This window comes from Mytilus galloprovincialis, chromosome 7 (assembly GCF_965363235.1).
Source record: "Mytilus galloprovincialis chromosome 7, xbMytGall1.hap1.1, whole genome shotgun sequence".
In the NCBI taxonomy this organism is placed as follows: Eukaryota; Metazoa; Mollusca; class Bivalvia; order Mytilida; family Mytilidae; genus Mytilus; species Mytilus galloprovincialis.
The window spans coordinates 36478385-36550473 of NC_134844.1; the positions used below are offsets into that span (position 1 = coordinate 36478385).

General features: G+C 31.8%; 1 protein-coding gene and 4 long non-coding RNA genes across 5 annotated transcripts; 2 read left to right on the forward strand and 3 right to left on the reverse strand.

The window, feature by feature from the left end:
* Positions 1-1164: 1164 nt before the first annotated feature.
* On the reverse strand, positions 1165-7089 carry LOC143081664 (uncharacterized). Its single transcript, XR_012980015.1, has 4 exons — positions 6849-7089; positions 3227-3278; positions 2517-2669; positions 1165-1423 (listed from the first exon to the last, which is right to left on the reverse strand). It is a non-coding gene; the product is annotated as an uncharacterized LOC143081664 (long non-coding RNA).
* Positions 7090-8450: 1361 nt separating this feature from the next.
* On the reverse strand, positions 8451-14820 carry LOC143081665 (uncharacterized). The gene is made up of 4 exons (XR_012980016.1): positions 14746-14820; positions 10433-10484; positions 8934-9089; positions 8451-8710 (listed from the first exon to the last, which is right to left on the reverse strand). It is a non-coding gene; the product is annotated as an uncharacterized LOC143081665 (long non-coding RNA).
* Positions 14821-21311: 6491 nt separating this feature from the next.
* Positions 21312-22950, forward strand: LOC143081666 (uncharacterized). Its single transcript, XR_012980017.1, has 2 exons — positions 21312-21451; positions 22818-22950. It is a non-coding gene; the product is annotated as an uncharacterized LOC143081666 (long non-coding RNA).
* Positions 22951-26424: 3474 nt separating this feature from the next.
* LOC143081667 (uncharacterized) lies at positions 26425-37683 on the reverse strand. Its single transcript, XR_012980018.1, has 4 exons — positions 37557-37683; positions 29926-29974; positions 28267-28407; positions 26425-26681 (listed from the first exon to the last, which is right to left on the reverse strand). It is a non-coding gene; the product is annotated as an uncharacterized LOC143081667 (long non-coding RNA).
* Positions 37684-53776: 16093 nt separating this feature from the next.
* Positions 53777-68165, forward strand: LOC143082882 (tyrosine protein-kinase src-1-like). The gene is made up of 8 exons (XM_076258852.1): positions 53777-53928; positions 55160-55247; positions 58565-58621; positions 59229-59311; positions 61156-61406; positions 62823-62979; positions 66284-66412; positions 67867-68165. Exons 1-8 carry the CDS (start codon positions 53901-53903, stop codon positions 68040-68042), a joined length of 969 nt encoding a protein of 322 aa, XP_076114967.1. The 5' UTR covers positions 53777-53900; the 3' UTR covers positions 68043-68165.
* Positions 68166-72089: the final 3924 nt, after the last annotated feature.

Consider the following 72089-nt stretch of genomic DNA (forward strand, 5'->3'; position numbering starts at 1 on the left):
TCTGGTTTATTGAAGTGATGTTATATGGTGATTGTTGTACCAGACCATTTGTTCATATGTCTTTTCTGGTTTTTTGAAGTGATGTTATATGGTGATTGTTGTACCAGACCATTTGTTCATATGTCTTTTTTAGTTTATTGAAGTGATGTTATATGGTAATTGTTGTACCAAACCATTTGTTCATCTGTCTTTTCTGGTTTTTTGAAGTGATGTTATATGGTGATTGTTGTACCAGACCATTTGTTCATTTGTCTTTTCTGGTTTATTGAAGTGATGTTATATGGTGATTAATGTACCATACCATATGTTCATATGTCTTTTCTGGTTTATTGAAGTGATGTTATATGGTGATTGTTGTACCAGACAATTTGGTCATATGCCTTTTCTGGTTTATTGAAGTGATGTTATATGGTGATTGTTGTACCAGACCATTTGTTCATATGTCTTTTCTGGTTTATTGAAGTGATGTTATATGGTGATTGTTGTACCAGACCATTTGGTCATATGTCTTTTCTGGTTTATTGAAGTGATGTTATATAGTGATTGTTGTACCAGACCATTTTTTCATAATTTTTTTCTGGTATATTGAAGTGATTTTATATAGTGATTGTTGTACCAGACCATTTTTTCATAATTATTTTCTGGTTTATTGAAGTAATTTTATATAGTGATTGTTGTACCAGACCATTTGTTCATATGTCTTTTCTGGTTTATTGAAGTGATGTTATATGGTGATTGTTGTACCAGACAATTTGATCATATGTCTTTTCTGGTTTATTGAAGTGATGTTATATGATGATTGTTGTACCAGACCATTTTTTCATAATGTTTTTCTGGTTTTTTGAAGTGATTTTATATAGTGATTGTTGTACCAGACCATTTGTTCATATGTCTTTTCTGGTTTATTGAAGTGATGTTATATGGTGATTGTTGTACCAGATCATTTTTTCATAATTTTTTTCTGGTTTATTGAGGTGATTTTATATAGTGATTGTTGTACCAGACCATTTGTTCATATGTCTTTTCTGGTTTATTGAAGTGATGTTATATGGTGATTGTTGTACCTGAACATTTGGTCATATGTCTTTTATAGTTTCGTGAAGTGATGTTATATGGTGATTATATCGTCATGAATAGTACATATACAAATATGATTTAGAAATTTTTGTCATTTCAACACGTGATAATTTATCATGAAACACATATGCATTATCTATACAATAAATGGACTTGAATAAATGATCAAAAATATATCCAAAGTTTATCCTCTAAACTTAAAACTATATGAATCGAATCGTACAAGTGCAATATATGTAATCAAAGCACTCAAACCACCGAATAAAGTAATCATTGTAAGGGTTCCAGCGATGCAAGCACTTCGATGAGCACGTTCCAAACTTCCTCTCTGCGCCGCTGAATTTGCCTGAAATGAAATATTCAACATAAAATCCACAAATCCTTCAGCTGGCCCCTAAACAAATATATACTAGTTCAGTGATAATGAACGCCATACTAATTTCCAAATTGTACACAAGAAACTAAAATTAAAATAATACAAGACTAACAAAGGCCAAGGGCTCCTGACTTGGGACAAGCGCAAAACTGTGGTTGGGTTAATCATGTTTGTGAGATCTCAACCCTCCCCCTATACCTCTAGCCAATGTAGAAAAGTAAACGCATAACAATACGCACATTAAAATTCAGTTCAAGAGAAGTCCGAGTCTGATGTCAGAAGATGTAACCAAAGAAAATAAACAAATTGACAATAATACATAAATAACAACTTGACTACTAGCAGTTAACTGACATGCCAGCTCCAGACTTCAATTAAACTGATTGAAAGATTATTTCGTCATCATATGAACATCAGGCACACTCCTTCCCGTTAGGTTTTTAGTATCATACCATCATAACATATATGAGAAGAACATACAGCGTGTCATGCCGTGTATCCTTTATTGTAGCGTGCGTATCCATGCGAAGTCGTTTATTAAAATCAACCTAATATTCAATTATCAGTTAAAGTTAACATAATGAAGTGCATACACAGCTTTTTTGTATTAAGTTAAGACATTTCAATTGATTTTTTGTAGTGTGTACTTCTGTGTTGTGTAGTTATTCTATTGTTTCAAAAGAGGGTGAAGGTTGGTTTAAAACGTTTAAACCCGCTGTATTTGTTTGCACCTGACCTAAAATAGGCATCAGCAGTTGTCGTTTGTTGATGTTGTTCATTAGTGTTTTTGTTTCTCGTTTGAAAGTTTTTTTCACTAGTCATTTTTGGGGCCCTTTATAGATTGCTGTTCAGTGTGAGCCATGGCTTCGTGTTGAAGACCGTATTATACCTACAATGATTTACTTTTACAGATTATGACTTGAATGAAAAGTTGTGTCTTTGGCACTCATGTCACATCTCCTTATGTCTATTTAGCAATGATAGTAAATTTTGGATATTGCGTGAATCTACAAAGTATCTTACGATGGATTTCATAAACTTGTTACGTCTAGAATCTACTTACATCGTATGCAAAGATCAAAGCTACTAATCCAAGAGGCAAAAACCAGCAACACGCTATAAATGCCAGGCAGGTCCAATCTATTGGTGCGATTTTATAATGTGAATGCGTTTGATTTTTAGTTTGGATTACTACATTTGTCGGTAATATCTGTACCTGGAAAATAAAAGATATGTTTATAAACAATCAAACGGTTATGATAATAAAAAAATGTCACCAATTAATTCTAAAAAAATAAAAAATTCATTAATCGCTTAAACTAAGAATCCTGCATTAAGGTGGTACCAAACACTTTGACTTAAATTGATTTGGTTTGTTTAGTTTTCGGAAAGTTATGAATTTGACACGTACAAACAATGTAGACCCTTAGACAAAAATATCAAAAAACATGAGCCTCACCCTTTATCGGAAACAATTCAGTACATATATAGCGGTTTGACACACCATCCCAAATGAAAATGACATGACACATTACGTAATATAATGTGGGAAATTGGTAATATTCTAGACAAATCGTTCTGCAATTATTCCGACAATCGACAATTATTAGAACACAGCCAAAATGTAGAATTAAAACATGAAGATTTTTATCCTATAATAGGGAGGTGATTGCATTAGTATTGACACCTTCGGCTGTTTTCTGCTCTATAATCGGGTTGTTGTGTCTTTGACACATTCCCTATTTCCATTCTCTATTTTATTGACACACTTACTCTACTGTTTTTCATCCTTGTGTTCCTGTTAGAAAATCTTATAAGCTGTTACCTGAAAAATATAGTAAACGAAATAAACAATAGTACGTACCCGTCTTTGAAATCATGATATCAAAACGGACGAAAATATTCTTACTAGTACTTTATTTTGAAGAAAGCAAGACAATTTTTCGACTTCGGGGAAGATAATGTAGTGCATGGGTATGCAATGGATATACTTTTTGCCGTTCCTTCAACTTTTAAATGCGTTTTACGGACGGAGTTTGATGATCTTTTTGTAATACTTGTGCCAAAGATGATTACGAATATGTTCCGATTTGTCTTAACAATAATCTCGTTATCTTTTCATCGAGTGTGAGCTACCGAATTTGACCTTTCATTAGGTGTTCCTCACATAAACAACACCACGGGTGCATCATATGCTGCATGATAACTTTAGCCACCACGAGAACCTGAAACATCATGTATCAATGTTGTGTATAGTATACTTTTTGTCATTTGATCATTTTCAATTTGTGCCAAGGAATTGTCATTTTGTTTTTCGACTTCGAAATCCCTTTAGTATATTACCCCTCTCTTTTATCACTAAACTCTTAACAATAATTGGAAAACAAACATGAAGCAGCAAGTTACGACCAACGACAAATTCCAAGCTACGTACATTGGACATGTACATTTTGCGGGTTTAAACAAATTTCCAAGTGCTTACACCTCTACTAACACGAAACAGTTTTATTACAGCAAAATGTACGAATAAACTATTATATTGTTCGACAAGATTCATAAAAAAAACCCAGCTAACATGAAAATTCAGTCTTGAACATATAGACGGAAAGTTGTTCTATCAACGAATGTAGTGTTCAGTTTTGTCATATTTCTGACACCAATACGATCAATATCGAAGATCAAATATTCGTAAAATTCAACTCAATGTGTAGAATAAAATTTAACTCAATGTGTAGTGTAAAATTCAACTCAATGTGTAGTGTAAAATTCAACTCAATTTGTAGTGTAAAATTCAACTCAATGTGTAGTGTAAAATTCAACTCAATGTGTAGTGTATATTAGACGTTTTATCATAAATGATCAATACTTGTTCTTTAAATGATTACAAATTGTAGTAGTATATGTACATTTGCCGCTCAATGCATCAGAAGAAGAATAAAACAAATTTGAATTTTATTTAGGTATGTTTTATGACATTTTATGATTTGTTTACAATATGTCTAGACAATTGTTCGATTTGGAACAATTTGGTTAAATTTTTACTTCATGTAGTCACTGTTATCGTTGTGTTCAATGAGATTGATGTATGTAGCAGCATATAAAGTCTGAACATGCTGTGCTCTGTTCACATGTAAAAGACATGTGTTAAATAAAATTCAAAAGTTTTAAACTCATAACCTGTAAAGGTTTTTTTCAACTTTTGAAGTAATCATGTCTATATATTGTAACCATTTTCTGTATTTCAAAACCTGTTTTAAATGTCAAAACTTGCAAATCTGTCCTTTAATATATTTTCTTACGTTGATAAAATCAATTCCTTCAGGACCTAGTTTGAAGGTCAAATAAAGTACTGAATACTTGTGGATAAAGTACAGTTTGGTGATCATTAACAGCTTAGAGAGTTTACCAAAAGGCGATGCATATCAATTCAACGACACCTAGGTGAAAAAACTCACTTATTTTTTCAACAAATTGCGATAAAACAATTATCGAGTTAATTAACCTCAATACTTTTAAACATGAGATAGCAATTGTTCTATTATTTTCTTCTGTAGATCTGTTAATTCGATACAGCTCATATACATTTATCATTTAAAAGTAAACATACAATAAAACTAACTACTAACAGTTTATATTTCCTTTGTGTGATTTAAACAAAAAGACCTTTATTTGTACACACAAACAATATATATGTGTATAACGAAGGATCGTTTTTCAGAAATAGTTATTTTGCATATTTATATCAACGAGGGACGAAAGATACCATAGTGACATTCAAACTAATAAGTCGAAAATAAACTTACAACACCATGGTTTAAAAAGAAAAATACAACAGGCAAACAATAGTACAAAAACACAAAAACACAACATAAAAAATCACAGGCTGAGCAACACAAAATCAACAAAACTGGGGGTGGTCTCAAGTGCTTTGGGAAGTATAAACAGATCCTACACAAATGTGGCACCTGTCGTGTAGAATGGAATACAAAATAAGTATATTTGTAACATGTAATGATCAGAAAATTATGACATATATGATTTCAAGTCTACTCTCAGTTAATTGTATGATTAATTGTTATTTGCTTAATGTCCAATGAAGTTTAATGCGACTGACCAACACATGAGAGGTTTTGCTAGCTATTAATTAGGTTTAAACCACCACTTTCTACATAATAAAATGCCTGTACTAAAGCAAATGGCAGTTAACGTCCATTAGTTTGATGTGTTTGAGGTTTTGAATTTGCAATTTGATTAAGGACTTTCCGTTTTTGAATTTTCCTCGAAGTTCATTTTTTTTTCACGTTACTTTTTTTTCAACAAATTATACTTCTATTTTCATATATTGAAGAGAATTTACCTCACTCGTTTACATTAAACTAGTTCTAAAAAATTCAAATAAACACTTTAAATTTAAATTTGGGGCATCTGAAGCGCTTTCTGAATGTACTTCTATCAGAAACGCTTAAATCCGAAACAAATGAGAACAATATATGTATACATGTACATGAGGAAACATATACCCAAACAGGGGCATTAAAAGCTTTGTTTATTAATGGTAAACTTTTCTTACAGATTGGGCAGAACCTATTTTTTTAAAGAAAAAAAAATGATCATTCAGAAAAAAAATGGAATATATTATGATTGAACCGAAGTAAAATGAGTAGAAGCGCTTTTCTTGATACACATTTAGTATATTTATTGACCTGAATGGTGATTAGCCAAAACATCAAAGATGACATACAAAAAAGTGTTTATTGGTCTAAGGTCAGTTTTGCCTTGAATATCTCAATAATTTCTAGATTTCTCTCTGAACTGAAATATAATGGACTGATGGTATCTGATGTATCAAACGTCGAGTATGAATCAGAATTGATTGAAGAAGACTCAGAATTTCCAACTGACTACAACAAGGAGAGAAGAGACATTTGTCGAGTATTGTCTGGTAGATTCGATAACGTTTCCCCTATTGGTACGGGAAGTTTACGTGGTTTTGAATGTTTAAACAACAATCTTTGCATCTGCACCTTTTTCGCCTGTCTTATCTAAAAAAAAACTACAGTATATCAAGATGATGTTATATTTTTTTTTTAACAAAGTCAACAATCAAGTTGAATTTGTGTTTCTACATTCTAGATATAGGTTTGTTGAATGAATATTTTGTAATAAACTGTTTTTAAGAAAAAAAAATTATATATCGCATATGTTTTTATATATTGCATATTTTTTTATATATTGCATATTTTTTTACATATTGCATATTTTTTATATGTTGCATATCTATTTATATATTACACTATACAGTTAACTGCATCTGATCAGATCATTTAAATTGAATGATTAATAGGAGGGTATTTTCCGTTATTAAGCTATGACGTTTAATAATATTCAACTATACCTTGTCATTTAATATCCCCTCGTTAGCATTTGCGTAGCTTGGTCAGTGTCTTCTTTTTTTCAACTTCACTTTTGTCTTGATAATACACTTACAAATGTATTTATACTCTACTTAAATCACAGGTTAGATATATTTTCTGTTTTGTTGTTGTTTTGAAACCAAATTCATTACTTTATAGAACCATAATGGTTATTGTGTTAATTAAAAAATAAATTAGGATACAATTCTTTGTTAGTCTTGACGCATATATCTATGTGAAGGGTAACAATAATAACTTAAGTTCTTTTGTGTGATTATTTTCATTCGAAAAAGCATTATTCGGGTTTATGAAGTTTAAAGTGGAAACTTAAGGTAAAACAGTTTTCGTTAAAAAAAAAAATACTGTGTTCAGTGCTGTGTACGATCAATAAATAAATACTTATCTAGAATTGAATTGATTTATTTTTTAGTACGTTTATCAACTCGAAATCGAAAAGTCAATACCTATATCATCTTAAACGTTTACAAGGAGAATACAATTACCTTCTGTAATGTAGCTGAAATGCCACACATTTGGACGCATACTGTGTTTGCAACATAATCATATAAAGAAACTATAGTGGATAGTTTGTATTTTAAAAATTGAATTATATGTTTCCATATCTACTCGTACCTACTAAGTGAAATTGATATTTTCTTATTATATAAATGTACTTTCTTAATCTCTAACAGTTAAGATATGTTTTATTGAGTTCCAAACACCAACTATCACTATTATATAATTGTTGGAGGTATACAACATTTAGAATCAATTCAACATTAAATTTTATAAAGCAGCTCTTTTATCAATAATTGTACTTTTAAACATTTGAAACAGTTGGTAGAATAAAACACGTTTTGGAAAAACATTAACTAAAAATTTGAATGTGTTTTATATCATCATCGATAGTCAAAGACGTGGTTAAAACAATCTTATACGTGTATGAAGTATATCCTCAACACTTGTTTCTACTTGATGGTTAGTAGGAATAAAACGATACGTGCATGTTCAAACTTTCTTACGTTGTATGCCAACTTATTTCAACGAAAGAAAAAATGGTTAAAGAGACAGTCTTATTTTTAACAACTTCCAAACGGTTCAGAGAAATCAAAAAATAATTATGACATGTGGATTTTTAAAATGTTACTACAATATTTCAAGATAGAGTCAAGAAACGTTGTAAAAATATGAAGCAGGGCCTATAAAAGATCTGCCAAATCCATAACATTGTTAATGACAATATATGACTATTTAAAGATAACCACTGACGAGAATCATGAATTAAGACAGGCCCATGAATATGGTCTGATTTTTTTTATCTTGCACAAACGAATGGATAATAACTGTCATATTTCTGACTTGGTATAGACATTTTCTTAAGTAGAAAATGGTATCTTGAACCTGGTGTTGTAGCTAGCTAAAGCTCTCATTTGTATGACAGTAGCATCAAATTCCATTATATTGACAACGATGAATAAAAAAAACAAAAAAGTCCTCTAGCTATTCCAACTGTTGAGTTTCATAACAACGACTGCACTTTAGAGTTTTTAAATGTGCTGAATAGTACGTTAAACAAACAAATCTTGAGACATTTTTTTACGTTTGAACTCATGATCATAATTCATGATACACATATTAATTATTAAAACAATGAATGGGTTTGAACTAATGATAAAATATATATATACTAAGAACATAACTATATTGATTTGGTTTGTGTTAGTACAATTATTATAATCATAGCACTCAAACCACCGAATAGAGTAATTATTGTAAGGGTTACAGCGATGCAAGCACTTCGATGAGCACGTTCTAAACTTCCTCTTTCTGTCGCTGATGTTGCCTGAAATGAAACATTGAACCAAAAATAAATCAATAATGGTACAATATTACTACAGATCATTCTGTTTACCCACATATGCTACTTTTAAAGGATAAAACAAACAGTTGTGAATATTGTGTATTGTTTTAAACTCAGCCAAAGAAGTCCATTTTGTGACTTCAACAAGTGCAATAGATAGCATTACGATATATTTATATAATAAAGTACAAGAAAATCCACTTACATCGTGAGCAAATATCAAAGCTATTATCCCAAGAGGCCAAAAACAGCAAAAACACGCTATGATTGCCAGACAGGTCCAATCTATTGGTGCGGTTTTAGGATGTGTTTGCGTTTGTTTTCTTGTTTGAATTACTATATGTGTCGGTGATACCTGTACCTGAAAAATAAGAGATAATGTTAACTGGTAAGGATAATTGAAATGTTAATAAATTTTATTTACAACTGAGTATCATTCATGAAGGTTGTACCAAATGCTTGACCTAACTTATTTCGGTTCTATCTTTAAAACTTTACTTTCAACCTTTGACAAAAATATAAAAATTCTATAAACGTAAACCACACACCTTATCTAAAAAAAAATCATTGATATGTAGAAGCTTGACAAACATTAATTTTTATCATCAAGCAACATAATATTAAAAAGTGATTAAAACTTATTTTTACATAGACATATCCCTTGAGTGTTATTTACCACTTTAACAATAATTTCAAATGGATTCGGAGTCCTTTTTTTTTCTAGAATGTATCTCAGGTGCCTGTATTTGATCAGAGAAGTATATATAGATTATATTTTACTTTTTACGTCATTTACTGGCATATCTAAAGGTTGCAACTCTGTAAATATAGACAATGTAACTTCCGATAGGAACTCCCTTTGCGGCTAAAACTGTGACACTTTTAATAGGAAGTCGTGAAATATAACATCCCAGAACGGAAAGTTTATATGCACTACTTTTTTATTCAACATTCGGCATATTTTCAACATCTATATGCCCTGAACTTCTAAAAGATTAAACTTATACTAAAATTCTATACTACCCTTACACTAATTTTTGGACCTCCTAAGAATTAAAATTTAGGCTCTTCGATGTTTGTTCTATACTAGTTACATTCCTAATGATGTCTCTATGAGATGAAACATAAAGATCATAAATGAGAACCAGTACGTTAACAAATTAATATATTTATGAATATTATATATCTTCCAAAAAAGGGCGTGGTTTGAGAAACAGCTGTACTTACTGCAACATATAGCACTTAAGTTTCTTGTCTTTATATTAACAATAGATATAAAACTCATCGGAATCCTGTTTTACGAGTTTTAGTTGCTCTTTAAGATGACTGATTTGCTTGATTAACCAGAACTTGTTAGTGATTCATCAAGCATGAATATACAGAATCTCAAACTGATAAAACCTTGAGCAACCAAAGAATTTGAACCGAAAAAAGCAGCATTAACAAAACGAAACCGAGATAATCATTCGGCATTAAACTTTTATATAAAAAAAATTTATATTCTCAAAATCGCATTTTCTGCTACTTATTATTATTGTAAATCATTAATTTATACTGGAAAGTGACCATATTATAAAAAAAAATGTTCTGCAATCAACAATTATTTGTACTCTGCCGAAATGCTGAATTTGCAAATGAAAGGGATATTTTATTCTATAACAGGGAGGTGATCACGTAATCATTGAAGTACATTGACACACTTACTCTACTATTTTTCATCTTTGTGTTCTTGTAGGTATCCCTTATGAACTGTTACCTGAAAAATATGGTTTACAAATAAAATGAAACAGTAAATAGCTATAGTAGTCTTTGTATGATTTTTAATTTTACTTTCCTGTGTATAACTCGGAGTTTAGTATGCAATTTATCAGTTGACTGACCATGCCACTACAATTTAAAAAGGATGTTGATAGATTAAAATGAAAATCATCATTTTGATTAAAACATTTGTAAAAAGAATTGAATTAAAATGGATTTTCTTCATCAAAATTATTAAGATAATTATTTCAACATTAAAACAAATTGAATAATTTCCTAAAGATTTAAAGAAAATTATTATCTACTCTCGGAATAATAAATAAAAACTGTATTTATGATGGGTTTAATCGTTGGTCTTATGAAATGGATCTAAAACAGACATGCATAATATAGATCTAAACTTTTTTTTTCTTTTCAGGAGGGAGTTATCACAAATATTTATTTTTGATAAAAAGTTATGCAATTCAACACTAAATTTTGATTAAAAACTTTTTTTGATTGTTCTAAAGAATTAACAAGGTTTTTGAATCAAGATGGGAACAAATTATTTGACCTAAACCAAATCACCCCCTTTTTTAGCCACACAAACGCAAAAGATGAATTGTGGGGTCCAAAAGAGACACATGGTCACATTTTAAAACTGCCTCAAATCAACTATTTTAGTAAAGGAAATTTGACTGGTAGTTTTGTGAACGGCAAAAACCTAAATACTGTTTGTCACAAACTTTGACATATATATTTCCTGAATGTGACCTACCGAATTAGACTATTTACCGGATTTGTTATCACATAAGCAACACGACGGGTGCCGCATGTGGAGCAGGATCTGCTTACCCATCCGGAGCACCTGAGATCACCCCTAGTTTTTTGGTGGGGTTCGTGTTGTTTATTCTTTAGTTTTCTATGTTGTGTCGTGTGTGCTGTTGTTTGTTTGTCTTTTTCATTTTTAGCCATGGCGTTGTCAGTTTGTTTTAGATTTATGAGTTTGACTGTCCCTTTGGTATCTTTCGTTCCTCTCTTTTCCTTTCCAAGTGAAAACATTTTATTAAACGTTACATAAAAATAAATCAAAATTAAACTACATGGGGGTTTTCAGGGTATTAAGACTGTCAATAATGTTTCAAGACATAATGAGACATTATTAAGAATGTCACGAATATGTAAAGACTGATCTAGACAAATTTAAGACAGTCAAGAATTGGTCGAGACTTAAATCCAGACTCTTATCAGATGATACTGAAAGTGTCAAGAAATGTTTGACATTGTTCATACTGCCAAGAAGTTTGTCAAGAACAATCAAGAACCTTATTAGACAAATTCATACTAAGTTAAGAATTTTCAGACTTTTTAACTTTTGTAGTGTAACATTGACCAGGTTTTGTTAACAGCAATCAATATAAGAAAAAAACTGTTAAACTGTTTGAAACGACTAAACTCATCAGATTGACAAGAATCATAGAAACAGCTAACATAAAGGTTTAGTCACGAACATATATAATGCAGTTTGATCAGGCAACACGTATAATGTACAGATTTAGCTATCTTAGCTATCTTGCAAACCCCAGTACTAATACCGGCGTCACACATCAGCGTATATCTCCGACGTACGCCGGGCATGTTAAAATATCATGTACGCTTCCAATACGCTAGTAATTTTGGATGCATTCAACCTGTCAATCATATCTGTAACGTGTGCACAACGAGCTATAAGCGTGTATTGGGCTTACGAGAAGCGTACCAAAGCGTTTGTTGGTAGTTCAAAAAACGTATGTTGGCGTATGCCTGGCGTTTATCTAACGTAGATGGAATGCACTCTACGAAGGAAGGAAAAAGTTTCTTGAACGTATTTGAGATGCGCCCCGCTCGTATCTTGGACTTTCTATTGTGGGGTGTTTGTTACAAACACACACGCATACGTTTTAGTTAAAGTCGAACGACATTGAAGCGTATACAATGTGCCCTAAACGTGTCTCAAACTTATCTGAAGCGTTTTTAACGTGCTTGTAGCGTATGTATTACTTGCGTGTAATGTACAGGTATATGCTAGACATATGCGTGAGCTGGATGAAAATTTGTATGCTGCTTAAATATTTCCTCTAGTTGTAGCGTATACCAAGCGTATATCTTTGAATTTCGACGAACTTCAAAACGCGCGTTTCACGATTGCTTACCGTTCCTCTTGCGTGCAACTAACGTATACCGACTTTGTCAATTTTCGCTGTACGTTTGGTGCACGCCGGTCAATACACCAATGTGTGACGCCGGCAGTATACGATCAATATCGAAGATCAATCATTCTACAAATTAGACTCAATGTGCATTATATAATAGTAGCCGTTATAGCATAGATATATCAATACTTTGAACAGACAAGTATAATTTTAATAGTGGTAGACAAAACATCTTGACATTGTATCATACATAAAAATAACATGTTCAGTTGATGAGTTTAAAATACCTTTGGTATCTAAAAACTACGTTCTTCATTATGCCTTTTTAATGTTTATTTAGTTGCCCTTAATTGAAATTTGTACAGTAGTTAAGGTAAACCGACTTAGTTTCACATTTTCGTTAGATAAAAAAAAAAAACGCGAATATAATTCGTTACGAAAATGTAAAACTTGGATCTTTCTGCATATAACTACATCAATAAATTTAGAAAATCGCACAATAAAATTGCCGTGAAATTGGCTAGTAAGTGCTAACCGCGAAATAAAATATCCGCAAAATAAGTTAATTACTATATCGCACTCGAAGACATGTATGTTATGGTTACACATGAATATAAAACATTAATTGTGTGCATCGAAGCTTTTTCTGAATACACCTCCATAAAAAAAAGGAGAATCTATAATGAATTTAAGGACGAAAACACCCAAAAGGGACATTGACAGAACTGTCTTGTTGATTTAAGGTAATTATTGTTTGCGAGTATATTGAAAATTCGGTTTGTAATATTTTATCTTTTGATCAACAGAGATATTCTGTAACGTATGTTGTACTTCGGTACTGGCATGAAAATACGGATTTTTTTGTGTTATTAAAATTTGCTGTTACAAAATATTAGAAATTAATATAAATTAAGGAATGTATCTCCCTCATGCAAAGCTCTGATTCCTTTCACGGATTTGGCTATACTTTTTGGACCTTTTGGATTATAGCTCTTCATCTTTTATATAAGTTTTGGATTTCAAATATTTTGGCTACGAGCATCACTGAAGAGACATGTATTGTCGAAATGTGCATCTGGTGCAAGAAAATTGGTACCGTTAATTTTATTACTACCACTGGGTCGATGCCTCTGCTGGTGGACTATCAGTTCCCGAGGGTATCACCAGCCCAGTAGCCAGTACTTCGGTACTGTCATGAAAATACGGATTTTTTTGTGTTATTAAAATTTGCTGTTACAAAATATTAGAAATTAATATAAATTAAGGAATGTATCTCCCTCATGCAAAGCTCTGATTCCTTTCACGGATTTGGCTATACTTTTTGGACCTTTTGGATTATAGAGCTTCATCTTTTATATAAGTTTTGGATTTCAAATATTTTGGCTACGAGCATCACTGAAGAGACATGTACTGTCGAAATGCGCATCTGGTGCAAGAAAATTGGTATCGTTAATTTCATTGTACATCATACTAGTACCGACACACTGACTATTGAGTTGATGAAGACCTCGGAATGGGTATAGATCAACTATATTACCAACGAATTCATACACACGATAACCAATTGATCACGGGTCAATTTTCCCTGAAGGGGTTTGAACCTTAGTATTTTCACAGGTTCTCAGGTCACCATTGTACTGTATAAACAATCTTTTTGAGTCAGGAACAAACAAGAATTGATCACGATTAAAACATTTTCTACTGCGTACGAATAGGAGAGAACAGAAGTAAGTCGAGTTTGATTACGTAAAGTCGATTACCAATCCACTATTGGTATTGTTTGTTAACGTTGGTTAAAATGTTTAAACATTTAAATGTTTTGAATATGCATCTATCTTATCTAGAATACGTCGGTAGATCATGGTAATGCTTGTTTACCAGGCAATATGTCAATTGATTCTGTTTCCACATTCTAGACATATTGGTTTCTTGAAAAAATTAATATTAAGGTTATGATAAAAGATAACCATATCATCTGTTCTTTTCCTGTACTACTTTTTTTAAACTGCAACATTTTCAAATGTCATTAAAGAATTAAAAAGTATTTCACGTGATGTAGCTATGACATTTAATAATATTCAACTATACCTTGCGATTAAATATCCACTGATAGTAGTTTGCGTAGTTTTGTTAGGCACTTGTTAACTTTGTAATGTTGTTATTGTCTTGATGATATGCTATTCATGTTCAACCTAAGATACAGGTTGGCATTTTTTTCCTTTTTTGTTTTGTTTTGAAATTGAACCCATTATTAATTGAACCATGATGACTATTATGTCAATTTGAATATAACGGAATATAATACTTGTTTGTCTTTAAGCATATATCTATGTGAAGGGTAATAGTATTAGCTTAAGGTCATTGGTATGATTATATTCATTCAAAACGTTTTATGAGTTTAAAGGAAGGACAACACAATCGTGCTTGAAAAATTCCCTGTTCAGCTAGTTATAAAACCAGGTTTAAATCACAATGTTTGCTTCAAAAAATGATTGTATCAGGTCAGAAATATGATAGTGTATGTCAGTTGTTTGATGTGTTTGAGCTTTTTATTTTGCAATATGATTAGGAACTTTCCGTTTTGAGCTATCCTCGGAGTATTTTCGTAACTTTCAACTATTTTCCTAGACTGATGCACCCTATCTTCGTCCCTTTTTTTATGTCGGACCACTAAAACATGAAAACATTAAAGGAGGGGCTAAAGATATCAAAGAAACAGTCACACTCATAAATCGAAAATAAAGTTATGTATTATACCTGAATACTTGAGTAGCTTTGTTTTGTCTTGTAGGCATTAACGTTTGTTTGCACTTTTATCTTTTTGGTTTGAGCTATACTAGTGACTATTTTGTTAACAAGACATGTGTCCAATGTTCAAGATTTTACGTTTTGTACTGAATCTGTGTATAATTCGGACCACACGAGTATTTGGAGCATATGCGTATACTCATATGGTCCACCAATACGTGTATAATCGGACCATATGAGTATATACTTGTTTGGTCATTAATGGGCCGGACCATATGAGTATTTGGACCACATAGTTATTATGCATAAGAAACGTTTCAATACTAAAATAAAGTTTATCTAAAAGAAAACAATAATGATTTCATGAAAATGTATTATTTGTATAATTCAAAGGCTACACAGACATTATATATTTATGCCACATTCAGTTTTCATCTTTAAATATTTTCTTGCTAAGGGTGATATTTACCTCCACACGGTACTAATCTGCATTAGGACATCTTGGATGCGCACGATCCTTTCCAGTTATACCTTTTACCTTTGAGTGAAAAGCGTACAGTGATACCGTGGTCTTCGGACTTTCCATAACTGTTCATTAAGAAATTTGGAAAATATCTCCTCAAGTCGACATATTGCCAATGACTCGTAATAAAAATTCGGTAATGACCATAGGTACAAAATATTCTAATATAGTTGTGACTAATGAGTAAAATTAAATGCGTGAAACTGCTCATTTGTATTTGGTTAATCTTTTTATCATTATAATATCATAAAATGACCTTTGATATCGTCTTTTTAATGACGTGACAACTACAAGGGTCATACTTAATGAAGAGGTTTTTTAAGTGGTAGTTGTATACTTGTTAATTATGGCGACCATACGCGTATGGTCGGACCATATGAGAATAAACCCATATGTCATGACCACTTGCGTATGGTTCAAAATACTCATATGGTCAGGAACATGTATATTTAGATGATGTAATGCGTTTTAACTGAAGCAGTTAGATCTTCTTCCATTTTAAGTCGGAAAACAAACAAATTACTTGATTGAACTATTATAGCTAGTGTGCCAATTTACATTTAACTTATCAAAATCATATTTAAACAATAGCGTTTTGTTTTTATTATAGGTAATGTCAATAGTATTAAGTTACTAGTTATTCATTCAATAAAGTTTAAACGTTTAAAGCGTTTAAAATAGAAAAGAAAATCTAGTCACTCGTTAAAAGAAAACGTTCACTGATTTGTAAGATCAGTTCATATAGACCTATCTAACAGATATTTACAAATTCAGTTTTATAACATGTACACTTTCCATAATGACGATACAAAAAAATTGAAATACAAAATAAGATTTGTCGATTAGACCTTCTAATATGCTGGACACCAGACATCATGATTAAATAGTAAAAAAACGTCATATGATAGATATGTCATATATTGTCTGAGAACACTTTAATACATTTATTCACTGATCGTTTACATACAACGTAATAAGGTTCCTCTCCGTTCAAACGGCATGGGCACGATCAAGATAAAAAATATTTAAAACCATATAGCATACGATGGTCATAAAATATTCGGAAACATGTGGATTTTTTAGCAAAAATATCTTTCGATAGACTGTCTCATAGTGACAAATTTAGAATTTATGTTGATTATGAACTTATCCCTTGAGCTTAGAACTTTCCAACTGATTTTTAAATGGTTATCATATGTTGTACTTTTACACAACTGTCCCATGTAAGGGGATGGCTGAGCGACCGCTAACGTGTTGAAGCCCTCTACATTCATGTCGCAAGTCAGGAACATGTGATTCAGTGGTTGTCGTTTTTTGCTGTAACATGTTAAATAACTACGATTCTTATTTAATATCGACAACAAGTATAATCACAATATATCTACATTTAGCGATAACGCAGTAATACACAAAAACGGCTGTTCCGCGTTACTAACAACTTATTTTATACTGCCAGATATTCTCGATTTTCGACATCAAAAAATCCCAGTTTACGTAGGCCAAGAATCAGATACAATATATAATTATTCTATTCTCTGTTCTCTATTCTACAGCAAAATAAAGTCAGTCCATTTCCTTTTTTTTTTTAATGGTAAAATTTCATAAAACGAAAATTCCGCGAAATGATGTTATTATTCTCTTAGCATTGCAACGAAACAGGGTGACGTCACAACTATGTTTCAGTAAACAAAAAATCAAATGCAAATATCGGGCGTTTTAAAGCTTCTTGTACGCCTCAGAACAAATAAAATTATAATAGAAGAAAATATATAAGTTAAAATGCGATTAAAATAAAAAAAAATCATTGAATTGTATAATTTTACTAATATTATCAAAACTGGGTAAAACGGAACAGCCAAAACATTGTCGTATGTATAGGGCATATGTATGAAAACTGTCCGTCTTTTAACAATTACGTACAATTAAACATATTTATTAAAGTTATGTACACCGGTATGTAAACATTACCACGTGTATTTGTGATTTGAAATTACACGTGTTTGAAAGTATATAATAGGTTAAATGTTTTTCATTGGTCGAGGTAGAACTGACCATGATATTTGAATAAGGTCATTTCAAATATTTCGTGCTATACTTTTGGCGGTTTTGTAAATTAAAGATATTGTCATTCGAGGTTCGCTTTTGGTGCAGTAAAGTTGTAAGCTTGTGCTTAACCTGAGTATGTCTGAGAATAGAGAAGGAAGTCCAATGTCCGAAGGTGAGACTGAGCATTCACACATTTCAACCGGTAAATCACAAAGTAGAAACCACATAGTAGAAGAGCGCCGTGATTTAGCTGATACTTTTGAACTTTTTAAAGTGTATTTTGACAATAAGCTAGTAGATCTTAAATCAGATTTGGTCCGTGAATAGGACGTAATTTCCAAAAAGTTAAAAGAAGAGGTTTCCCTTAAATTCAAGCACGAGGGCAACAAAATACAATACAAATTTAACGAGGAAACTATTACCGAGTTAAACAAGGTTTATAGCTTTGTACCCCGTTCAGAAATCAAGGTGTCACGTATCATCATAGACCTCATAGATAAGGTTAAGGGCAGAAACAAACTGATACGCATAGCAGATACTTCAGCCGGTGGTTGGGCTACTGTCAGAGAGTATGAAGCAAATGTTATCGCTTCAGACTCTGAAGATGAAAAGAAAATCCGCCAGGCGGAGTCCAGAGCCATGCGTTCGACTAAAGACAAATCCCGACGCCCAAATCCCTACAAGACAACTTCTAGACCGGCTCCCGTTGAAACTGCTCCTAATCCTTATTATTCCAATCAGTATCAGCGTCAGAACCCGCCGCCCTTTCGAGCTGGCAGCGGGCGGCGTGAGCCGTCCCAGCACGATATGTGCCATGTCTGTTAACAATTTGGCCACTGGAGGAAGAACTGTCCACTTGTCAAACGCAACCAGTTCAACTTCAACAATACACAACAGAACAATTAACAATGAACAGTTAGTTAATGATAAGTATTTATATTTATTTTCTGAATTTGATAGTGTTTAAATCATGATATTGAGATTTTGCTTAGACAAGTAAGATTTTTTGAAAATTTCAAATCTAACACGGGTATTTTTTCTGGTGTAAAGGAGAGGTTAGCTAAAAGTATTCAGTACTGGGAGCATATTGGTGCTAACTCATTTATTTTAGACACACTGAAAAATGGTTATCTTATTCCATTTATTGATACTCCTTCGAGCATGTACATGAAAAATAACAAATCTGCTCTTAAGAATGATGATTTTGTTAGCAAATCTGTAAATGAACTTGTTCTTTCAGGTTGCGTCATTGAGGTCCCATTTCAACCTTACATCGTCAATCCGCTCAGTGTAGCTACTCAAAAGTCTGGGAAAAGGCGTCTAATTTTAGATTTGAGCACTTTGAATTTATCGGTAAAAAAGGAAAAGATTAAATTTGAAGATTGGAAAATAGCTGTGCAATACTTTCAGAAAAATGATTATCTGTATAAATTTGATTTAAAATCTGGTTATTTTCATTTTGATATATGTCCACAGCAGCACACGTATCTAGGTTTTTCGTTGGAAGATAAATTTTATTGCTTCACTGTTTTAGCATTTGGTCTTTCAACGGGTCCTTACATATTTACAAAGTGTCTCAGTCCATTGGTCAAGTATTGGAGAAAAAATGGTATAAAAATAGTTTTATATCTTGATGATGGATTTGGTATGAATAACGAAAATAATGAATGCATCAAAGATGCTGAATTTGTGAAACAATCACTTTTGAGTGCGGGTTTTCTTCTGAACGAAGAAAAATCAGTTTTTACTCCTGTACAGAAGTTGGAGTGGTTGGGAATCATTTGGGATTCATGTAATTTCACTTTATGCATTCCTCAAAGGAGAATTGACGAATTATTACAATCTATTCATAATGTTTTCAGAGAAATTCCATATATTTCTGCCAGAAATTTAGCCCAGGTAACGGGTAGAATTATAAGTATGTCTCCTGTGATCGGAAATATTACTAGAATAATGACTAGATATTGCTATATGTCTATTGAAAGTAGAATGTCATGGGATAGTTATTTAGTTTTAGAAAGTAAAGTTTTGTGATATCAGAATTGAAGTTCTGGCTTGATAACATTGCAAATGTAAATTTTAAAACATTAAATCAATATAGTCAGTCACATGTAATGGTATATTCTGATGCTAGCAGCATAGCTGCCAGAGCATGTACAGTAGAGTTGGAAAGTAAAAATTTTCACACTATGTGGAAATCCACTGAAATGTTAGAGAGTTCCACGTGGAGGGAACTAAAGGCCATAGAATTGGCGTTGATGTCTTATCAACATGCATTTGCTGGAAAATCCTTTAAATGGCTAACTGATAATCAAAATTGTGTCAGAATTGTTCAAGCAGGAAGCATGAAAGAAAAACTGCAAGATATAGCAATTTCCATTTTTTCTATTTGTTTACAAAAGGGAATCTCCATTAACATACAATGGATTCCGAGAGGTGAAAATTCGAAAGCTGATTATATCAGTAAAATCATTGATTATGAAGACTGGGGAGTTTCAGAATTTTTCTATACTTTTATTAACGACCTTTGGGGTCCTTATACAGTCGATCGTTTTGCTAGTTCTCGTAACACAAAATTAGAAAGATTTAACTCTTTATTCTGGAATGTAAATACAGAAGCTGTAGACTGTTTTACTCAGAATTGGTCTGGTGGAAACAATTGGATTGTACCACCTATTTACTTAGTATTGAGAGCTATAAAATATGTAATTGCTTGTAAAGCTAGAGGTACTTTGATTGTACCAAAATGGATATCTGCGACCTATTGGCCTTTCATTTTTGATAAAAATATGAATTACAGAGATTACATATCTGATGTTATTGAATTTAAAAATACAAGTGGTATTTTTGTCAGTGGTTCTAATAGAAAATCCATTTTTGGCATTGAGCCTTTTATTGCTCCAGTATTGGCAGTGAAGTTAGATGCGACAAGGATAACAAGGTCCTAGTGCACTAATGTGTATTGTAGCTGGCGAGGTTAAAGTTCCGAGGCCCTAGTACACGAATGTGTATTGTAGCTGGCGAGGTTGAAGTGACGAGGTCCTAGTACACGGATGTGTATTGTAGCTGGCGAGGTTAAAGTAACGAGGCCCTAGTACATGAATGTGTATTGTAGCAGGCACGGTTGTTGTTGATAAGGCCCTAGTGTGTAAATACATTGTAGAAAGCATGGTTGTATTCAACACGGCACTAATGTATATAGCATTGTAGCTGGCATGGTCAAATAAATATTGGACAAGGTCCTGTTGTTTACAGTGGCATGGTTCATTTGTATATAAGTTTTTAATACTTTGACATTTTATAATGTTTGTTTCACGATTGCACATTTTTCAGATATTTTTCGAGTTGGTAGATGGAAACAGAATTCAGATATTTCTGATGAACTTTCTACATTGAAAGCTAGACTACCAGAGTACTGCTTGAGCTCACGTTCTCTGAACACTCGTAAAAAGTACCAGTATGCCTTTAATGCTTTCTGTAAAATACATAATATTACTTCATTACCTTCATCTGATTATACAGTTTCTCTATATTTGATTCACATTTCACAGAATGCAAAATCGGCAAGCAAGATAAATGAAGTAATATACGCCATTAGCTGGGCACATAAACTGGCTGGATTTAATAATCCTTGTACATCTGAATTAGTAACGTTTGTAAACGAAGGAGCACAGAGAAAATTGGGACATTTTATCACTAAGAAAGATCCTATTACACCAGACATTTTGCGAAAGATTGTTCATACTTATGGTCATCTTAATAGTAATCTTAAAGACTTAAGAACTGTTTGTATGTGTTTATTAAGCTATGCAGGTTTTTTAAGGTTTTCAGAACTAGTTAATTTGAGAGGTATCGATATAAAGATTTATTCTACACATGCAAATTTATATTTGGCGAAGAGTAAAACTGATATTTACAGAGAAGGGAGGGATGTGGTTATTTCTAGAACTAATCTTGTAACTTGTCCTGTCTGTATGCTAGAACGGTATCTCAAATTAGCTAGTATTACATCAAATTCTGATGAATTTATTTTTAGATCCGTTAATTTTTGTAAGTCTGATAATTCTTATAAACTTAGAAGTACAGGTCCGTTGTCATACACGAGAGCTCGGGAAATACTACTTTCAAGTTTACAGAGTATAGGCTTAGATAGTAAACAATTTGGACTGCATAGTCTCCGTTCAGGAGGGGCATCGGCTGGTGTAGAGGACAGATTGTTCAAAAAGCATGGTCGGTGGAAAAGTGACACGGCAAAAGACGGTTATGTTAAAGAGTCTTTGAAGGATAGACTGTCTGTAACAAATAATATTGGGATTTAATTATGTATTTTTTCTTTTATTTTTTCTTTACCCTTTCTTTATTTTTCGAAGCTTTGCTGCACACTGTCAGGCGAGCTGATCCCATACAAAGGTGTTGAGTTTATTTTGTAAATAATTTATGTTCGCTTGAAGTTATGAATTCGAACATAAATATATTTATTAAAGTTATGTACACCGGTATGTAAACATTACCACGTGTATTTGTTTATGAAATTACACGTGTTTGAAAGTATATAATAGGTTAAATGTTTTTCATTGGTCGAGGTAGAACTGACCATAATATTTGAATAAGGTCATTTCAAATATTTCGTGCTATACTTTTGGCGGTTTTGTAAATTAAAGATATTGTCATTCGAGGTTCGCTTTTGGTGCAGTAAAGTTTCCCACCCTCCCACCCGACTTAATGTATTTTATTTGTGTTATTTTTTATTAATGTGAAAAAATAATGTGTGTAAGAACAGAATCTTTATTTGATTCATAATATGTATTTTCGTACATAATGAAAATTGTTTTTATTTTTGTAGATTGGTTTTTGTGTTTGTTACCTGCAGCGGCCTAGGCAGACAGTAACACTGATGAACATTTTTTACGTTGCATTTGTCTTTAATAAAATTAAAGCTTTGCTGCACACTGTCAGGCGAGCTGATCCCATACAAAGGTGTTGAGTTTATTTTGTAAATAATTTATGTTCGCTTGAAGTTATGAATTAGAACATAAATATATTTATTAAAGTTATGTACACCGGTATGTAAACATTACCACGTGTATTTGTTTATGAAATTACACGTGTTTGAAAGTATATAATAGGTTAAATGTTTTTCATTGGTCGAGGTAGAACTGACCATAATATTCGAATAAGGTCATTTCAAATATTTCGTGCTATACTTTTGGCGGTTTTGTAAATTAAAGATATTGTCATTCGAGGTTCGCTTTTGGTGCAGTAAAGTTTCCCACCCTCCCACCCGACTTAATGTATTTTATTTGTGTTATTTTTTATTAATGTGAAAAATAATGTGTGTAAGAACAGAATCTTTATTTGATTCATTATATGTATTTTTGTACATAATGAAAATTGTTTTTATTTTTGTAGATTGGTTTTTGTGTTTGTTACCTGCAGCGGCCTAGGCAGACAGTAACACTGATGAACATTTTTTACGTTGCATTTGTCTTTAATAAAATTAAAGCTTTGCTGCACACTGTCAGGCGAGCTGATCCCATACAAAGGTGTTGAGTTTATTTTGTAAATAATTTATGTTCGCTTGAAGTTATGAATTAGAACATAACGTTGATCGTCGTTTATAGATATGCGAAATTGTGTGTTATTTTTGCTTCATGTTCTTACAGATAAACAAAGATTATCAATACTATACAAAAAAATAATAATACGTATCTCAAAATTGAAATACAAAACCTCAAGTCTAACGATCTATAACCCCTTAGGAAACCGCATTTGAACTAAATTCCAGAAGAAAGACATTTTTTTTTACATTGTATTTTTTTAGTCTTAAACATCGATGTCAACTGGCATCTGATCACAATGTACACACATTTAGTGAGTGTGTTTGTTTGAAAAAGCAATGGCGAGATCAGCTGTGAATATTTGACTGGATTAATTATTCTCTTTAAAGTAAGTCAGTGAAATTTTTGACTTAATTAAAATAAGGGAAGGAAATCTTAAACTGTCTTCGCACAACCTTAACTGCTTAAAATGACTTAACAAAACTCTTTCATTGTTATAAAAAAAAAGTGATGAAGGAATCCTGCAAAAGTAAATGAAAAAGTATTGTCCTAAATTTGAACCTAAAAACTGTATCTTTCAGACTTGCAGGTTTAATCCACCATTATCTGCTTTTGAAAATGCCTGTACCAAGTCAAGAATATGAGCGTTCTTGCCCATTCGTTTTTGATGCGTTTTATTATTTGATTTTGCCATGTGATTATGGAGTTTCCAAATTGATTTTCTAAGTTCAGTATTTTTGTAATTTTACTTTTTAATCACTCTTGTTCAAAGCTTTAAATTGTTCATGATACTGAAATGAAGTGTGACTTACTTAGGACTTGTGATCTGAAACATATAATTGTTGACTTAGCATTCAGAAACTGCTCTGAAATACTGTAATTTAAATATAAAACTGCATACATGACGTTATTACTTTTTTTAAATAGAAGAAGAAAATTATTATACCGAGTCTTTTTTGTACTTATTTATTTTCAAGTTCATGATTAGAACAAATTGTAAATTTTATTGGTTTAAGTTTTTTGTTGTTTTTTTTTAATAATTTGAGAATTTTGAGAATTCATTACAACTTGCATTGAATCAAAGAGACAAAATTTATTGATATTTAGTTTGTTCATATAAGGATAGCAGATTAATTTTCTTTTATTTCAAATAATGAAGAATTTACATTCAGAATACTTTCATTATAATATCTCTTTTAAGTTTAAATGAAAGAGGTAGGATCAGGTATCAGTAATAAAAATGGATTCCTGTTTTTGATCATTTTAATACTATATTGATCCATTATTCATGAATATTTTGGCTACCCCTTGTATTAATGTAGTCGAAATTGATTTCTGTGTTGGTTATTACAGGGGTAAAAATTCTTACCAAATATATAAATACTAAATTAACTTTTGGAATAATAATATGGCACACTGAGACAGACTTCTTAAAAGTGGTAAAATGTGTTTCTCTAATTTTTGTGCACTTGTCTTTAGTATCAAAATATATTTAATAAAATTATTAAAATAATATCAACATGTAAATAACAGCATATGGTGCTTAATATAATAATAGTTTGTTCATGAAAGTGTCAAACAAAGGGACGTAACTCGTAAACTACTATCAGAAGACACATCGAAGTGGCACATTTGCGTATTACAGCGTATTAAGTGGCACAAATTTGACATAACATTGTCCAATGCTAATGCTAATGCTCAGGGTAAAATAATCGAATATAAATGTCCAACAAATATTTAAAAGAAAACCAACCTACAGCTGCCATGAATTATTTCTTAAATAAAAAAAAATAACATATGTAAAACATAATGAGGGAAAACAATTATGATATAAAAAAATAAAAGATACCAGAGGGACACTCAAACTCATAGATCAAACATAAACTGACAACGCCATGGCTAAAAATGAAAAAGACAAACAGACAAACAGACAAACAATAGTACACATGACACAACATAGAACACTAAAGAATAAACAACACAAACCCCACCAAAAACTAGGGGTGATCGCATGTGCTTCGGAAGGGTAAGCAGATCCTGCTCTACATGTGGCACCCGTCGTGTTGCTTATGTGATAACAAATCTGGTATGTCAGTTAATTATTGAACAGGCGGATACCAAGTTGAAGTTTAAACAAATGAAGCGAATCGTTTATTCATATAGATTTAATATTAATGTAAAAAGGCCAAGTTGGAGCACTTGAATTATTTACACTGTTACGATTGTCTTTTAAAGCTTGACGGAGGTGTAGATTTCCGACTTGTATGCGTTCTATATACATAATTTTAGTTGAATTATAGTATGGCGCTTCGAGACCACAGTGTAAATAGATATATTATATGTAAATGATGATCAATAGTTAGTAAACATTTGTGTCATTTAAAATACATCTGGCATAGAATGACCGTATTAAAATGCAATATGAATAAATATTTCGGTTTTCATGAGCTAGATTGACATCATCCCTGCAATGGCTACATTTTTAAGAATGTTTAAAATTTTTGGCGTACTTTGGACACAATTTTAACGAAGTAGAATCCTGACTGGAAATATAACTTTTACGTCACTTTTATCCAATTTGGTGGTTTATGATGTATTCGTGTCAGCTTTAGGAATGATTTTCAGATGTTCAGACTCATTTGGTTTTTTCATACGATACAGGGTAAATCATGTTGACCCATATCACCCGCTTTTTTGACAAAAGACTTCTATAGATCATACAAGGTCATTTACCATATTAATTTAAAGCTGATTATTGATATTTGACTTAAGACTTTAGAACCGAATAATGCAAATGCTATATATAAGGTATAACCCCGAGTCAGCCTTTATCCGTCATTTTTTTAAATCAAATATCTATCAATATATTTTTAAAAATATCACACTCTGATATTTTTTTGTTTTTTTTATAAAGTAATATTTATTGAATTGTTGTACAACAAATATTGAATTCCTTCACAAAATCTATCACGAAATATAGTTAATATGTTCCAAATTACATCTTATTATATCATTTAAGTATAGACAATCACAACTATTGCAACAATAGCACCAACACCACAGAGAAAACTTGCAACGGTCAGGACTCCTGCAATGGTTGCGCTTTTGTGAGCTTTTTCAAAGTCACCATGGTCAGCTGCTGTATTTGCCTTAAAGGAGATAAAAAAAAGAGGATATTATGTTTGAATAATAAAACTATATACAATATAATTGTTCTGTATTACAAAAAAACATATATTCTACTTCAGCATACAAAATGTGCTAAAAAAAATATCACAGACGTATGTGTCTAGGTACCTATAAAGAAGATTGGCTTACTAAGTCATCTTTAATAACTTTTTTTTTTATTTTCCCCCGCCAAAAACTGATAATGGTAAGGTAAAGCGTTGATAGATTTTTTTTTTAATTTTAGAAATGTTTGTATAAACTTAGCGTGCATGATTTAAACTTCGTATGGATAACCTTTTAAAGTGAATAAACACTTATTGGTACGATTTGCACGAGTATATATTCTGTCAGTGATATGGGGATCAAAAAACGGGTTATAAACAGGATGTATGAATTCACGTGAAAGCATCTGAACTCTTATTGCTATAGACTCTGCAAAACTGAATAGCGTAAATGAAAGTATTCAGAACAGACAGTTACAGTGTGCACTTAGAAGACGATATAAAATAAAAGGAATTTGAAACCTTTAGATGTGGTACTGCAATGACAGGAAACGTTGTGTTGGCTCTCGAATCACTCGAAACTGTAGACCAAGAAAGCTATATCCGTCATAGGTTCTGGCAGAAGCACAGCTACAAAGCTCAATTAAATATTCTTGACCTTTTGAAGTTTCAGTACAAACATTACTCAAAAATGCTGACAACGACTTAGTGCCGGAAGGCCTTTTCTTTCTGATACCAAGAACGATATCATCGAAATATAAGTGTCCAATGGTGCAACAATACAAAGACGTTTGACCCTATTAATGTTGAGTATAAGATTTGAATGTTTGCTTCTAAGTGCAGCACTTGTATAGACGGACATCAATTGAAGATTTATGTCTTGTACATGTAGCCAATTTGACAGCAGTGTTGATGTGAAGATGTCCAATACTAATATAAAAGAACACAAAGACTAAACATCCCGAAAATCTGGCTCATATCAACAGATTTAATTCATCATTTTAAATTTACTGTAAGTACTTCATCTTCAGTGTTAAAACCGTCGTACTTGGTCGTCGTAGCTATCAACAAGATAGCGTCACAATGCCACAATCGGACTTCCATATGATTCCAAACGAACTTAAGTGTTAACTCCAAAAAGACTTACTTTTTCGATTCTGTTGGTGGTATGATTTTACAATCAATGATATATCGAGAAATATCCATTTTCAGTATGTGGAAGCTTAATTCATTATGTCAAATCTGTTACTTATGACGGGAGTAGAAGTCTATCGCATTGACTCAACGGTAATTTATGAAATCACAACGTCTAATAAGTTCGAAAAATTCTACATTTTTTGTTGTATAATAACCAAAACAGTTGATGAGCTATTCGTCCAAAAAGGGCCTGAAAATATTGAAATGCATTTAAGTGCAATTTTACCGAAGAGAGTTGAAACCTCATTTTCTAACAATTTATAAATTCATAATCGGACAATTAAAACGTGTATTATAAATCATGTCAGTACCGGAGTACTAATACTGTTTATAATTACCTATTTTTTATAACTGGTAATAAACTTACAACGCATGCATAAACCATAGCAATAACTCCGAGAGGCCAACAACAGCAACAAAAAACACAAAATGCCGGAACTGTCCAATCAAATGGTCTTGTGTCAGATTCTCTAGTCTGAACTACAACATTTGTTGGTGTTACGTGTACCTAGTGAAAGAACATAGGTTAGATACTAGAAAATGATAAGAATATTCTTTTGTTTGTTTCTTCATATTGATAAATACTGATCAAATCATTTGTATGTCAACTGAATAGAGAGAGGATACCAAAGGGATTTTCAACATGATAAAACTCAAAAGTCGAAAACAAACTGCCAATGATAATTAGAACGTGTTGTTTTTATTTTCTAAGAGAAAAACAGGATTCGATTGTGTTTACGACAATTGTAACATATCTGTTGTCATCTGTGAAACACATATTACATAACTGTCAAATAACTCGTTATGACACTCTAGTCATATCACTATGATTGTAATTTTCTTATTGCTTTAATCGTATTTTATAAAAAGTTCTTGTTTCTTCAGAAACCCAGATAATAACAATGTTGTCATGTGTTTGCTTAGAACGCTATCGTCTGCCATCTTTATGAAGGGTTAACATATGTAAATTTACCACATGCATTGTACTTTCACATCACAAAAATATCTTCATGTCATGAGCTTTACGATTGGAATTCGACTTATACAGCTTGAATTTCTTGTTTTAGGTTCGAATGTGCGACGGTTTGGTTTGAGAGTTTAATTCTAAATTTCGTTTTATTAATTTATTGTTCAAAATACTTATTGTTTGTTGTTTGTTTTTTTCAATCCTTTTCATTTCTACCATGCCATTGAGGAAGTGTGTACAAGAGTTAGATTTTAAAATTTCGTGTATATGCAGTGGAAGCGATTGCACAAATATACGATTGTCCCTTTATAAAAGGGAGAATTAACAGTAGGGAACACAAAACATTTTCTAATTAAAAAAAAAGGTTTGTTGGCTATCTTATTGTAACAGTAACAGTTTCCCTGTCTAACTTATATAGTTTCCATGTTTATAGCCGAAATAGGAAAACAAAATATATAACTGTCATTTAAGGAAAATTCATTAACATTGTTTTCGTAACATTTGGGTTGATCGGGGATCGCAGTTTGTAGATGATTTTCGCTATTTAAAGCTTTTCACTATTTGTTAAGAATTTCAGTATAATAGCACCAAAAAGACGTATATTAAAGAAGTCTTTTAAGGACAATAACTATCAAGAAGTACCGATTGTGTATTACGCACAGAAAGGCAGAATTGTAGATCAGGAATTCGAACACTGTAATTAAGATAGGTCTTTTTTTCTGTCATTCTGATTTTCGACATAATTTTCAAAAAACTATTTGATGTAAATCAGAATGTTCCATTATCGGCCATGTTTTCTGCTTGGCATGTGACGTGTATACAGAACGCATAGTTTATAAACTACATTCTCTTTGACTATTTGTTTATTTAACTCAAAACAACAATGAGAGACACGTTGGCACATGCCAAATAAAGGCAATAACAAACACTCTTAGGCTAAAAAAGAATAAAGTCAACAGTGGTATACCGCTGTTCGAACACGACGACAAAATAATTTGATTTCGTGTAGGCAAAACATGTGAACAAAAAAAGGTTTCATTCATTTTAATACACACTTACTCTATTGTCTTGCATTTTTTTCCCTATAGTTTTCTCGATAGTTTTCACACTGAAAAGTAAGGTAAAAAAGAACAGACATTTAATATGAGTAAAATAAAAAAGAAAATAGTTCAATGATTACGTTGATTTGTTGTTGTTTATGTCTTTGTGCTTAAGTCATTGATGAATAGTTGGGTTACTAGAAGTCGTAATACATATTACTTTTATATGATAGAATAACAAACGATATGGTGGTTCCACCCAAGACACAAAATCAGTATATGCAAAGCAAAATTAAGTACACAAAACATTCTTGCATACTTAATGACGTTTACAATTCATGATTTAAAAAAATGACAAATGATAAAATAACTATTTCTGACAATCCTGTTATTATCGAACATGAGCAGATTGCATCTCACTCATGCAACCGCAGGCTGTTTTGATCAGGAATATTGTCGTTCTTTTTAAAGTGTTTGTCATAATCTTATCCTTCTGTATGACTTACTTAATATTTGAATAAAAACAAATTTGTATTTCACTATTCACTTCCATGAATGATTTGGAAAAAAGGTGGTTTTTTTTCTTTTTATAGTTGTAGTGCCCCTTTAACAGGAATTTGTTTTTCGCTAAAAAGCAAAAATTAAATTGGTCTCCAAAATCATACTTAATGTATTATTTCTAAGAAAAATTGCAGATATTTTATCTACACAAGTTTTATAATTTTAAGGGGGCTCGCGGGTATAAATCATTTTTTTAAATATAGAATTACACTATATTTTTCTATAAATGAACTTTATCTTTTGCTTGAAAAAATAAAATATAATATGGGGTCACCGTTCATTAAAGCTCACAATTTGCCATCAAAAGAAGCATACATTTTTGTAAAGGTACTTTTGTTTTGTTGAACTAATAGGAGAAAAAAGGTAATATCGAAATAAAAAAAACTAAATTACAGAAATCGCTCATATTTTACAATAGTTTAAAATTTGTAAAAAGACATGTTTAATTTTTTTCTGAAATGTTTATACCCTCAAACCTCCTCAAGTAGTTAGAAAGCACTGGAAAGTGGAAAGATACACCAAAATCTCGAAGTTACATTTTGTTCTGATTTAGATCTTTATTCATTCTTCAGTACCTCGATGTTTTGTTTAAAAATAAAGCATACAGCTAAAACCTAGCGTGCATGCCAACAATACCACTTTTTGATTTAATCAATACATTGATTGAGTCATCAGGTCAGAATGGAAATGCCCTTTTTAACTGTATCAAACATGTTTGAATTCTTCGATACGTATCCGATTTCATTTCTGCAACATATCGGTAGGTATAATGCACAAAATTTAAGAAAGTAGTCAAACAAATAGGCTAATATCAGTGGATGTTATCAGCCTACATTTTTGAAAAAATAAAGAACCGTACTTGTCTATTAAAAGAGTGCACAGTGAAGTAAAGAATGTAACATCGATGATTTAAAAAACGGTAATACTTTTTTGACTAATTAGAAAATGAGAACGTTAAAAACAACTAACAAGGAAGTTAACAATCTTTTGACTTTGCCAATTACTTAGGGACTTTCCGTTTGGAATTTTCTTCGGTATTCGGTATTTTTGTTATTTTACTTTTGATCAACTAATGGGCCATTATTATTACAATACAAAAGTCAATAACCCACACGACTTTCAAATATGCGATAAAATCGTTCTATTCTATGCTTCTGTATAGCTGGTTATACAATACAAAATATATCAAATTACGGAAACCTTTCAGGGCCATGCTAGTCTACTTTTTACAATTTGATATAACAAATTATGAATTTGATACAACAAATTATTAATTTGATATAACAAATTATTAATTTGATGTAACAAATTATTAATTTGATATAACAAATTATTAATTTGATATTATACAAATATAGCCTTTGTATGAGGTCGATACAAGGATATATTGACCTGAAAGAAGTATATTGACTGAGGACGAAGTCGATATATCCTGTATTGACCTCATACAAAGGCTATATTTGTTATATTATTAATTTCCGACCATGTTTGTATCAAAATCGTCATTTAGGTTTGTTGGAACTTACATTTTAAAATTTTAGAAATTACTTTGTCTTCTTGACATTAACAACATTTTAGTTGTTTATATTTCATTTACTTTTTTTTTGGACATCTTATGTATTTGAAGATTTTTTTTCGTCAAATAATCGATCACAGATATCATTTGTTTCAAAACGTTAAACAATATCCTAAAATTCATTACATGACGTCACAAAGTATATCGCTTTTTAGATATTCTTAAAATAATCGTGCAATATGCTTTTTGCCGGTCAATATGCTTTTTGCTATCCGCCGTTTTCTCTCTACCTTCGAAAATATTGTTAAACACGAATTAATAATATAACAAGTTATAAATTTGATATAACAGATTTCCGATTTTGATATAACAAACTATTTATTTGATATAACAGATTATTAATTTGATATTACAGATTATATTTATTTGATATAACAAATTATGAATTTGATATAACAAAAAAGGAAATTTGATACGTCAAATTACTTATGCATGGATTAGGGTTATGCCCCTTCTCTATTAGACATAAAGGATATATAAGTGTAACGTTTAAACTGTCCTAAAATGTTTTTGCATTGCTCATGCGATCATGATCTGAAATCCTTATTCTATATACTAGTATACAACGTTATTAAGGTGCTCAGATTATACTCGTGTGGTCTTTATTAGCAGAAATTGAAAGTCCACCATCATTCAAAAACGCACGCATGTTTCTTTATTTTTAATCAAAATTTTCAAAATCAAAAATTAATGTTGAAACATATTTATTTAAAACAAATGCAGTGATGAATTGAAGGATGTTTAATAAATCCTTTCATAGATATAGGAAGATGTGGTATGAGTTTCAATGAAGGAACTCTCCATCCAAGTAACAATTTATAAAAGTAAACCATTATAGGTCAAGGTACGGCCTTCAATACGGATCCTTAGCTCACAACGAACAACAAGTTATAGGGGCCCCAAAATTACTAGTGTTAAACCATTCAAACGGGAAAACCAACGGTCTAATCTATATAAAAAAAAAGGAGAAACGAGATACACGTATAACTTACATAAACAAACGACAACTACTGTACATCAGATTCCTGACTTAGGACAAGTGCAAACATTTGCAGCGAGATTAAACATGTTCCTATTGAAATTAATAAATCAAAATGCCAGGGGTTTTTTTAAGAAGGAAAAGCATTTGTTTTTTATCCTTGCATGTTCATATGTTACTTAATACACTTACATCCCAATAAAACTCTTCGTTTTGCTTTGACTTGAAAATATGCAATATAAATTGATCAAATAGACCCCCCTTTTCTCGCTTATTTTTGTTCGTTCTAAGGCACCAGGTCCCATATGCGAAATTGAAAAACAAGTCCCGAAAATTGTCTCAAATAAAAAGGGAAAGGGGGAGAGTTGGTTATAAAAACATTAAAAATGCATTTTATATTTGTTACTAGACGTCAGATGAACAATCAATTAATACACGAAATGCGCCAGTTCCGGTTAATCAACTTTATTAATCATTATTATGATAAAATCATACTATTTGTAGAGAAATTTATAATTTGCTATATCAAATTGATAATTTGTTATATCAAATTGACAACTTGTTATATCAAATTAATAATTTGTTATATCAAATTAATAATTTGTTATATCAAATTAATAGTCTGTTATATCAAATAAATAATTTCTTATATTAAAATCGAAAATTTGTTATATCAAATTAATAATTTGTGATATTCAATTAATAATTTGTTATATCAAATTAATAATTTGCTATAACAAATAATTTGTTATTTCAAATTAATAATTTGTTATATCAAATTTATAATTTGTTATATCAAATTGTAAAATGTAGACTAGCATGGCCCTAAAAGTAACCTACAATAAAACTATCTCCTAAACCGTTTATCTATTAAATTTACAGCAGGCAACCTTAAGAAGAATACATATTTAATATATCAGTATAGAGAAGGAGTTCTCATATAAAAATTCCTGTTTTGCATTTTTATAAAATAATTGAAAGCAGACGGTTGTTATGTAAATAAGGACAGTCCATCGACAATAACCATGGCATCTGCCTGATGATTAAAGTCACTGCTTAGAAAATAAATGACAATGTCAACACAGCAAATTAATTGATTGAATTTCCGTATAGCTGCTAGTTTTCGCAGGGTGGTTGTTAAGTTCCGCTTATTTTCGCGGATAAAGGTATATTCTAATAGTCTAAGCGTTTTTAAACGATCTATGTTTTTTACGGCGACGGGTCAATAACTGTTATTGAAAGTTTAAACAACACAAATTTCGAAGGGCAGTATTCAATTTTTTTTTTGAAAACTCTGCATGTCAAGTGTTAATCATTTATTTAGTGTCAAATAATGAGTTTACGGTTCTTTGTCAGGTACTCTTTTTAATTAGTTCCAAATTATATAAAAGTTACAAGTCACTCTTAATAACTTTGTAACTCTATTTTAACATCAAATGTCAATTTCGTAACTAATCAACCGTAACATTTATGAGTACCTAAGTGCCGTTATTCTGTTGATTAACTTGTCAAAATACTATCAATAAATAAGACGTCATGTAGGGGGAATAATTGTTTAACCATATTGATAGTTTTTGTCATTTTTTACTACTTTTTAACTGCCAAAATATTGATTTGGATTGAATAATCCACCAAAATAGAAAACGTCATTTTTTTATCTTTACTTTGTTGCCCCTCAATTGCTAAATCTAACACCTTCTTTTGGAAAGACACGTTCTAATTGCCATGGAACTGTGGAAGTATTTGGATGTCACGTGTTTATGTTATACATCATTGGCTTAAAATGTTTGGGTTTAAGAATATGATAACAAAAATCGATTATTGTCTAATTAAAATAGATTTTTAGACACACGAGACCATTAGCGTTATTTTCGTTTGTGGTTATTGTTGATTCGTACAATGCCTACCCTCCCTCATAAGCTGTTATCACCTCTAGATTTGTGAGGGTTCGTAATGATTAGTTTTTTGTTAATGATTCCGATTTGGTATTTTCCGTAAACATTTTGGAACCTTCCGTCTCTTTTATTAAGGTAAAATCCTCTCCTCCATTGATAACTTAAGATGCACGCTGTTTAAAAAATAGATTGCTATTATTTCCAGTTAACTTTATTGAATAGTGATACTTTAGTAATACTTGATTGTAATTTGTTTAGTAGATAGATACCTTACTCAACCACATGATGATTAAAACACTGAAAATAAAACCTATAAATTTATTGCGCCCAAAGCGATATCTTTATCCCCATCCAGTAACACTCAACCTAAAAAGAGTATCACTACCTGTAAATCATCCGTATGGGCCAAAAGAACCTACACATATATATAATTTTATTTATAGTGCAACCTGATATAACATTTTTTACATACATTAATACAAAGTCAATCAGCCAGCCTTCAAAGGCTTACGAAGCACTGTCAATTAATATCTATAATTTGCGCTAATATTGAAAATATGAAATTAATACTTCAAGAACATTTTAAAACAAGATTATTTAAATATCACAATGATAAAGTAACTGGGTTCTGATTTTTGAAATATTGAATATATAGTTTGACACTAGTTTACAGTCTGTAGTAAGCAATTCAATGAGTATTTCGTCTTCAGAAAGAACGGAAAGGTCTATGTTGTTACGTTGCTGAAAGTCAGCGAAGACATTGTTTCTTTCACACAAATATAAAGGACATTTAACTAAAAAATGTTCGTCCTCAACAGATACATTGTCATTACAAACTTTACAAAAACGTCTATTTGACGGGATACCGAAATAACGGTCAAGTTCTAATTCCAACGGAAAAGTCCCACAACGTATTCTGGCTAAAGTCGATCTCTGTTGTCGTGTCATATTAGTGGTAATGTACTGCTGTGTTGTCAAGACATTTAAAAAGTCGTAATTTTGGCATGTTCACAATATCCCGTTTCCATTTATCGTGATGTTTTTGACTGGGCAAAAGTTCTGAGTAGTTGGCAATAAATTTTACACTTAGTCCATTTGTGTAGTTATTGTTAAATAGTTCCAAAAGTTCACATTTTTTCATCACTGACTATAGCTCGTTGTACCATGTTTTCTTATATTTTTCTGATAAAGTTGAATCCCATTGGTAAATATGATTTGGAATTCGACCTACGTGCAGACTTGTTATTCTAAGCCAAAGTCTTATCATGTTACACTGGCAGACGGATATATGCAGGAGTCCAACCCATATCACCACAGTTAGCCGGAATCGAACTACATTTCTCAACTCCCATAAATGTCCTGATTGCTCTGTATTGGAGTCTTTCAATATTATCGTTAGGCTTGTAACCCCAAACACCTGATGCATAGTCCATGATTGGAATAATTGTATTTGTAAAATAATTTTGTGTATGTTTTGTAATCAAAACCATCCACCAGAAAATATTTTGATGATAAGGCACCAAGTGCTCTACTTCTAGCTGTGATGAGTTCGTTCACGCACTCGTTGATTTCAAGAGTTACAGATACTGTAAACCAACTTATTTTCGCGAGTAGAGAAATAATGCGAATACAGATCGTCGCGAATATGTCAATATTTGATCTTTCCTTAATAAACCTCATCAAGTAAATCAGATAATCGCGAAATTAAATAGCCGCGAAGTGGTCAACAAAGAGTAAAACGCGAAATAAAGTATCCGCGAAAATAAGTTGGTTTACAGTATTGTAAGTCCTAGTTATCGGTATCTTGGTTTGTATTCGATAGTTTTGTTTCCCATCTTAAATACTTTGTCTGAGCACGGAGATGACTTTTGTCTAATGTGCATAACTTTCGTTTTATCACAGTTAGTTAGGCACACATAGTTGCCTCTTTTGAGGGATGGAACCTTAAAGTTATTTTCTTAGAAGTTTCTAAATGTATCAACAGTGATATTAGCCCTGAACAACGAATTTACAATTTGGTATTAAGCTTAATTGTGTTTCCGAATTACCATACCTGTAGATTTGCTCCGAACTACCATCAGCCGACAAGCAACAATCCCTTTTTAATTGCGACGTCAATTTTTTTAAATTTTGATGTCAAATTTTTTAAATTGTGATGTCAAATTTATGGAAACTTGTGTGATTTTACGTAATAGCAGACAAATTAGCATACATGTACAAGTGTAAAAACGTCTACATAAAACTTACCAGTTGGAGCGTATGACGTTTTGTTTTGTTTTTTTGATTCGAGCGTCACTGGGAGCTCTTTTGTGGCTAAGGCGCGTCTTGCTTTTTAAATTATTAGCCTGGTATCTTTGATGCGTTTTTTTTTATAGTATGTCATGATGATGATGTATATATTTCCCAAAGCAACTTTAAAAACAAAATGTATAAATTGGTTTCTTCGACGAATTTCAGAATGATCAAGAATACATGTTTTGTACACCTTGATGAACGGTTTTCTCTTTAATCTTTTATATTCGATTACAAAAATTGCTTACTACGTCTTGTCTTCAAATTGAATAAAGATTTGAAGAGTATTTTACTTGTTTTAAAAGAGAAGCAAAGATAACGTATTTATTACATAAATTATTCTTTACCTTTTGATGTATCAACTACTAACGTTGTCCCGTAGTTTACCCAGGCCCGCAATCTTCTTTTTATATATATATATATATTACTACTGTACTGATCATATCCTTATGATTGGTCTAATTAAGAAACAGATTATATCTTTATTTTTATTTTTGGAAAACAAACAAATTCCTTGGATGATCGAATTAGAAAAACAACTATGTCAATTTAAATTAAACATACTATTGTAACAATAGATTTTTGTTTTATTCATAGGTAAGTGAATAGGGTAATATCAATAACTTAAGGTATTTTGTATGATAATATTCTTTCAAACTTTCAAGCTTTTCAAAGGAAAGGTTAACTAGTCATTCGTTAAAAGTATTATGTTCATATTGTGTAAGATTAGTTCATATGAACTCATCTACAAGGATATGAATTTATTTATCAGTCCGTTTCGTTAAAACAGAATAAGAATAGTTCAGATATCTATTTCGCTGAGTAGAAGGTTTCTCATTTACTTATTCGAGAACATATGCACGCTATGTATTTTTGTAAAGCTACTTGATACAAAATGCAATTTTATTTTTCTAGATCAATGTATTTTACTAGATGTTCTCCCATTGATATTCCTATTGACGACTGGAAAAATAAAAAGAAAGGCTATGAACTCAAATGCCTCCCAACAGCTAAAATGTTTTTGCTAGATTTCCTTCGACGTGGATTGTAACACGTAGTTATCTGAATACTGAAAAATGTATGTATAGAAATCTATAAATGACTAACTTCGTCATCTTTGTTTCTCAATGCTACAAACATATTTGTCTTCCTGAAATTCTTTAATGTTGTTCTTCTGACCTATATACAGTTATTTTCCTATTCCGTACATTTTTGTCCAACATTTTTCGAATCAGGCTTTTTGAATTGCTCACCCGCAATATCGAAAACGATCTTGTAATGTTTCTTGGATATCATTGTTATTTGAAAAAAAATACAGGTATGGGTTAACTGGGATGATGACATTTGTATACATGAGAATTGTATGACGAGAAATAAAATGCCTAAATGATATTGTTCTCCCAAATCCAGGAACACAACCAGATATTTTTTTTATACACTAGTTGGGATAAATTTGGTATTTTCCGTCTCTTTTATAAGATCATTCAAGGTTCCATGTCTGCCTGTAATTTCAATAGCCAAATATGTTTATTTAACATTAACCATTGGGTATTTTTAAAACGCATAAATGACCCTGTCCTTCAAAATCCTATTTAGTATATTAATACTATAAGGAAAGTTTTTAGTGATTTTTTAGTAGTTTAGAGACCACTCATAAGTAGTGAGGTACACAATGTTTTGTATGAAAACAAAGCATACTTTAGAAAAAATACTTTCCAATAGGTAACATCATACAATTTATGGCACCATTATATTTTTTCAAAATGACATCGTATGGCGTACCAAATAGTTGTCAAAGGTACCAGGATTATAATTTAATACGCCAGACGCGCGTTTCGTCTAAATAAGACTCATCAGTGACGCTCAGATCAAAATAGTTGTAAAGTCAAAAAAGTACAAAGTTGAAGACCATTGAGGACCCAAAATTCCAAAAAGTTGTGCCAAATACGGATAAGGTGATTGAATCCTGAGATAAGAAAATCTTTATTTTTTCGAAAAATTCAAAGTTTTGTAACAGGCAATTTATAAAAATGACCACTTAATTGATATTCATGTCAACACTAACGTGCTGACTACTGGGCTGGTAATACCCTCGGGACGAAACGTCTACCAGCAGTGACATCGACCCAGTGGTGTAAATAGTTATCAAAGGTACCAGGATTATAATTTAATACGCCAGACGCGCGTTTCGTCTACATAAGACTCACCAGTGACGCTCAGATCAATATAGTTGTAAAGCCAAACAAGTACAAAGTTGAAGAGCATTGAGGACCCAAAATTGAATTCAACCGCTTCTAATCAATGCTTATGAATATGCTGCATTTGTCATCATGAATGGACGATAGTAACTCTTCAACTATAACACCGTTACTCCAAGTCTAGTGCATTACAAAAACAAGTAGTGCTAAGTTATAAAAAATGAAAAGATTTGAAATAAACAAAATAAAGTTCCGTGAAGGATGTTGGCACATAAACGTTATGGCAAAACATAACGTCATACTTATGAAAACATACAACTGAAGGTTGTTTTAGATTTGTACGATTCAAATTCTGATGATTTCTTATTAAAATACCTATTTCAGGTATGTATTGTATATGTTTTGTATTATACTATATTAATAGAATATTTTTTATATGACTTTCAATATCTTCATATAATTAAGAAACAATAACCTCATATAGCAAGTTTTGCTTGCTATGTATCTAAGTAACTTCATTCTAGAAGTAAGCATTTGTTTTACCCTGAAATGCATACACAAAAAAAGGAAATTGATTGTATAAAGCTACAAAATTCAGTTTAATGTTAAATGAGAAGGAGACAACAAGTTACTTATAGATATACTCTAGTACAATGTACATGTATTGTCAGAAGAATTTCAAAAAGATAGTCGTCGCCTTCCTCGGAAATTTGAAAAAAAAATATAAGGCATGCTTTATAAGACGTAAAACACTAAACACAACATAGGAAACTAAAGATGGTTATATAAATAAGAAGTTAGTGCGAAAATAAAGTAGTTACGGATCAAAGAAAATCGTTTTCCATCATCAGACTTAGATATAATCTTTATGTAGGAAGAAGTAGATACAATGAATTCGATTTAAGAATTTCAAATTGTCCTGCTTTTTCAGACTAGCTGGTTTATCTGTATCCTTCAGTACGGAAACACAGTTGTGACATGGACTAAAAATAAAATGGAGAAAGTTATATTTAAAGTTAATGAATGGGTATAAATACATAGTATCGAGTTAAGATTTGTCTCTAAAATTAGTGGTTAGGGTTGGAATGCATTTGTTATGACACCTTTATGCTTGAAATGTTTACACACACGCAAACATAGATTAAACGTTTTGGAAAAGTATCGTGAAAAATTGTGAATTTCTTAAAAATTTCTTTAGTGCGTTCACTTGCGAAATAGTTATTCTTTGAAAACGATGTATTTCCTATGTCAATAAGAAGATGAATATCAAGAGTTGCCTCCCTTTACACATGGATTTGATTATATAATCCTGGTACCTTTGATAACTATTAGGACTAAAAACTACGTGGAAATAAATTTCAAGTCTTCCACAAGAACAGTGTGTGTGGTGGTCAAAAATTTATGTACGCTTTGCTTTCATCAGATAACATTCAAACAATCGAAAATTAATAAGGATCCACCAATCAATTACAGAATTATAAAACTGGTTATGTCAAAATATCGATTGCAACAACATAGAAACAGAAAAAAAGAAAACATAGGTTATAAGGCTCATTAAAATTAATATTGGTTAAAACTAAATTATTAATAATCAGTATTTCAATGAACTAGTATTGTCTTAGATAGTTATCAAAGGTACCAGGATTATAATTTAGTACGCCAGACGCTCGAAATTAGAAGAAAGTCATATTTAGAATAAAATACTAGTGTTCGATATTTGTTCATTCGACAAATTATTAGACAAAAGACATACATATCTTTCTGTAAACAAAATACAGGACTCCTTAATTTAAGTCATAAATACCTGATACGTACATGACAAGCATTTGCATTTCTGACGGTTAGTTTATAGTGACTCCGTCTCCTTCGTTTCCCTTCTGCTTGAAGTTTACATATCTGGTCTTCGAGGTCGCTGCTGTATATTTGAAAATTCACACACTGAATACCTTTTCTCTTGTCTTCCTTGTTTATCATTTTTTAGGGTTTTTTTTATTGAATGAAGTCTCAAACCATGATGCTTTTATAATTGATAAAATTGCACACGACGATTCATTAATTGAAACCGGTTTCTTATTCTGGTACTGCACTTGCAACAAATTTTATGAGTCTGTTGGATTGTTATTTAAACAAGCAGCGTTATTCAAATGGGAACTAATTCTGCATTCATCATGGCTGACTTGTTTTGTATTCATATCAAGCAGAATGTAGACGACACATTCCAAAGAACAAGAAAACTTCCAATTTCTCAGCAATAGCATACAATCTGTCTTGTCGTATTGCTAATACATATGTCAATTCAAATTTAATAAGCGCGTTTGTATTCGATATACATGACCAGGAGGTGGTATTCTAACACAAAGACTGCGGCAGATACAAGTAATATGTTTTTGATATTATCATGTATCATTTATTCTTAATTTACGTTTTGTTTCTTTCTATTTCTGAAATTCATTTTCTACAAATAAATAAATCCCTAATCTCTACTTTCAGACACATTTCCACCGGAATCATTGTTGACCATACGAAAGTGAGCTCTACAAAGAAGTCATGTAAAGGCGAGTGTACGTAATTGCACGCCTCTGGCGGAATACGGGATAAAAAACGTTCGTCGTTAGTTACGCAAGTTATCTCCCTTACTCCAAGAAAGGACACACGAAAGAGAAACTACTGTTTGCGGTGTATCATGAATCCAACAAGCACACCTGCCTTTAAAAACCTGATAGAAATTATCTGAATTACTCCAATAAGAAATCAAAGCATTCTGTACGATTTTTCTGTGTGCAGCCTGGCTTAAATTTTAAACACTGCTTTTTTTTTTCTTTCCTTTCTTTTTTTTTTTTTTTTTTAGACGCGTAGGAGAAGGCATTTCGTGTTTATGATATCAACAGAAAGAAAAAAACACATCACAACAACAATATAAACAAATAAATATGTACATCACACCACATCTTCCTATACCTATGTACATGTAACAATTTTACTTCTATTGATATCAAATTATTTAAAATGAAACCTGAATTGACCCAACAATATCGTTTTAAAAAGCCGCAGTCTTGAACTAAACAGTACTCAACGTAAAGTTTTTTAATATAATATGTTACAAATAATTATAATGAAAGACATGTGAATTTAATTGTTGAAGTAAAAAGACTAGTTCATAAATGTTCTTATTTTGTTCAATTGCAAATTTTAGGACATGATTCATATTCATATAAGAAATAAGACGATACCAAGAGAATAATTTGACCACTAGTGCAACACTTACAAATCGCAGGAAAAACAAAGACGGAAAACAAATAAAAAATAAATAAATTAGGTACAAAAAATTACTCAGTAACTTAAAAGTTGTCTCACTCTAACATTTATCTCAGAATAAATAACAACTATGCCATTCAACTCCCAGTTTTCAACTTTTTCTACATGTGCTGAAAATAAACAGGTGTCTTCTATTCCGTCCGCAATTTATGGGAAAACTAAATCTAAATTTAGAACGAAATTGAAATTGAAAGTACACATGTAAGATAAAATATAACATGTCATTTCTTCTTTATCAAATTCCAATTTCGAACAGATATAAAGCGAAATCTGTTTTCTTTTATTATGCCTGTGTGCATCATTCAAAATTAGAGAATGTTTTTTTTGAAGTAACAAGTCTCAATTCAAGATTATGAATGAATAGAGTATAATATTACGAGGGGGGTAGGACCTTTATCGGGACTCCGGGATCGAGTGTTTTTAAGCTCGGGCTTTCGGGATCCGGGAATTGTATTTCCGAATTTCGGGATGTCGGGATTTAAATTGATCTAAATTCGAGATCTCGGGATTTCGTGTTTTAAGTCCGAGATTTCGGTATCTGGGCCCCTCCTTCCCGCCTCCTTCTGTTACGGCTTAAGAAAAGAGGTCAGGAAAGTTTAATGACACTTGTAACTGCAATTTGATAGTTAGTGGAATGAGAGGTGAAATGTGTTCAGACTATTACATTTCGATAGCATTTTAAAGATTTTTTTTTAATTTAACCAAAGTTTACTACAAGGAATTTTTAACGACCTTGATGATTATCCATGGGGATCTAGCACTCGGTCAGCTCTATGCTTTCACCTAGTTCATGGTCATACAAGAAGTGAGAAGCCTGTGGTTTACTAGTCTTCTAATATAAGACTTTGAAGTTCATATCATTTACATTCAATCGAATATTTCTTTTTTACTATCAATGTTGACCAACACCCCCCCCCCCCCCAAATAAAAATAAAATAAAAAAATATTCTATAAAAGAAACGTTGAATGCAAATGATATGAACTCCAAAGTCGTATGATGACATAACATTACTTAAATCAGCTTCATTTGAACATATTAGTGATATTTGTCTCATTTTCAAACATACTATGCTTCTTTATTCTATATAGAAATGTGGCGTTGCTTCTTTAATTAAATTCTCTCATAAGATATTTTTAACATTCCGTAAACAGTACCATAAAAGATTTTATACTTTATGGTTTAAACTATCACTTTCAACATAAGTAAACTCATATACCAAGTCAGGATCATGACATGGGTTTTCCATACGTTTGATGCGTATGCGCTTTTAATTTTTGCACTTGATCAGGGACTTTCCGTTTTGAGTTTTTTTTCTTGAAGTAGGATATTTTTGTTATTTTTGTCTTTTATATGAATATATTCATTGTGTAACTGTACATTTCACCAAAATATCCTAATTGACGTGCGTCTGTCCTTATTTCGAAGCCGTTACTATGATTGAGAATACCAGATATAAAATACATGTACAAGATCTATTTCTACGATTTGTATGTTCGTCAACGGAAAATTCCTATGGAAACTACTTTCGCTTCGTTTTGCAACTTATGTTGAATTATAATGCTGTTTTCGTATTTGGCAACATTTGGGATTATCTGTAAATTAATGTATCTATATATTTAGTTATGGGGACACTACGATGTAGGGGAAGGTGTCAGATATCTATCAAATATTAAATGATATACTATTTTCTCCTGTCTTTGGTCATTGTTAAATTTGGTAGGTCAACATAAATAAGGAGGCACATGCGTACAGACATCAACATACTTTTTAGGCGTTGTTGTCTTACCAAAACAAACAACGCAAGAAAGTCTCACTTAACAAACAAGGTGAGAATTAAGTCATATTCTCCTTACAACTACGATGCTGATTATCAATAAAATTGACACGATAAGATTATTAACATTATGTCCCAATTATGTTGTACCAGATGAATATTAATATCTCTTCAGTGATGTTAGAGGCCAAAATATTAAATATGCATAAGGGAGCTAAATATACCTATGATGTGGTAGTAATATACATAATTTTGTATGTTATGGTTTGAAAATATATCATATGATTAACGTACATAAATATGTAAAATATATTTAAGTTTTCCAAATTTATTCAACTTTATATTAGTCTAAATTATCGAAATGACTATGATAAAATTTCTCCTTTATTCTTCTTTTATCAAAAGTGTTCTAAGTCAAATTCATTTTTAGTTTCAGAATAATCGTAAAAATCAGTTCATACTCATAATATACACCGTTACGATGTAACCTATATCTAGAGTTGTGGACATATTTATGGATCAAAATCGGTATTTACAAACTCAATAAGTTTTGGTGAATTGTACAATTGGTGTTAAACTGAAAGAAAACAGTCGAAAACAACTATTTTATTCTTAACTTGGTACATGCATTCTGAGGATAAAGATGAGTTAATCCTGGTTGTAAAGCTAGGTAAACCGCCCTTTTGTGTTGTTATATTGACAAAATCGGGAGGGCAACCGAAACAGACGCAATCGGTTAATGTTACGATGATAATTGAGATCCATCAGCAAAATTTGTGTTAAGATACATCACAAACATGCAAATACAACTGACTAAAACATTCAAACAAACGTACACATAAATCTATCAGACATGCAAACAATAAAGCTGTTGATATATCACAGAGCCACTAAAAAGAAGTTTGTAAGATAATATTCATTAACACAATAATTATTTGCTGAACGCAATGACACAATTGACATCTCAGTCTCTTGTACAAGTATTTTGTTCTTGCATGCATATAACACCACATCAAAGTTCATACATTTAAGTTATTTTGTGTTGTAAAGTGTATTTAATAAGTATGATTAGATCAACACAACTGTGATTTTTTTCTGAAATAACATTATCAGGTAATACATAATATGACAGAACAAACAATTATATCTTTGAAAGATCAAATTAAACCAGAATGAACACTCATTCATATGCTATTGTATTTATTTTATCCGAGTTAATCATCAATACCCATAACTTCATACTTTATTTGGCCTTTTTAAGGTGGTACCTAACACTGCAGGGAGATAACTCTGTAAAGTCAGTTAAATGTTTTAATTACGTTGTGTTGTGAAGGGAATTATAAGCTTCTCAAAGATCAAAATTGGTGTTTGGCAAACTGCTATATAACCAATGTTATTTTTCGGACAAAAGGGTTGGTTCAAAATTTTTGATTTTTTTATATTTTTGTTAAAGGGTCAAAGTAAATACTTTGTCAAAATCTTATCAAAATTAAACGAGCGAAATTAATATAAGTGAAAGTGTTAGGTACCACCTTAAACTTTCTAATTCGAGCAGCACTGATAAATATTTTGTAGTCAAAACACGCGTCTGGCGTTCAAATTTGTAGTAATGGTATCGATAGATGATGATTGTACTGATCCAATTATTCTTTATTAGACGGTTGAGGTAAAGTCTTCAAAACTTAATGTTCCCGTTAATTTTCTGTCTATAGTTTTTGTGAACTGACGTCTGTTTTTCTTTGCCATTCAATAATCTGATAATTTTTTCAATCTTAGCTCACCTGGCCAAAAAGGCCAAGTGAGCTTTTCTCATCACTTGGCGTCCGCCGTCGTCCGTCGTCGTCGTCGTCCGTCGTCGTTAACTTTTACAAAAATCTTCTCCTCTGAAACTACTTAGCCAAATTTAACCAAACTTGGCCACAATCATCATTGGGGTATCTAGTCTAAAAAACCTGCCAAACCAACCAAGATGGCCGCCATGGCTAAAAATAGAACATAGGGGTAAAATGCAGTTTTTGGCTTATAACTCAAAAACCAAAGCATTTAGAGCAAATCTGACGGAGTCAAATTGTTTATCATGTCAAGATCTATCTGCCCTGAAATTTTCAGATGAATCGGACAATCCGTTGTTGGGTTGCTGCCCCTGAATGGTGTTGTAAAGGAAAATAGTTAATATAATTGATAAAGTACATACCCCTCCCCCTTTTTATGGAGCATGGATATGAATAGTAATTTTAGATAATACTGAAAGTGAAGAAATGATGATACCGACGTTTATATTTCAATTTAAAAAGACAGAAAATATGTAAATAAGAAACAAATCTCATCCCTATTAACTCACCAATGCACGATTGATCCTATGAATAAAAAAGTGTTCGTGTAATACATGTCCAAATAAGCAGCAACTCTTGAAGAAAATCATTCAACTTATGTTAGGCCTCAATTTTGGACGGTTCGCTGCGATTGGTCATATAGTAACACGTGTTTAATTAATCGCGATCAACACTTGCAGAGACCGAGCATGATTTAATTTTTTTAAGTATCTGTCTTTATATATACAATAACAGAACAAAATCCTTTTTTATATAACATTTCATTCAATAATGCAGTAGAAAATTCATTCTTTTGATACATTTATATTGTTATTGAATTTAATTATAAGTTGAATTCAAATCTATCAGGGGCGGATCCAGTCATTTTAAGAAAGGGGTTCCCAACCCAGGAAAAAAGGGAGTTTCCACTATTTGTCCACTTTCAAATGCATTGATCGTCCAAAAAAAAAAGGGATTCCAACCCCCGGCACCCCTCCCTCACTGAATATTAAATTCATGTATTTGACAGCAAACGTTCGATTTTCACGAAATGTTTAAAGGAGGAATGGGGAAATGAAATGGCACATCCTGCATTTTTTCATCAAAGTAAAGATCACATCCTGTTTATTTCAAATCAATTAAGGCCCCCTCCCGCTTTCCGTTTCACCCATAAAATTAAACGTTAGCTTACTTACCACTAAAATATTTCTTAAATATATTACATTTCAACGAAGTTGCATTTTAAAAAAGTATCAAACTTGATAACATAAATCTTATACTTGAAATGGTTCTTTTGTTTTTATCAAATTATTAAATTCCTGATTTTTTTTTCTGGAAAAAAACTTCGTTGAAGGAAAATGAAAAAAAATGTGTTTATTCTATAACTTACATTTACTGATTTGAGGCCATTTAAGTTTCTCAAATATTCAGCTTGCAAAATGTAATACTATTTCTTTGAAACGTCGTACAAGTCAGATACAAAACAAAAGCAACAAAAAACAGGCCGGAAACAACCTGCCGTATAGTTTTTCTGCACTTGTAGTCAAGTCAAGGCTAGCGCCTCGGACCTTGACCTGACTACTCGTGCAGAAAAACTATCCGGCAACGGTTGTTACCGGACTGTTAATTTGTTACATTTGTATTGTATCTAATACTTATTTGTACTTCATTATGTACCTGTACAAATCCCAAACATTCATATATTATCATGGTTCGTTGAAAATACTTCAATATAAAGTGTATACATCAGCTTATTTTAGCAGTCAAATCATTCGTCTTAGTTCGTAAAACGGTTGGCATGGTATGCAATCGAAAAACTTAATCATACTTAGCGGTTGAGTGATGAACAATAACTTTGCATTTATCATTTCAATTAAGGTACGTTGAAGTTGGATCACCACGCTCTGATTATCAATGCGGCAAAATTTGTGAAAACAAACATCTATGAGATTCCAAGTCATTATCATCTTTTTTATCGCTAATCGATACCAGGCTTTAAAATTACTGATGAACTATTTGCTAAAATAATGATGTGAATCAGATGTGGAAATTCAAACATTCCAAAGACTTGTTATAGAAAAACGATCACGATTATTATTCAAATGTGTAAATTTATTTTACCTCTGAACCTTTTACGTTGCAGAAAGTAATGTCGGTATGAATGATTGTAGGTACGTTTTGATAATGTGTTTTTACAGACAATCGGTATTGCAATCAACTGTTGTTCTTTTCTTATCGTCTTGATCCTTTACTTCCAAGAACTGTACGTCATACAAGAGCTTCTAAAGCTGGTCAAAAACAAGCGAGCATTATCACACAACTACATGTTTCATTAACTAGATCGCTAGCATTTAGTAATTTAGTAATCCATAACCAGATTTAAAACTGATATCTGTTTACCTGGTTTGGTTCTTTTTGCTTTAGCAGCAGTTTATAATTTCTCTACAATTTGTCCTGAATTTTTTATCTAGAAATCCATAAATAAAAGGATTCACCACATGATTGATGGCAAAAGTCTTTTCAATTATGTTTATGACGGGTAATGAAATGAAATTTCCGATATATTCTTCCCCATATATTGCTTCTAAAACATTTTCTGTCAATGTTGGTACGTAACTTATTATAAAAAATACACTTATAATGATTGCGATAAGAGTACTTTTATAGCTTGTTCTATCCGCTGCATTGACAACTGCTTCATTATTATATGCTTTTTTGCATCTTTTATGATTGTTTTCAGTATTGTATATGTCAATGGTTGTAATATCTTCAATTGATATAAAGCTGATGACACTTGTTTGATTTTTTAGCTCAACTTTTGATCTAAATCTTTTCACAAATTGAAAATGCTTGTATATCTGTCTGCCAATAAATATGTATTGCAAAACTACACTTCCAATATTAGCTATTGCAATAAGAAGAAGGGCTGCATTGTAGTATATTACTAGTTTACTGCCTATAAACTTATCTTCAATTGTACAATCGTATCCAGTATGATTATCGCCAAATCTTACGGTGTGAATTCCTCTGATGAACAAATTCGGTATTGTAACAACTGCTGATGCAAGGCATATAGTTATTATGCACATGAGGGCTATTCTGGCAGACATTTGAATTTGAAGAGGACGGCAGACTCGTCTAAACCGTTCTATTGTCATACCTGTATGATAGACGACGAATTAAAAACGAAGAAATAATTTAATGTTCTAAATATCTTACAAATCCATAAATCCGGAAAATTCAAATGAATAAAAAGATCATAAAACTCAAAGGGAAGAGTTATGGTGCACACAAAGAGATCATAAACAGCCATGGCAAGTATAATTGTCCTTTGCGCACTAGGTTTTCGTTTCATTCTATAGACCACTAGTACAAGTATGTTTCCAGGAATACCTATCATTGTTAAAAATCCAACAAAAACCATAGGTGCTATCAATGGAAACGGATATGATTTAATATGATTTGTGTTCATTGCAGTTGCCGTTAGCGTAATTGATGAGTTCAAATCGTTTATGGTAGAACGTTTGAAATAAGTAATTTCAGTTACTGTTTCATTCATTGTTTATCATCTGGTATCATCACATCGATGGCGAGATTCAATTATAAAAAAATATTATCAAATTAATAACTTATTATAATAAGTAGAAATAGTCTACAAATAAGTTGTCATACCTAAGGTTTTTTTCTTGACTCTGGTTATCAAAATTCCTTCTCATATCTTAACAAAGATACTCATTATAAACACATAAGAAATTTGAAAAGCGTCACATATCCATAGAATAGACTAGCAGCATAACAAGGAGCTCATCCTTTAAAAAGAAATATTCGCTTATTTCCTTTTCAACCATGCAACTGTTATATATGAATAAGCTCAACACGTCGCCCAAATGTAAGAAAGAACTCTACGTTAATCAATTTTATGTTCACTTAATTATGTTAAGTTAAATTATATGACTTTTGTCTAAAAAAAAAAATCATTTAGGTCGCTGTCTTAGTTATGAATGCCTTACATCTCTCTTTGTTCATTATAAAAAAAAATGACAGAAATACGATACCCGCTCTTGAATTACGATTTGTATCTCTAGCAGAAAAACCATTAACAATGATAAAGGCCAATATTTATTGTTTAAACTATGTAAGTGGTATACGATAAGTACTTGATACTAGAAACATCTGAGGCGCATCCTCGTATTACTAATGGGTTGCAGTGTATGCATTGTTAAAATCCAAGAAATATGATGTTTCCATTAAGCTTTTTATTGAACAATTTTCGAAATGTACACAATAACCTATGTTTAAGGAGTAACGTTTATACATAGTACCAGATATTTAATATTTCACAACATTTAGCTATTGCTATCCGGAAAAGGCGAAGATCAATTTAAGTTTTGAGATATTGGGACAATATTAATTTGAGAAATCATAACATATATCAGAAAATTTCGGTATTATATACATACATGTACAAGGATTTCACCATATTGCAGCCTAGCTTTTTAGTCTTGATTTTTTTTTTAATTTGATATTAATATTCGCAGTAAGAGTTTAATTTTTAAAATTTTGTGACACAAAGTATCAATCATTCGCCCTCGGTGTTCAAAGTAGGAAAATAAAAATGGATAAACATATTTATAACTTTTGATTTGTTCTAATACACTCAATGCATTTATCGGTACTGCAGTTATAATAGGAAACATATCGGACCTTAGATAATTCACCATTTACCTGTAGAAATGACGTTTTATGCTGATCGCCTAACAGAGCCATTTAAATAAAGCTTACAACGCAATGGTTGATAACAGCCCACTTGTCCCTCGCTGACGTTTTGAACAGCTCTTACTCATAAAATGGTGACATGAGAAATGTTTTATATTGATTTGTTTTTTCTATCGTTTAAAGCAAAGAATGATTTAACTTTCTACAGACCACAGAGCATCGATATTCAATGACAATTGACAATGCCGTAGCCAATTGATAGTTTCAATTCGTCTTGTAAATATCGTTGGACATCAGCCTATCTTAATAGTTGTTTCATACTAAAATTGAGACGAAAACTACACTGAACGAACTGTTATTTTCATACAATCATGTGCAGATTAGTACGCGTATCGTCCTCAAGAGTATATCACACATACATTGTTCATGTTATTATAAATATAACATATAAAATAAATACGTTTTCCATTTAAGGAATGACTGTAATATTTTTTCTTCCTACGAAGAAAAAACATCAAAAATGTGGCGCACACTGAATAACCCGCGTAGCGTATGTTATTTCGAATAGGCAGAAAAACTATTCCAGTCATTTCTTATAATTTAATTCTTTTTTCCAGTTTAAACCGGGGTAAATCATGAAAAACCGTGGATGACGTCACGGTCACACGCCAATACAACGTCAGCTAATCAGAGAAGACGCATTACATCCAAATTAAATTATTTACCAAGATTGAATACAATAAGAAAAACATCCCCTCCCCTCAGAAACAAATAAAACAAATAAAACAAAAAGATATGACTGAACTATACGGTTCTTCTATCATCTAAAATTACAGAACCATAATTTCATCCATTAAGCAAAAATAGAAACGAAAATCTTTCAAATGTCTAAAGGACTAAACAAATACGTATTATTATGATTGAGATTATGAACGCCTTTCGGAACCAATTAAGTAAACGAGGACATCGAAAGCACTATTTTGATGTCAGAGTAGGGCTACTTTTACATACGTTCTAAATTGGAGGGAGCAATTGGTGTTGTGAATGAAAAATTAAAAAAAACACGGACACAATTAATCCGCTCGATTTTTATTTCAATTGATAAAATCATTTGAATTGGATTTTATACATTTTAAACAATGAAATGAATAGCTCATCAGAAATACAAATATCTGTATGTACGTCTCAATCCTAATTATTTATGCGTACATTATATTGTTGACATCACGAATATGTACTGTACATGAAAGTTTTAAAAAATATGACAAACAGCAAAATATATACAAATGAACGAATGTTTATAACATGTAAGTGTTAGAACACCATTATCAAACTGACGAATGCATTGGTTCATGTCTGGAAAAGTACTTTAAATTTGAAACTTTGTTAATTATTATTTTTTCAATCGTAAATACACTGACAAATAGCATTTTAAACTATAGGCAATTTGTATAATCACTCGAAAAAGCCCGGATTGCTCTCGAAAAAACCCCGAAAATAAATAAATGAATTCAGTCTCAAAATGTCGTTTTCAATACAAAAACAAGAATTTTTGTTAAGTTTCTGTAGTTCTACAAATATATAGATTCCATGTATGCATTTCCTTCAACATTATCAGTGTTGTGTGTATAAAAATGGATTCCCCATTTCCATTCTCAATTTTATTAATCTGTATTTTGGAATTAAAAATTTCAGGCTTAATACTTAAACAAAAAATAATGTCGGGTTAGTAATATCTTTCTATAATAAATACTATCATACATAATATAACTTTGTATATTAAACACAAGCGTCTATATCACGTCTTGTTAGAGATCAAGTCTGTTTGTTTACATTTTTGGTTCATAATCAATCGAAAAAAGGGGTCACACTCGAAAGAACACGATCCTAGCCGGACACTAAACCTACCGTGTATATGGATGCAAAATAAAATTGTAGGAACTATATGGACAGTATAAAGTTGGTTACCGTATAAAGTAAATAATGACACATCGACAAAATAAACACAGAATGGACATTTTTGTGTAGAACATAAAAAAACACACGTATGTGAAAAAAACTGTCAAAAAAGATGCAATGGGGGTACTCTCATGTTATGTATAATTCAAATAGACATCATTTACAAAAATTAAACCCGAAAAGGAGGGTTTCTATATTTTTCACTTTTCAAAGTTTGAACGATAAAACATATGCTGATGAGATGACACAAACACAATTATGTTTTTGTAAGTTTTTAACATGAAAATGTTCTGGAAATTAGTAACGCCTTCCAAATTCATGATAACACCCAACCGTTAGGTAAAAGAAATCTCCATTTAGATAAAGAAAAAAAAAAAAAAAAAAAATTGTCATATCCTATTTAATGATTCCCTCCCGATAAAGAAATGATTATTTTGATATCGCCTTTATTGTTTACCTGTATAATAGGCAGTCGTATTCTACAGTTATTGTAAATCCTTAGCACATACTATCTTACTTATTTGTAAATCATTCGACTGTTTCATGACTAACATTTGCCATTTAGATATAGCTCGATAAAGCAAAACTAGTAATCTTTTTGAAAGCCAAAATAAAAAATCATTAAAAATCATAAATAGTCAGGTATGCTGTCTCTTTGGCGGTTATTTCTAATTCTATCGTTTCGTCTTTTTCTATCAGTTTTCATTAAATATTTGCTGATAACGTTTATCTCTGGATGTGGCTCTAGATATGCTTTATCTGTTACATCTTTTATCCATACAATCAACGATCAATAACTCTGTTATGCAACGTATTTTGTCAAGGTAGAAAAAGAAACCGAAAGTAATTTTATTTTCAACCTAAAAGAAGTCAGTGCTCAAATAGGAGAATTTATGTTATAGTGTTAGCTGATTAAAATGGGAAATACTGCATCAACTACAAAAGGTTTGTTCCGGTCAGAGGTTATTGTTCGTTACTAAGCCAAGTAAAAATTACAATATAACTTTCTGTGTTAAAAGATGCTAAAATGCATGATAGGTAAATACAGGCAAATGAGACTTATTTTACACTTAATTTTCTGTTTTATAAATATTTTGATATGAGCGTCACTGATGAGTCTTATGTAGACGAAACGCGCGTCTGGCGTACTAAATTATAATCCTGGTACCTTTGATAACTATTTACACCACTGGGTCGATGCCACTGCTAGTGGACGTTTCGTCCCCGAGGGTATCACTAGCCCTGTAGTCAACATTTTGGTGTTGACATGAATATCAATAATGTGGTCATTTTTATAAATTTCCTGTTTACAAAACTTTGTATTTTACGAAAAACTAAGGATTTTCTTATCCCAGGCATAGATTACCTAAGCCGTATTTGGCACAACGTTTTGGACTTTTGGATCCTCAATGCTCTTCAACTTTGTACTTGTTTGGCTTTTTAAATATTTTGATATGAGCGTCACTGATGAGTCTTTTGAAGGTTACGACTTCTTTTAAATACTTTGTTTTATATTGGAGTCATTTTTTATTATTTCCAATTCTTTTAAACAATAGATGACGCATTTTAAAATCAGGATGGCATATTTCAATTTTATATCTATATATCTATACATATAGTATATACAACTCGTCTGAACATCAACCCAACAATGTTAGATCTGTAAATTTGCTTTCGCAAATTTTTTGTTCTTCCCTCGCCGGGATTCGAACCCATGCTAATGAGATATCGTGACATCACATCGCCTGCACTGTAGTCGTCCCGCTAGACCACACGACCACCTGGGCTTCATAAAAATGAAGCTTTCGGTGGCCGGTGTTACCTTTCCACATCAGTTTTAATCTAGCGTCGTACTACAGTACATAATGTATAAGGCATGGAGATGTTATTTTTACAGATCAGCTAAATTATCTATAGTAGAGGTAAGATATTATATATATATATATTGATCACTCAATATAAAAAGTAAAATCACAAAAATATTGAACTCCGAGGAAAGTTTTCAAAGGAAAGGCACTAATCAAATGACAAAATCAAATGCTAAAACACATCAAACGAATGGATTACAACTGTCATATTCCCGACTTGGTACAGGCATTTTCTTATGTAGCAAATATTGAATTGAACCACAATTATAAATATAAATATAGTTAGTTTTACAAAATATTTTTTTCAGGAGCCGATAATTTTTACGAATTTAAAGAATGGGGAAAACCTGAGCTCGCCATTGTACCTGGAGATTTATTGGTGTCTCTAACATACAGGTACATGTATTTTAGTTTCAGTTTATGGTATAGTTATGCTGATGTTATCATAATTAGTATATTACGTAATAAGTTAAAATATATTTATCTTTTTTTTTTCATAATTAAATCCATTTAATTTACAAACTGATAAATGTATACTAGAAAACAGCAAGCCTTTGAGAAATTTATTCCCCATTTTTTTTAAAATAAATTCAAATCAATTATTGATATTTACAAATGTGTTTCAATGATAAAGAACATCAATTTTTAATATTCATAAATAGGTTTTATATTAAAAAAATCGATCTTTTTAATTTTTAATATAAAACATTGATTTTGAAAAAAAAATGTTATTCTATTCATTTGTGTTAAGATATCTCAGTAAGTAATAGTGTGTCTTTGTAATGTTGTAAATTTAAACTTATAGCAAAGATCATATAATAGCGCAGTGGAGAAGGGATGATCTCCTGCAACGGGAAAAAAATAGTTTGCCTTCACAGAGCTCTTATATTTTTTACACCATGATGTGGATTCTAAAGAACTTCTGGATAATTTCAAATCTCGATTTTTTTCTGAAATCAATGGTATCAAATCGTTTTTTGTTTTTCAACCCTGTATTCCACCATTCCCGATGTGAAATTGAAAAATCGTCTAAAAGAAATAATCCACAGTGCTTTAAGATATAAAAATGGTACCATACGATTTAAGTTTTATTACTTTTGGATACCATACGGCATATTTTGTAAAAGTAAACAAAAATGTTAAACATGCTACACGAGGTACAAGATATCAGTATGTTGAAGTTTTTTATTGGCAACTTATTTGTTAAATTTGACGGTAGCCTTTTCAACAAATTGTCGGTATTTTAATAAAAACAACTGTGCGCCTCCCCTTGTTGACCTCTTAATTATTTCATATGAATTGGAGTCCTTTCAGACACTTCATCCGTCTCATTTTTAGACGTATACATCGAGTTTGACATCAGAACCTATGACAAACGAGACGATTTTCATTTCGAAACTGTCAATTTGGTCCATTTTAGTAGCAATATACCAACTTCACCTGCATATTGGATATAAATTTCCAAACTTATTCGGTATTCAAGAGCTTGTTTCTCCTATACAGAATTTGTGAAATACATCATCAGTGTCTGAGCCCAAAGTTGATGAACCAGGGGTATGTCAAAGAATGTCTCGTCCTTTTTCTAACAAATGTTTATCTAAAGATTCCGATACCTTGTTGATTAATATTCCGTATCAACTTCACAAAAGATACACGATGGTCTTGAAGTATAGATTATGGGTTATGGCGTTGTTTATCATCTTAATAACGTGATACATAGATACAGTATAAGAAGATGTGGTATGAGTGCCAATGAGACAACTCTCCATCCAAGTCACAATTTATAAAAGTAAACCATTATAGGTCAAGGTACGGTATTCCACATTGAGACTAGGCTCACACCGAACAGCAAGCTATAGAGCGCCCCCCCCCCCAAATAACTAGTGTAAAACCATACAAACTGTAACATTTTTCTTTTATTATGAGTGTTTTTGGATATTACTTTTACTGTTTTGTCTGTTTTGAGTGAAATCCGTTTGATGTGGCTCTATACTTATGCATCCCGTCATTGTATAATGATTCTTTGGCAAAATCAAAATTTGCAAATGTGCTTTGTCTACATATGTTTTTGTGTTTCTTTGTAACATATGTGTTTGTTTTATAGTGATTAAGATTTTAAACACAATGTTGACTGCTGTACTCCTATTTTGACAATTTTACCTATTATATCTGTTTGTAATTTTTTCTTATATTGTTGTCAATATAATGGAATTTTAAACAAGTGAGAGGTTTAGCTAGCTAAAAACCAGATTAAATATACATAAGAAAATGTCTGTACCAAGTCAGGATTATGACAATTTTATCCATTTGTTTGATTTGTTTGAGATTTTGATTTTGCCATTTGATTAGGGACTTTTAGTTTTGAATTTTCCTTGGAGTTCAGTAGTTTTGTGATTTTACTAATACTGTTTACAAATGACAAAATAGATATGTATTATATGCATGATGTGATATTTCAATCAGATTGATGTCCGGTAAAAACTGTAGATTTTTTTCATTCATATATGTCGAAAACTGTTACGATTTCAAAGGAAATTTAAATTAAAGAATTATATACTATTCATTTTTTTTTAAATTTCAAATATCATCCGTTGGCTGACTTCCCAGAAATAAACTAGTCTTCTCACTAGTAAACGAACTTGAGTATGAAATAGTCCTTTTAATCTAAACAGCTCTATACGACTAACAATGATTTTCAGTTTTCCAGTCATATAAAGACTTATTCACAGTAATAAATTCAGTACTGTACAGCTAGCTTTCAGTCAAAAAAGATCTGCTCAGAATTTTAAGGAGCTGCTACATTTTTGTATTCGCATGCACAGATTAACGACATACTGATTTGTCTGAAAATCTACTACAAAGTACTGAACTGACTGCAAGCGTAAAGACATCTTCCACCTAAAAAGTTCTTCAATTATGTTTGCCTTTATCACGTCATTAAATCCTAAATTATGCACCTTTATTTAACTTTTAAATCCCATAGAAACATGATGCAGATGTAGACAATTCAAATCAATCTCCTGCGCAGAGCTCACATTCGTTCAGTACTTACTTCGTATTACTACAATTGTATTGTAGTGTACTAAGTATACGGAAAGAAAACTAGCGCTGTACGGAGATTGCATTCAAACATGCAAATTTTGCTTTTTCAACCTTCTTAAACAAAGAGTCACCCTTCTTTTCTTTATTTCCAACTGGTTTCCGCCTCTTTACATTATCAATTTTCTAGATCCTGTAGGTTTTCTCATTTCTATTACACGGATCTACATTTGCCTTCTTACTTTTTTGAAGTAAACATTCTAAAAAGTAAAATCACAAAAGTATCGAACTCCGAGCTAAATTCAAAACGGAAAGTCACTTTCGCTAATCAAAGGGCAAAATCAAAACACATCAATCAAATGGATAGCAACTGTCATATTCCTGACTTGGCACAGGCATTTTCTCATGTAGTAAATAGTGGAATAAACCTGGTTTTATAGCTAGCTAACCCTCTCACTTGTATGACAGTCGCATAAAATTCCTTTATATTGACAACGATGTACAACTTTTTGTGAATATATTATAAAAATGTCTAAAGAGGTTATTTGAAGTACTCTACCAAAACCTTGCGAATGTATTCTGACAACATGACAATGTGGTAAAAATCGAGAACTATTTATGATACTCATAATATGCCACATACATTTAGAAATGAATTATGGATATTTTTTCAGTCCTTACGAATACATCGTCATAAAGAAGGAATTTGAAAAGAAAGCACCACGCGGAGGGTAAGATATTAAATTTAATGTGTGTCTAGTGATATTACAGTTATATTTCTTGAGTATAGAGATTAATACTTTAGGAAATTTTACTTTAATTTAATAATATAATACATATAATACATACTTCGGTTTGTTTATATTCTATAAAATAAAGCATCTTGACACAAAACATATTTTAATTATAACTGTTACTAGTTATTACCAAGCGGATAAACAGATCACATACAAATGTATATGATATCGCCACGTAGTTCTAATAGCTCATATTTTCTGATATAGGCGGAGGAAAATATGTTATTAATTAGTGTTTCAAATTGGTTTTTGTTCTTCAAATAAACAATTATCTGTCTAATTTTTCATTGGACTTAAAAGAAATAAAGCTAAAAGGGTAACCCGAACATTAAAGGTGTATTCTTAATTGCAGCTTCGGAGGTCGCATGCACAGAGGCGGTATTTAATTTACATACATATATTCTAAATTTGATATACGTTTGAATAATTATCTGCTGAAGATTTTAAGTTAGACAATACAATCAATAATTGTGCAGATGAAGAAAAACAGAATTTTCTATAATATACCTCATACACTTGTTCTTTTGTTGTCATAAAATAGAGAAAATAAATGGGACATACCAAGAGAAGAGTTTTCGATGGACCAAATAATAGGGGCAGGGAACTTTGGAGAAGTTTACAAAGGTAATTCGCAAGTAGATTGCATTAGACAAGGATATGCAAGACCAGACAACTTGACCATTCAAGAAGAACAATGTCATTAAAAAATGTGTATATGACAATTCAAATTTAAATGTACGAGCATATCATTACAACTTAAATGACAAACAGATATTTTACATAGAAAATTGTATTTTCAAATTTGTCAAAAATATCTTTATAAAATAGGAGATATAATATGATTTTCAATGAGACTATAAGAGACCAAAGACCAAATAACACCAAAAAGCAACTAAAGATCACCGTACAGCTCCTTCAACTATGGGTACATACTTTACCACATACCGAGTGTTCTTGTATATTAATAAACCATTTACATATTACCAACTTTTAACTCCAGGTTCTACTAGTTTTCAACAGGTTACCTACCATGTGATAAGACATCATGGTACTCCGTCAATTACGAGCAACCACAATAAGTTAACTCACATATACAATCGGTGCAAATTGAGGGGAATGTTAACGGTTTTCCGATGAGTTAGTCATGTACAGAACACAATTAAAATCTTGAGTTTACTTATTTAAGTTGCTCTTGCTTGACCGAGTACCAGGATGTCCTATACGACAGAGGTAACCTGTCTAAAAAATATGAATTCTGGATTCAAAGTCGGTAATGAAACAATAGACGACATTTCAAAATGTTCACATTCATAATTATTCAAACTTATAGTAATCAATAGAGGCTGTATGTATAATGGCCCTATTATATAAATAGAAATAGGAATAACATTTGTTTATTATAGTGTCACATACTGATTGAAACAAAGCATTCACATAGCATGTATTTACACACAAATATGTGTAAGGTCCATTATAATGATCGAAGATGCGTGCAGTGGCACGAGGCAACGCCGACGGGCATTACGCTTCTAAGGCTAGAATTACTAGCCGAGGACAAATAACTGGGTCAATTTGGAAACATCCGTTTCTTTACACTTTTATTAATCAATCCACCAATTCATAATATTTAATCAAGCCAAAGCAATGTTTATGGAAAATCTGAGCATTGATAATTATACCAAATAAAATATTAAAAATAAAAGCTTAAAATGATGGTCCCAAAAGGTGACTACACGAAATAGAAGTATGGTCTTCATTGGTCTTATTCCGAAACCCTCGCCATTGTAGAGCGTCCATTCAGCTAAGCGAAATGTACCAATTTGCAGCCACGTCCGGTCAGAATATGGACGTTAAATCCGATGAAGCCAAGTGTAAAGAGAGTGACACGCTCTTTGCACGTTTGTAAATCTTGCAACATTTCTTTCAGAGGTCCGAATATGCAAGTATATATTTCTGCAAATATCCAATATTAAAGCCTTCTTTTCCCGTGGCAGTCTAAATTTCTCCAATCTCAATTCCGGACATCTATTACATAACCTACATATTGTATTTGTATTTAATTTGTTCTTGTCCTGAATATACATGAAATATTTGTCACTAACAATCAATCATCTAATCATTTAAAGTGATGTGATAGAATAAAATACGATTCTTTTTTATTGTAAATATAGCTCTATTGTTGTCCTATTCAAGGCCATATATAGCATGTCAAATAAAGATTTCATTCTAGATTTTAAAATTCAAAATTAAATAAATTGATAGGCATCATGGAATATACTATGTAATTATTAACTTCGCAGCTATGTCAAATAAGATAAGTCCTGATTCTGTGGAACATTCAGTTTTTTTCTCAATCATAATAATTATGGAAAAAAACATATGCGCCTCGCTCTTCTGTTAATGTGATTTGGAATTATGATATTTTAAAATCAATTATTTTCTGTAGATTTCACTGTTTGTATTTAAAGGTAAAATGAATGGAAAGGTCATTGCTATAAAAATCTCAAAAGGTGAACATTTGTCAACTAAGGAGTTCTTAGCAGAGGCTGAAATCATGAAAAAGTGTCAACATGAAAATTTAGTTGAATTACTTGGTATCTGTACGGATCAAAAGCAGGTTTTCATTATTAGCGAGTTCATGTCAAATGGAAGTTTACTCGATTATATGAAAACCAAGAAATCCTTACAACTAGATGCCATGATAGGAATAGCTGCACAGGTATGAAATCTTCATGCTTCGTTAGTACTTGAAGTTTTCAGTCTGATGGTAACAAATGGTACATGTATCACATAACATTTCTGATCATCGTTTTTCCATATAAAATAGACACGCTAAATGTACTTATTTTGTTTCTATTTTCGGTAATGGTTTTATAAACCTTTGTTTTGCGACCGCAAATAAGACAGGAGATAGCAATAAAAATATAAATCGATGAGAAATAAACAATCTCGTATCATACAAAACAGACGTTAAAAGTCAAACACCATCCTTTAAACAACTATCCATCCGAGTCACAGTTAATATAAGTAAACCATATAGGGTAATGTATTGTCTTCATCACGGAGTCTTGCCACACAATGCTTTGCTAATTGCATCTACGTGTACCGTGTCGCTAATGCATAGCAAGTAGAATGTCGATACTTTGGTGATGTCATAATTGAGGGAAATATGGTGGAATTGTGACAACGCCAATATCATATGTTTGTAACATAGGCAATAGGCACCCTTAGTTCAATAGCTTACTTGTAAGCAATCACGAGTGTCCATATTCATATGAAGGCAGTCACTATTTGTTTTAATTTCATACCACTAATAATGGTTTCAAAACAAAGTATATCCAACGGTCTTAGTGTGCTTAGTAGCATTTGATTGCATGGAGATATATGTAAAATGGAGACAAGGCTGTTATCTGCTCTTTGGTCTGGTTGTCTGGTTGTTTTCTCTTTGACATATTCCCCATTTTCATTCTAATTTTAAGCTGATTCGCTGAAACAGAATTCAATAATTAAAGCAATAATTCGGGGAAAGTACCAACAAGTCAAAATACAAAGTGATGTATCAAATTTGTGTTCTTGTGGTAATATATTTGTTATACTGATGTACCCCTATTTAACATTTTGACCTTTTATGTTTGTTTTGTTCACACATCGTCGTCAGTATAATGGAATTTTATGCGACTGTCATGATACAAGTGAGAGTTTTAATACGTATAAAACCAGGTTTATCCACCATTTTCTACTCAAGAAAATGCATGTACCAAGTCAGGATTTTGACAGCTCTTATCCGTTCGTTTTATGTTGAAGAGCTTTTGATATTACCATTTGATTAGTAACAGACTCTCCGTTTAAACGTTTCCTCGGAGTTCAGTATTTGTTATTTAACATTATTTACTAGTGGATATTCTTCAGGTATATGATTAGATATCACTCTAATGCATAACTGATTTTTCAAGGTCACCATTATTGATATTTGTAAAGCAATTATACTTATCTGGCTTCTACGAAATTCAATCGGGTTGTTTCAATTTCTTTTTTTTTTACATCAAAATTTGTTTTTATGGTTTATATAAAATAAGTTTAACGATTGTAAATTGTACCGGCTGTTATCATTCAGAAAACATATATTTAACAACAGATAGCAAACGGGATGGCTTTCTTGGAGAGCAAAAGAATTGTACACAGAGATTTAGCAGCTAGAAACGTGCTTATTGGAAAAGATAAAATCGCAAAAGTTGCAGATTTTGGACTTGCGCGACTTCTACCATCTGATCAGAATGTCTACACCTCGAGAGGTAATTTTATAGCATACGTAGTAACATTACAAAAAAGGCAACATTACATGTAAAAGTAAAATTATATATAAAATTAGTATTAAATATAAAAGTGAATTACATGTACATATAAAAGTAACATTACACATAAAAATAAGGAGCTGTGATACATGTGATATAAATGGCCATCATCATAGTTCATTTGTTTACTATTTATGTCGTTTAGGATACAAAAAGAACGATTTAAACATACAAGTACACGTTTACAAGATGTATTTTTTTGAAATACACATATTTGTGTTATTTAGTTTTTTTTATTCTTAAAAAAAAACGACAGACGTTTGAAAATGGTTGAAAAACGACAGAAATCAAATGGTTGAAACCCTCAATTTTCATTTATATTTGTATGATGATAAACTCATCATAGATACCAGGACTAAATTTTGTATATACGCCAGACGCGCGTTTCGTCTAAAAAAAAGACTCATCAGTGACGCTCGAATCCAAAAAATATTCAAAAGGCCAAATAAAGTACGTTGTTGAAGAGCAAAAAGGATTAAAATTCCTAAAAGTTTTGCCACATACGGCTAATGTATGAGTTATTGTAGTTTAATGGCTATGTTTTGCTATTATGAAAAAATAACAGAAAGACCAAAAATAAATCTACAACTTGTGTTTTCTTTTTCCATGATGTCTTTTGTCTATTTTTATAGAAATAGGTAACATAACCGAAATTATTCAAGGACTCCTTAAACGACTCCTTTTTGGTTATTATGTTCTTAAAAATGAAAAAGGAGTCCTCAAGTTTGCAGTATTATAATTATATTGAGACTACAGAAAGAAAGAGTACATATAGACATGCTTTGAAAATTTTCAAAAAGACACGGATGAAAAATACGTACATGTATGCTGTACCAAAATTGTCAGTTGACAGCTAAAATAAGAGTAAATGCCATTGAATGACAATTAATTTTTGTCAATTTCAATATGTTTACATAAATTTTGTAATTTAAACACTATAATGATATGACAGAAAATATAAACTGCAGTACTGATCATTATTGTAAGATTTACAAAAAATAAGACTAACTTCAGAGCCAGAGGACTGTTTGTATGGGCTAATGATCATGTCATGTGTTTTTTCTATCATTTGATTTACATTGAATATCATAACAGAATTAGAGATAGCCGCCTACAACTGGTGATCATTAGGACAATTTCTTCTAAAAGTTAAACATACATTGTAACTAAAATGTTTATAAAAACCTTAAAGGAGAAATTGCTCATAAACTACTTTTTAGCTCGCCTGACCCAAAATGGTCAAGTGAGTTGTTCGCATCAATTGGTGTATGTTGTCGTCTATTAACTTTTAAAAACTCTTCTCATCGGAAACTACTGGACCAATTAAAAGCAAAACTTGGCCTAAATCGTCCTTAGGATATCTAGTTTTAAAAATGAATCTGATGAGCCCTCCAATCAACCATGATGGCCCCGCAGTTGCCCTTAAACTACTTTTAAACTCACCTGACCACGGAACATATATATTAATATACTGTTCCCAGCCTGACCAAAAGGGTCAAGTGAGCTTTTTCATATCTTGCTGTCCGTCGTCGCCTGTTGACTTTTACAAATTCTTCTCTTCTGAAGCCACTGGGCCAACTGAAAACAAAACGTGCCCTAATTCGTCCTTAGGATACATCAACCAAAATAGCATTTTGAAGAAATCTGACAGAGTGAAAATGTTCATCAGGTTAACTATCAATTGATCCTTTCAAGAGTTATTGCCCTTTAAAGTTGCCCCCAAGTTGCAATCTTCTCCTCCTAATCTGTATATAAAAAAAAAGAAGATGTGGTATGATTGCCAATTAGACAACTGTCCACAAGAGACCACAATGACACAGAAACTAACAACTATAGGCCACCGTACATATACAAATAAATACTTGATCAAATAAAATTAAACTTACCCACATTTATTATTTGAGTATCTTGGTTGCAAAGTTTATCCGATGACAATGCCCTACAACCAACCAGATGTGAAGCACTGCATGGTGTCGAACTACATCTTTTCATTTATCCCATTTGGTGCCAAAGTTGTTAATTTTCTCATTTTGGCTTCACGTCTGGGTTATATTACTTATTATTACAGTCTCTGTTTTTATTTCTTTACCTTACTCATCTCTAAATAAATCTGTTGAATATAACAATTTAAATTGCTTAATTTTTTTAGGGATGTACCTAGCCACGTTCAACTAGTTTACTTCAGTCAAAATTTATTATTATATTTTATCGGCCGTTTGTTTTAAACATCGCAGACTCTAATGTAACCTCACTACCGTTGTCAAATCTGAAATATTTACAAATTTAGACCGTTCAGTGCTGTTTTTTTTTAATTCTTATTGACGCAATCTTTCTTGTAACATCATAATTGTCGACACCGTTAAAGCTTTAAAATTGTGCTAGTTCATATCGCACATTATTTTTTTTTTTTATTTTAAGCATATATTTGAACTCTCTGATGTAATTAGTCATATAACCTATGTCGTGTTTAACAAATTTTTAGAATTGTGCAAACGTCTTACCTGATGTTCGGTTTGACTTTTTTATTGTATAAATTTCAAGATTGTAACAGCTTAATCTAAGTAGACTGATAATTGATTCATTCAACATCACAATCATATATACCGATAAAGGATATCTGTTATCCGAAATATTTATAAATAATTACATTAATTTATAGTTCCTTTTTATGTTATTGGTGGTGTTGTTATGTACACTTCTTAGGCGTTTATATAATTTATTTTATTTTGTACATGTATCGTTACTTGTAACGATCCAGCGCCCACGTGGGAAAAATCGTTGACTATAATTCAGACGTTATATATATATATATATGTAACTCGTCTAAACATCAACCCAACAATGTTAGATCTGTAAATTTGCTTTCGCAAATTTTTGTTCTTCCCTCGCCGGGATTCGAACCCATGCTACTGAGATATCGTGACACCAAATCGCCTGCACTGTAGCCGTCCCGCTAGACATATATATATTTATGCCATTATATGGGCATTTTTTTCTTGCAACAGGCTACCTATGGCTCCTCAAAAAAATTTGCAAGGGTGTTTCAAATTGTAGAGAGCATCAAATTTCACTTTCCCATTCCTATTGGACGTGACTCACATGCATATTTGTAAATACCGATGTTACCTCAGCAGAGGTTTAATCTATTGACCAAAAAAGAATTCTTAAGCGTTGAAAACATTTTTTTATTTAAGTATCTAACAAAATGGAAAGGTCTAAAATGTTCCAATTTAATCACTTTCAGGTAGTGGTTTCCCTATAAAATGGACAGCACCGGAAGGTTTTAGAGGTGAATTTACAACAAAGTCGGACGTTTGGTCTTTTGGTATAGTTGTAATAGAAATTATGAACAAAGGAAGGGAACCATATCCAGGTACAAAAATAATTATTAGTATACGAAACTATATTTTTGAGGAGAGTAAATGTAATTAATGATCCCGGCTTTTGCTACAGATATTTATGGGATTCAACAAAAATGGAATATTTTTGTTTTGTAGATATGTCAAAGGACATGGTACAATAAGGCCCGTTTTTGGCCCCCTTATTTTCTCATTTTTTTTCAAATTTTGTTTTTGAAAGCTACTTATTGTGTTAAAATATTCTCTGATGCTTGAAGTCTGTTTGGATGAACTTTAAATCATTAATTTTAGCAACTGGGTGAGGTGAGGGGGTGAACTTTCTGTTATTATTCAAATATTGTAATTATTATTCACTTTTCAGGTGTTTCGTACAACGAATATTTTTTTTAGTTTTTAAGTGCCCAGGATTTTGTTTACTCCAATGTCATGAGCACTGTTTTTGCCTTCTAAATCGCCGTCATTTTCTCCGGGTCACATAGGCGCATCCTAGAAGAAACAATGACAATTTTCTTTTTTTTTGTGTGTTTTTGGTACCCTTTTACCCCCTCATCTCACCCATTTTCTGTAATTAATGGTTTGGAAGTTCATCCAAACAAACTTCAAACCTAAGGGAATTTTTAAACGTGACAAGTAGCTTTCAAAAACAAAATTTTAAAAATGAGAACATAGCGGAGCCAAATAGTTATCAAAGGTACCAGGATTATAATTTAGTACGCCAGACGCGCGTTTCGTCTACATAAGACTCATCAGTGACGCTCATATCAAAATATTTATAAAGCCAAACAATTACAAAGTTGAAGAGCATTGAGGATCCAAAATTCCAAAAACGGGCCTTATCGTACCTTGTCCTTTGCATATGTATATCAAAATAATAATTTGCTATTAGAACTTTTAGCGGCCTCGATCATCTTTTCCATCCAAATATGACATCATAATTATGACATGTTTATTACTTGTTACTTATTCTGGTATGTTACCCAGTTTGTCGCCAAAAGATATTTTACATATATATATTATAATACTTTTACGAATTCAATATAAATTATTATTCTTAAAAAATGAATAAATCGCTTTTAAACGTTCATCGAAAAGCCTAATTTGTGATCGGTGCAACTGAACGTAAAATGAATTCTTGAAAGTGATCAAATAACTTTCGGAATAAGTTTGGGTTTTCAAACAATTTTGCCACTAGTTAGCATTATTTAACTAACATTTATTGTCAAAATGCTAATTATGAACAGTAAAATTGGTACCGTTGGCCGTTGCTTCAATCAGATAATATTTCTTTTGGTTTCGAAATTTTTTCAACTGTATGTCCTCTTGAAGGTAAAATACACATGTTCTTTGTTCCTTGAATGTTACTCATGTTATATTTTATGGTTTGACATTTTCTTCTTTCACGAAGTTTTCAGCATAGAGTTTTAGATCTTACTACATTTGTGTACATTTAATTTTATATTTATTTTAGGAATAGCCAACGGCGAAATCCTACAAAAACTGGAGTCCGGTTATCGACAACAAAAGCCTGAGAACTGCCCACAGGAAGTATACGATGCAGTTATTTCTTGTTGGCAAGAGAATCCTGCGAGACGTCCTTCATTTGCATCTCTATATGCAACATTGAGAAGTATGCAAATCGTTTAACTGATAACATTGAACATTACTGATCTTATATCTGAACATGAATTGTCTTGTATTGTACAAAATGTAGTACCTTTTACTTGAATGGTTATTAAAATCAATAAATATCGCATTTAAAAATCTAAACTTTAAATTGATTAAACTTGGCCATACTCTTTCCTACTTTTTTACTCTTTAAGGTAGAGAACAGGAACCTACATACTTTGTATTGTTGTGTTTCTGTCAAGGGTTGATCTAAAGTGCTCCTTAAAGACATAAAAAATACAAATACTTGTATGACTCTACTATTCTCTCACATTTCTTCCTTAGACTACTTATCTTCTCTTTTTTTTCAACCGCGAAACGTGTTGCGGGAGACATAGAAACACCGAGCGTCCGTCTGTCTGTCGTATCGTCCGTCCGGGGTTTTTTTCTAAAATAATATCTTTAACGCTCTCACATGTACATTTCTTGTAAGATTTTTAAAAATCTTATATCATTGGTTTGTATTAGGAATGTCTTTAACAACTTCAATAATCAGTGCCGATCAGTTTTTTCTGCATTTTTAAACAGTTTTGACCCTTTGAAACATTAATTAATATATAGAAAATTGAATTGTTATTGCTCTCGTGTATACAACTCTTGCCAAATTTTTATGAAAATTAAATCTTAGGTTTATATTTCCAATGTCTTTGACGAGTTCGAAAATTATAGCTGATCAGTTATTTTTGAAAGAGTTATGTCCCTTGGAAACACTGATTATTTTAAAATTGCATCGTTTGCGCTCTCATTTTTACAATTCTTGCACGATTTTTATAAAACTTGTATCATAGGTTAAGACCCCGTTTACACTGGCAACGAAATTGAATCTATCTTGAAAAGACCAGCTCGCGTTTACATTGCACAAGCAAGATCTATCGAGATGGATCTTATTTAATCCAGTGCGTTTACACTACAACATAAAAAGAACCGATCTGACCTTTGGTTTTATATCTATATATAACATTCACCTGAAAAAAGATCGATCGCGATCGATTTAAGCGTTTACACCGAAAAAAAAGATCGATTCAAATAAGACCGATCTTTTTACAACCACCTCTTGATGTAGTCTTTTGTAGTCCGATTGAAGATCGATCTTACCCATTTACACTGGACCAAAGATCTTACTAAAGATCGGTCTTTTTTTTCAGTGTAAACGGGGTCTAATATTAGCAATTTATATGACAAGTCTGAAAACTCTTTAAATTAAAAAGTTGTGATGGGCGTATGACATTTGCGCCGATTTCGTTTTTGTATTTGCGCCAATTTTATATTTGCTCCTAATTGCATTTTCAGTTTAACACAGGTGAATAAATGCTTCTACATGTACTATACCTCGGAAAGTATATTGGTAAAATTTGGTTATAAACGTTGTTTACTTATGTTTAAGTTACGTATGTTAAAATGCGAACTCTAGAAATGCCCACATCAGTACGTAGGCCAGAGAAAGAACAGATGGACTTCGTTATTCACGGTGGGTATGGTTGTCCTGCGAGAGAACGTACTGTGCTGGTGATTTGGTCCTGACGGGTGCTGGTGGGTCCTGATTCTGTGCTGGTGGGTTTGTTTACATTGTATCAGAACGGCAATAAAACGACTGTTTTGTTGCTTAATTTTTCTCTGATGTGTCATAAGTACCATGCAAAGTATATTACAACAATATTATATTGCAAAAGTCGTGCAAGTTCGTTAAACGGAATTGTCCTGACGCTGTGCTGGTGATAAGAAAAACGGTCCTGGTTCTGTGCTCCTATGTCCTGGTTCTGTGCTTTTATATTTTAGTTAAAAGTGGCATATATTCAAGAGCATTGATGCTGTACTGTTGTTGACTAATTAGCTGTTGTCTGCTTTCTTGAAATTGACATTGTTGTGAATCTTTTTACTGTTATTATGAGAGAAAAAATACCCCTATTTTAAAAAAAAATGAAATTAACTGTAATTTTATTTATTGGCCTGTTAATGGAACCCTTCTTGCCCCTTTTTAAGATAAGAAAATATGTTTACGATTTTCGGGATCACGATCATTTTGCAAGATCACCAAAATACGTTGTAATTTATACAATACTTAATATAATGTAGATGATGTGGTATGTTTGTTGTCAATGGACAAATTTTCATAAGAAACCAAGGGAAGTATGTGTTAACAACCATACGTCATCGTACGACCTTCAACAATAACCCATAAAATAAAAATGTGAAAGGTTTTGCATAAATATAGAACAAAGGACTTTCTGAGCGTTTGAATCATGTCTTTAGCAGCTTAAAACACATTTGTTTGTGAACAATTGAGTGTTGACTATAAGAATGACAATAGTATTGCGGGTTTGTTTGTTTGGTGGTTTTTTTGGGGGGAGGGTGGGGGAGGGAGGGGGATAAGTTAGAGCGAGGTTACAGTGAAAGCTTGGAATAGTTTCCCGTAAAATTTTAAAGGTGGATTGTAAAAGAAAAATGTATCTTATATTAGCCTTGGTCACACCTTACCGGATAGCTCAATCCGTTCATGTCCGTTGGACGTCCGTTCTTATCCGTTGACGTCCGTTCTGTCCGGTGGAAAATTTTGAGCATGTTCAAACTTTGAACGGACGTCCAACGGATAAAATGTCCGTTGAACGTCCGTTAGGCATCCGTTTTGTACGGTACTCGTCCGTTTTGTATCCGTTACGTATCCGTTATGCATCCGTTGGAGATCCGGTACACCAATTCACCAACGGATGTCTACCGGACGCCTAACGGATAAAACGAATGTAAAACGGATATTAACGGAAGGATAACGGATAACGGATAAAACGGATGACTACCGGATGTAAAATGGACAAATGCCAATTGAAAGGAGTAGGTCCGGTAAGGACCGATTTTGGCCTCAAATTTCAGTTTCATCTGACGAAAGATTTTGACCACTTTTTAAACACTTAAGTGTCTATTTCATAGGATTCAATTAATTTATGTGAAATATTTTAACTTATTTAATCATTCAAAACAATCCGATTCAAGCTCAAATATGAAAAATCTACAAAATATGCGAAAAAATGTAACTTTTCAGATGGTTTTTGTCAAAAACGAAAGTGGCCGCATCCGTGTTCATCCTCAATCTTTATATATGTTATGTATTATCATCAAATACAACTTCCATTTCAATATTTTGGATGAACACGAATGTGGCCACTTTCGTTTTATACGGAAACCGTCTAAAATTTAACTAAAATGCTGGAATTGTAAAGATTTCAGTAATTTAGCATGACTTAATGGTGCTAGTACCCAATATTTGTGCATTGTATTGTCAAAAGCAGCCCATATTTATGTAGCAGAACCATTCTACTATCCAATAAATAACTAAAAGTTTACATTTTAACAATTTTGTAAAACTGCTATATTTTGGGGCCAAAAAGGGGTCTCACTGGACCTACTCCTTTCTCATGGTTTATTGCCTTTAATTTTTAGATGGTTTATTGCCTTTAATTTTCAGATTAGTTTGTTCATCCGTTTTACCCGTTACGCTTCCATAGCGGTGTCTGTTTTATCCGGTACTCGTCCGTTGGATGTACGTTCGACGTCCATTCTGTCCGGTACGTATCCGTTTCACGTACGTTCAATGTCCGTTTGGCATTCGTTACATGTTCGTTAGTACACCAACGGACTCCCAACAGATACAAATTTTGTCAACGGATAACTTTTTTTTTTATCCGTTAGGCGTCCGTTCGAGCTATCCGGTAAGGTGTGACCGAGGCTATAGCTATTAAGAATCACTTGCTGTAAGATTTTTCCAACATATTTTTTTTTTGTCTAAGCGGTTATCAGGTATTTGTTTTTCGAAAATTCGATAAAACACTAAAAAAATCACTATTTTATGAAAGGGCAAGCTAGAATATGTCAGAGAATGAAGACGAGATAACCTAGAAAACACTAGAAAACCTAAGATTTCTTAGCTTTTTCATTTCAAAATAAATATTTTTGATAAAGAATTACGGGGGAGGAAGTGAACAATGTGTCCTACTTTTCTATATTTAAATATTTTTCATGAATAAAAATCAAATG

Bases quoted from the DNA above. Each gene is read 5' to 3' on its own strand.
- LOC143082882 (XM_076258852.1), top strand. From the start codon at position 53,901: ATGGGAAATACTGCATCAACTACAAAAG. The intron at 55,248-58,564 runs GTACATGTATTT...ATATTTTTTCAG, and splicing joins TTGGTGTCTCTAACATACAG to TCCTTACGAATACATCGTCA. The intron at 66,413-67,866 runs GTACAAAAATAA...TATTTATTTTAG, and splicing joins AGGAAGGGAACCATATCCAG to GAATAGCCAACGGCGAAATC.